Below are 72,089 nucleotides of genomic sequence, written 5' to 3'. Positions count from 1 at the left end.
TTCTTGTAATGTATATCAAGATATAGCTAGGGAAATTTTAAATTGAATGAATCCATCTTTTAAAAATTGAAGGCACAAACCTAGGGAAATTTGGCAATGGGTCTGTCTTGCTCTTCTTGAAGAGCAAGAAAATAGTCGTGAGAAAAAAGATCATTAAAAATCTAGAGAGAAGATTTGGTCAAAAAAATACCTTGAGGAATCATGAAGGGCATTATGAATTTTTGGTAATGTCCTTTGGCTCAACCAACATCCTAATTTTTAACCCTTGTGAATACTATGTTTGACAGTTGCTTGCATAAATTCATATTAATATTCATCAATGAAAATTTCACATATAGTAACAACTAGGCCCATCATCTCCATTATATGGACATCGAGTTGAAACTTAGGTTATATTCACCTACAAAGAGTTATTGTAGGAAGTGTTTAAATAAAGACTATATTATAGGAAGAGAACGCAGAAGATTTATCCTTATACAATATATAAAATGTATAAATGAAGAAAACTATGCCTAGCATAGATAAGATATATATGAAGCCCTTGAGTAGGCTCGCATGATAAAATTGGTTATTAAAGATGGTGTAAGGGTAGTATTTGGAGCACTATTTCTACAATAGATCTACCTTAGATTTCTTAAAGTTAATTGAGGTGGCAAAATTTCCATCATCCCCTTCTTCTAAAATAATTCCTTCCCATCCTCCTAGAGGGTCACCACCAAAGACACCTAATTTAAGAACTCCAATAATCTCAAGAGGCTAAAAAGGATGAATAGACCAGGGATGCTACAAAGAAAGTGTTATAATACGTAGAATAATAGCAAGTAAGATAGAAATGATATAATGTTGACACATTAGTCTCCTCTTAGCAAATAATAATCACATGATACCATTTTCATAGAGGAAATAGACAAAGAGGATGGAAAAATGGATAAATATATACCTAGATCAGTCTCCTACAAAGAGCCCCCCTCAATAAGATATGTAGTGCAATTACCTCTAAGAAGTCTTCACCAATGTGTATCTTAATTTTCTCCTATTTACTTACAATTAGCCCATGGGCCCAACTTTTCTTAAGTTGGATTTTTTGCTATAAAAAGGATTAAAAAAGTTCAACGATGATAAATAAATAAAAACCTTAGAAGACTAGAATTCTCTTAACAATGAGGAAAAAGAAAAATAGGGAAAAGATTATAATTGAAACAACAACTCTTATTGTACATAAAGATGTCAAAGAAATGACCCCTCAAGATTACCAAATGACTTGTCAATTTAGGTAAACAAAAAACGTGAAGAAGAGGTTGCCTATTTATATTTTGCAACTAAAAATTTGAAGTTGATAATTTCTAAAGATGAAGAAACTAAAAAATAACTCAAAGAACAACTACAACAATTGAGAATTTTTATAAAAGATTTGATAGCTCTAATAGCATTTACACCTACTAATTGTACAAATATATTTTGATATCCAAGAGTGGGGTTGATAACTTGTACTTCAGATAGTTGATAGATATAATGGTAATTGAATCTTGTTAACAAATGGAGTTTGGTTGTAAATATTGTTGGCAAACTAATCAATGTTTTAATCTAATATTTACATAATTAATATTATCTTCATTTTATGATTATTATAGATATCTTAAAAAATCTAAAGCAATCTTAAGTTTTTTTAATTTATTCAATGATGATTTTATTTTATTTATGAATTATTTAATTATTTTTTATATTTTATTTAAAGAATTATTAAATTTGTAGTCAATAATTTAACATGAATATTAATATTAATAATAATTAGATTTATATATATTTTTATAACAATTGCAATAATTATATCGATACAATTACAATTTATAATATCTTTTAATTATGTTTATTCTTATAGTATAATAATATACAATAATATAAACATTGATATAGCACAGATAATTATATTTCTACTTAAAAGTTATTTTATTTGTTCAAGAATTATCTCATTTTACTAGAAATGTTATTTTATATGCTACAATTAATTTGTTATGTAAGAGTTATTTTATTTGAATTATCTCATTTTACTAGAAATGTTATTTTATATGCTACAATTAATTTGTTATGTAGGAGTTATTTTATTTAATTAAAATGATGAGAGATTACTAAAAATGTTATTCTATTTCTTTTATTATGTAATAGTTATTTTATTTTAATTTAGAATTATATTTTTTATAATTTTATTCATGTTATTTTTTTATTTAAAGTTATATTGAAAATTATTTTATGTATCCACTATCAAAATCCTAATTTTTCTATTTAAAAAAATACAATTAAACAAAAAAACAAAACAAAAAATATTTTATATTATTTATAATACACTATAATATAATACAATATATATTAAATTGTTTATGATATATAACATAAAATTAAAAACATTTAAATTAAAAATTACAAAAATATGAAAAAAATGGCTCTGCACTTTCTTCCGCGAAAATATCCAGACATCGAATGACAGAAATGGTTTTTCGAGCAAATGAAATACGCTGTCTCAGCGTGCAACTCGGGGAACTGGGATCCCTTCCTCAGGCAAAATCAGAATGGTAGATGGTGAAACCAAGGAGATATCAGAGGGCTGCAATGAAAGGTTTACCATTTTATAGGAATGGAGGACATGGCAAACAGAATACCCTTTGCTTGGAAGGCTCTATCAGGTCGACCATCTCCAACAGATTCACCCATTTGTAGAATCTTGAGGAGGGTTTTTTAAAACTGGTTCCCCGGGTCAAGCCAAATAATAAAAAATATATTGAGAACTTGGATAATTGGAGGTCGGGTGGTAATTTTGCCAGACCTAAGATATCTGTGGAGGGATGCAAGAATCCCAAATCTTTGCTTCCTCCCAAACCCACAGAGGTGAAGTCGAATTTGAAGACAAACCCTAAATCAAAATAGAAAAATGTGTTGTAAATCAATGATAGTTTGGTTGAAAGGATTCAACAATCTTGCAAAACATTTGGGGTTTTGCTAGATGGTGTGGACTTGGAGTCCTAACTAAGGTAATTGCAGATTGGTTCAAGTCTTCCTTCAACTAGATAGTGACTATTGCTATCTTATCTGAGGGTTTTCTTTATATTGACTGTAGAAATGCCAAGCATAAGAATAAATTCTTAACAGGTAAATCTCTGATTTTTAAAAGCTTTGATTTTAAATTTTTAGATTGGCAACCTTCTTTCAATCCAAAAAAATTAGAGTCATTTAAAGTAGATAGACCGGTTTTGATCCCCAACTTACCAATAGAATTAATGGATAAATAAATTATTAGGAAAATAGGTAATCATTTAGGAAAATTCGTAGAGATTAGTGACAAAGATAGGAAGTATTCAGACTGTGTTTTGATAGTTAATATGGATATTAGTGTGAATTCACTCAGCCCTATTGAAATCAAAACTAGGGAGTCGACTTTTTACCCTGAATTTTATAGAGGGATTCTAGATCTAGACTTAGCAATCAAACCGATCTTAGAAGTTTTACCCTCTCAAAAAAACCCTAAGGATGTCCCTAAGCTAGATATTTGTTTCAATTTGGAAAAGGGAGAGTATGTGATCAAGGATAGCCCTCCCCGGATAGGGCAGTCTGATGAGGTAGAAGAAGGGGAAATTATTGGTGATCAAAGCATGGATGAGGGGGTGAATTCCTCTCCCTTGCTATCCCATAAGGATATTTTGAAGGCTAAGAAGGGGAGGGTTACTGACTCTAAGGAAGAGAATAACTATTGTGTCCTTGTAGTGGCAGAAAGGGAAGAATTTAAATATTTATCATATGATAGTAAGGATGAAATTAATCATGATATTGATTATCAAGGAGCTGGGGAGGGGGGCGGATAAGATTCTTATCCCTGAATAGGATGTTGGTACAAAAGTCGGGGGTTGTCTGGTAGAAAATGGTTCCTCCCATTCATTGGGAGCTCCCAACAAATCGGTTAAGGCTGAAAAAGAGGAGGATTTGGTTCATAAAAAGGGAGAGGTAAACTGCATTATTAATTATTCATGTGATTCAGTCACCGAGGACATCCTGGAGAATTTACTGGATGAAATAGTAGACATAGAAGAGCTAGAATTACAAAAAAAGGCCGCTGAAGAAAGGGATTATGAATTTTACCAATCCCCCAAAGGTCACAGATACATAAGCCCTTTTAATGGAGTTAGATGATAGATAAAAAGGTGAAATTCTTGAAGCATTAGGAATTGAACAATGGGTTGGGGAGAAGGTTACTCTGGATTGTGCTAAACTCTATAAAAAGAGAGGCAGTAAATCCCTATCGGAGCTGAGAGCTAATGATGGTATAGCTGAAGGCCAGGTTAAACTCGTGAATATGTTTCATGCAGGGAAGGGGAAGGTCCTTCCCACAACACCATGAAAGTATTATCATGGAATGTTAGGGGTTTAAATGCCCCTAACAAGTAGCAGATAGTCAAACGTTGTCTGTCTAACTATAGTTCTGATTTAGTTATGTTATAGGAAACCAAATTAGAAAAAGATGACTTAGCCTATTTTCGTAAATGACTTGGCTTTAGACATATTACAGGTGTTCCGACCACTGGAGCCTCTAGAGGTCTGGCCATAATTTGGGACCCTTGTAGTATTGGGTTCTGATTATTAGAGTCTCATGGCAATTGGAGCAGTGGTAGAATTACCAGTTTTAAACACAAACTAGATTTTCTCATTATTAATGTTTATGGACCGACCCTAAATGAGGACAAAAGAAGAGTTTGGAAGGAAATCAAGGAATTCACAGATTCCTAGGAACAATTTTGCATTATAGGAGGTGACTTCAATGCTATAATGAATCAATTTGAGAAACAAGGGGGCAAAGGCAAAACCTCTAGAGCCACTTTAGACTTTGTAGATTGGGTCCATCGTAGTGGCTTGATAGAGATTAGCATGGTTAAGGATGCCTTTACCCAGAATAACAGAAGATTAGGTTTTAGTAATATTGCAGAAAAACTAGATTGGTTCTTTGTATCGGGTAGTCTCATCAACTTCCCATATACCTTAGAAGCCTCAATTTTACCCTTCTCGGGCTCAGATCATTTTCCGATCCAACTTAGCATTCTTGGTGATTCAGGTCCAAGAAGATGTCCTTTTAAATTCAAACAGATGTGGCTGAGAGATGATAATATTCATAGGCTTTTAGAGGAATGGTGGAATAAGGATCATTTTGGTAATATTTTTGACAAAAAGGCATAGGTGGAATAAGAGTTAGTGGAGGTAAACAAAGCTATCATGAGGAAAGGGATGGATGAAGCTCTATTTCTTAGAGAAAAGAAACTCCTTCTTGAACAAGAAAATATTCTTGCTAAAGAGGAGGTCTTTTGGAAACAAAAATCCAAGGAGGCATGGTTGGATGAGGGGGATAAGAACACTAAATTCTTTCACAATAGTGTAAAACTTAGAAGAGTCATTAACAGAATCTCTAAGATAAACATTTGTAATGGCTCTGAGATGGAATATCCTAAGCTCATCTCGAGGGAGGCAGTAGACTTTTTTCCAATATTTGCAACATTGATTTGAGTCCTCTTTGCTCAGACCAAGACAAGTTTCTAAAATGTATACCAAAACTACTTAGTAAGGATCAAACTCATAATCTAACTGCAAATGTCTCTTTAGCCGAAGTAGAAGTAGCTCTGATGCAGATGAATCTGGACAAATCCCCCGGTCTGGATGGCTTTCTGACTAGTTTTTTTCAGAAATGCTGGTCCTTCATAGGGTAGGAGGTGATGGGTGCTCTTGAGGGCATGAGGAACTCAGGTAATATTCTCAAAGAAATCAATAATACTTTTTTGGCCCTCATCCCGAAGAAGGAAAAGCCTAAGTATTTTGATGAGTTCAGACCCATTGGACTGTGTAACACCGTCTATAAGCTTTTTACTAAAACTTTAGCTAATAGGCTTCAGAAACTCCTTCCTCTTTTGATTAGTGAAGAACAAACGAGTTTTGTTCCTGGGAGGTCTATTTATGATGGGGTTATTATAGCTTAGGAGGCCATTCACTCTATCCAGAAGAATGGAACCCCTAGCATGCTCTTAAAACTAGACATCAGGAAAGCCTACGACAAGGTGGATTGGAGATTCTTGTGCAAATGCCTAGAAGCCTTTGGATTCCCCTCTTCATGGATTAACATGATATTTGAATGCATCTTGACACCTAAATTCTCAGTGCTAGTTAATGGAACTCCAAAAGGATTTTTTAGCTCTTCCAAGGGTCTAAGACAAGGAGATCTTTTATCCCCTTTCCTCTTCATCATTATGGCGGAATCACTAGGTAGAGATATCTTTAGAGAAAGGGAAAGTAGTCAGATTTCAAGTATTAAAATTACTATCAACCTAGATCCCACCATGCATCAACAATTTGTGGATGATACTATGTTATATGGGCTCAATGATTTAGGAGAAGTGAAGGCGCATAAGCCGATCTTAGACTCTTACTCTAAGGCTTATGGACAAGAAAATAATCCATCTAAATCTGAAGTCTTCTTTTTCATTACTAAGGTCTGCTTACAAAATGACATCTGCAAAGTTTTGAATTTTAATATGGGTGGGCTTCCTTGCAAATATCTAGGTCTGCCCCTAGATAAGGGCAATGGATCGTCAAATTTGTGGGATTTAGTGATAGATAGGATTAAGAAAAAAGTAGCAACCTAGAAAGGCAAGTGGCTATCCTCTACTGGTAGAGTTACCATGGTTAAATCGGTTTTGGCATTGATGCTAATCTATCAGCTATCATGTATTAACCTTCCTTAGTCCAAAAAGGAAGTATTGAATAGACATCTCAGGTCTTTTTTCTGGCAAGGTGGTGAGGATAAGAAGAAGATCTCCCTCATGGCCTGGGATAAGATTTGTAGACCAAAGTCAGAAGGTGGTATTAGGATTAAGAATATTAAAGATCAGAGTAGAGCGCTAGGGGCTAAATTAGTCTGGAGAATGTTTAGATCCCCCCACCTTAAGTGGGCTCAGATCTTATTCCACAAATATCTTAGAGGTAGGGACCATACTAGCCTCTTTAGGGAAACTTCTCCTCCGAAAGGCTCTTGCATTTGGAATTTTATGTTGGACTGCAGAAAAATAATTTCAGACAAATTATCTTGGAACTTGGGCAATAGCAAAGAAGCCCTTTTTTGGACAGATTCTTGGGGAGGATTCAAGGCACTTCATAAGAGCGCTAATCTAGAGACGTCCAAAGCAGTGCTGGAATCCACATGGGGTATGTATGTCAGGGACTACATAACGCCAATTGACAAGGACCTAGCTAAGGGTTAGAAATGGAAATCTCTAGATCATGTGGATATCCCATAAATGGAAAAATAGGGGCTCCAAGTCACCCTTAAGAATAGAATGGTCACCTTCAACTTGGGGCCAGATACTCTTGGATCGAAATTGGGAGAGTACACCTCAAAAGAAGGTTATAATCTTCTCCTTAATCAACATATTTCCTCAAGCATTTCTGTCCCCTCAGTCTTATGTTGGGATAAGATGTGTTTGCCAAAGGCAGGGTTGTTCTCGTGGTTTGCTCTCCAAAATAAGATTCTAACCATGGACAGATTTAGGGAAATGGGCTTTGAGGGACCTAGTAGATGCCCTTTATGTGAAAAGGCAGAATAGGATAAGGATCACATCCTCCTTAATTGCAATTATTCCTCCAATTATTGGCTATGGTTATGTAACAAATTAGGATGGAGCTCAACTCTCCCTAACTCCATTCTAGGTATGTTTCAAGCATGGCCCATTCTTCATCAAAGTTCCCTCTTTGGAGGACTATGGAAATTGGCCCCATCTTTGGTTATCTAGGAACTTTGGAAGGAACACAATAGGAGACTCTTTAAGGATTAAAAAATGGGATGGCTCCAACTTGTGAATAAAATTGAAGCCTCGATAGCAAAAACTCTTAATAGCAGGACTTCTAAATTTCCTAGTAAACTTTCTGAGATGACATACTGGGATGAGAAAATGAGAGGCAGATGGTTAGGTTTGAAGATCCGTCCCTTCATAGGATTAAGCAATCTAATAAAAAGGAGTTAAGGGAAGCCTGCATATGGAAGGTCCAAAAAAAAGGGTGGGCTAAGCTTAATTTTGATGGGACTTCTCGTGGGAATCCGGGTCCTGCAGGGATCAAATGTTGTCTGCATGATGATTCTGGTAGGGAATTAGCTAAGGTGGCCAAACCCATAGGGATTGAATCCAATAATAAAGCATAGATTTTAGCCTTAGTTGGAGGCCTCCTCTTATGTCAAAATAGGGGCATTAGTAAGCTCGCCATAGAAGGAGATTTGGCTATTATTATTAGTGGCCTTAGAAAAGGTTTTCTTCCTAACTGGAAGCTTAATGTGATCTTTTCAAGGGATCTAAGCCTCCTCAAGGATTTCAAGAAAACAACCTTCAATCATATTTATAGAGAAGGTAACTATAGGGCGGATGAATTAGCCAATGCAGGGGCTGATGGACGATTCATAAGTTGAGATAGGGTCCTTCCTTTTGTCCTAAGAATCTAATACAAGATTTGGATTCTGAGGCTTTTGTTCTCTTTAAGTTAGGTTTTGGTATCTCCTCGGGGATTTGTCCCTCGACCTAGGCCCCCTTTTAGTTGAAGGGAGATTTGTCAATGTTAGATGGTTAATGCTAGGCGGAAGGATGTAGAGAAATATTATCTTGAATATCTATACTCAATATTAATTCCTAAAATATTATCTTGCATATCTTACATGGTCCTCTTCTTTATTTTTTTGATTATAAATATCAGTGGTATTCAGGATAAATACATAGTGAAACATTTGTATATGTGCATATATATATATATATATATATATCCATTCAGTGTGGGTACTGGTAAGAAAGAATGGAGGGAAGAAAACCTCCGGTCTAGCCCAGATCCATTAGTGGATCAGAAAACTAATGCTACAGAAAGCTAATAATAAAGAACATAAGGGATATTATAGTTGTTGTTAGAGTCGTATATTTATTAATAGGTGTATATGTATATATATGGATGTATTTATATAGAATTTTTATATATATGGAAAGGCACACCTATAAATATATATTTACAAGCTTTTAGGGATAGTTAAATGCCTATAGACATATTTACAATGTCATCATCTTGTTAGCATATTATCTCGAGTCTAGCCTTCTTTGGTGGCATACTTAGAGTTGATGATGTGACTTCCCTTGTTGTATGAGCCAACTAAAACTAAGGAGCTCACTCAACTAACGATGAGTGTATTTATTACCTTGATCTTGGAGATTGTCTAACCTGCATCATGACCCTTGATTCTTGCTCCTCTGACACTCTTTAGCGATCAAATTGGCCCTTTACCGAGATCGATGAGTTGTATTTTAGCACCTTTCGAAACTTAATTAATATAAGTAATGGCTATGTTTTATAGATGGTTATCTAAGAAATTTAAGCTCATTATGGATACTCCGCTTAGGCTTATAGGGCTTAAGCGTCAAATGACTTTTACAAGGGAAATCAAGGAAGAAAGACTGAAAGGCATTCTGGTCTTCCCAAATGTCCTGGTTATCAAGACAGTCAAGAAAATTCTTGGGGAGGAATATATCAAGAATGAGGACCGCACTAGGACAAATTCTGATATTGCAACTATGTTCTTAGCAGTGGCTTTGCATTGTGAGAAGGACAGGGAGGTGGTGATAAAATTATGCAGAAGTGTCCTCAAGAAAGACTTGCTAGGTGAACTGGAGAGGGTGGTTGTCAATGTAGATGAGGAGTTAACTATTCCAAAGCCTCGCAACTATGATATACTCATACAGATGAATAACCCCGTGCCTAGATTTCCAATCTTGGAAATTGAGGATATGGTTGCCTTTGCGGCCTATAACCTGATAAGGCAGAGGAATTTTTCCTTTCTTATGTGGCTTTTGCATGTCAGAAAACCATCGTGTAACAGGTGGCTGGCAAACTATCTTGAAGCTAAAAACATTGAAGTTGTCCTTGATGACATGGATATCCCTTCCGACCCTACCTCTAGCCCAGATAATCCACTTTCTAGCTTAGGGAAGGAGGAAACTGAGGTGCGGGCGAGAAGGTGCCGGGCAGGATAGTTGGTCTGTTTTCTCGGGTTTATCTTATTGTTACTTTTGGTTCTAAATGGTTTATCGTAACACTTTTACTTTTATTTCAGACTTATGAATGATAAGGTTAATATTTGATCTAGTTTAGATATGTTTTTTTTTTCTTTTTTGTCTCTAGTTTGATGGCTTTCTTTTCACAATCTTCTCTAAGATGAATCTTCAAATTTTTTGTGTGATTTAATGGGTCTTGCTTGTGGGTTAAGCAAATTGTGTGTGAAAACAAAGCTTCCTACAACATTTTTCAATTTTTTGGCTCTTTGTGGTGAGCCATTGCTCACTTCTTTTAATATATATATATATATATATATATATATATATATATATATATATATATATATATATATATATATATATATATATATATATATATATATATATGTACATATATATGTATATATGTATATATGTATACATACATATATACATATATGTATATATGTATATATGTATACATACATATATACATATATGTATATATGTATGTATGTATACAACATTTTTGAATTTTTTGACTCTTTGTGGTGAGCCATTGCTCACTTCTTTTAACACACACACACACACACACAGAGATATATATACATACATATATATATATATATACATACATATATATATATATATATATATGTATGTATATATATATATATATATACATACATATATATATGTATGTATATATATGTATGTATATATGTATGTATATATATATATATATGTGTGTGTGTGTGTGTATGTATATATATATATATATATATGTGTGTATGTATATATACATACACACACATATATATATATATATACATACACACACACACACACATATATATATATATATACATACATAGATATATACATATATATACATACATACATACATATATATATATACATACATATATATATATATATACATACATACATACATACATATATATATATATATATAGATATATATATATATATATATATATATATATATATATATATATATATATATATATATATATGTATGTATGTATGTATGTATGTATACATACATATATATGTATACGTATGTATATATGTATACATACATACATACATATACATATATATACACACACACACACACATATATATACATATACATATACATATACATATACATATACACACACACACACACACACACACACACACACACACACACACACACACACACACACACACACACACACACACACATATATACACATATATTCTTGCTTTCGGTTATGCTTGGTTCTGGTATAAAGGTGGATAATTGTTTTTAAATTCTCTTTTGGTAACTCAAATAAGCTGATAGGAAGGAAAAGGAATGTGTTTCTGATGATGAGGGGAGTGATATGATTTTAAGATCTTTTAGGATGAAAGACTCCCTTTCCCCAGATTCATGCTCTGTTATTTCTCTGTTTGACTTAATTATTTTCTAGATGTGAGCCTTAAGCCTATAGGTTGTGTTACGGATTTGTTTAAGGTTTTTTCCAACAATGCTATTGTAACATGGGGTTTCTACCATTTTGCAATCAACATCAAAAAGATTCAGTGCTATCTCAATACAAAAGTTACTACGGTTGTAGCAACAGTTGTGGAAAATGCTTGGCAAACCAGGTTATCTGATAGTTTATTGGCTAACAATTCATGAAGTGGTTTGTTGTAAGACAAGATTGAGACTTTTTTTTTGTAGGTATCTAAGTTTTCATTTCATTTCATTTAGTCTGAGTGTCTTGATAATAGAGGAAAGGCATTTTCAAATGAAATGACTGAATGTTGATAGAAGCAGTCACTCGTAGGCAGACCGTTGCTTCAATATGATATTAGGGAGAGTAAATCTTATGGGCCTAGAGGTGAATGATCAGTTCAGGATGACAGTTTGTATTGATCACGCTGCAATCTCAAAATATTGTTAAGATATAAACATAATTGGTCTTTTTGTATTGGGACTTAATGTCCTGGGCAAGGCCGAAGGTTTTCTCCTCTTCGCTCTTTCCTACCGTCGCCCGCACTAAGTGAAGAATGTAATGTAATGTTATGAATTTTTTATCAAATAGAATTTCATGGCTTCGACCTTTTACCGTTAAAAATAAAATAAAAAAATAAAAAATATAATATAAATAAATGAAAATTAAAAATATATATATTAAAAAAGAAATTAAAAAAATCTTAAAAATTTACTAAAAATATAATTTAAATTTTATTAAATAAATATAAAAAACTAAATAAAATTTATAAAAAAAATAAAAAGAAATCGTTTGAGGAGGGGAGGCGCTGTCCTGCCAGCTTCCACTTCCCTTGCGTATCATGTTGGCGAAGTGGAGGGGCCCACTAGCATGCTGGCGGGACAACGCCTCCCCTCCTCAAACGATTTCTTTTTATTTTTTTAATAAATTTTATATAGTTTTTAATATTTATTTAATAAAATTTAAATTATATTTTTAGTAAATTTTTAAGATTTTTTTTTTAATATATATATATATATATTTTATTTTAATTTATTTATATTATATTTTTAATATTTTAATATATTTTATTTATATCATGTTTTTACATTTTTAAATAAATTTTAAATTATATATATTTTATTTAATAAATTTTAATTATATTTAAAGCAAATTTTTAATATATTTTAATTAAATAATTTTTTTAAATATATTTTTTAAATTTTATTTTTTTTGATCGGTAATTTTGTGGTATATTGATTCCAAAAAAGAGATACAATCATCCGAGGCCATGCCAGATTTAAACATCGACCCAAAAACTAACAGTCCTAACCTACTATGGGAAGCATTCAAAGCTAAAAACAAGGAAATAAGACACCAGTACTGTGCATCTCTACACTAAAATATTACAGTCATCCATAAAATATAGTTTTTTTAAAAACTAGCAGTAGAAGTAAAGCAAAACAAATTTATAGACCCGTTGCCGCTTAGTCGGTATTGCTCTAGTTCGTCTGCTTCTCCTCCTCATCTGCAATATCTGCCAGTGCTTTTCCTTTTGCTGCTTCGGTCTTCATTTTCAGGATGTAATCCAAACTCCCAAAATCAGGGTCTCCTTCTAGACTTGCTAAAAACTGGATCGCTCGCCCTTCCTCAAATCGGTCTCGCAATTCTCTCCCAACCTCCATACGTGCCACCACCTTGAGGGCTTTCAACACTTCATCTGTTCTGATTATTTTGACGTAGAGCTTCATGGCTTCCCAGCCTATGCGAGCTCGCTCATGACATTGCTCCTTTATTCGATTTTCTGGTCCTCTAACAAAAGGTAATATCTCCTCCTCAACATCTCCCTCTCAAATGCGGATTCCTGTCTGAGGGACAACCTACTCCAAAATGGAGTCAAGGTTGATCAGATAGTCCCCGTCAATCAACTTTGTCATCGTGAGCTTTATTTTCTCCACCTCTGGTTCAAATTCGCATGCCCAAGCCATAATCAAGGAGTAAACCTCCATATTCGTCTTGTACTGGAAGTGAATGTGCGACAACTCCTCCCCCAACATTAGACGCTCTGCACTCCACAGTTTCTCTTCTTTGTATTTGAAGAGTCCCTGCATTCTTTTATCTGACACTGTCCCCAGAAAAGGAACCAATTTCTTCTCGGTTCTCAAAGTAAAATTTGCCTCCATTGAACCTGCACAAAACTATTATCTCCAAACACTACAATGCAAATGACATAAAAACTCTCATTAATCAGATTATTTGATAATACTTCGCTCACAAACCAAAATAGTAATTCCTCCGCCGTCGTTTGCGACGGGTCATAAATGCATAATCAATGATATAAAAGGAATGAGATTTCGCAGCAAATTTGTCGCCCTCCGCCATCATCTCGAACAGATACTCTGCACTTGGTAACTGCCTCATTAATTGTAGTGCCTTTGAGAGGGCGTACTTGTCATTACAGGTTGCCTTGCGTGCATATTGATTATTTCATGCTTCTAGGACTACATTAAATCCACTTCCACACTCTCCCATCTCCCTTCCACCACTTAGCCATTTGGCTTGTCATGTCACATCCGATGTTGGAGAGAAGGTCCGCCACTGCATTGGCACCTCGCCTGACGTGGGAGACCCGAAACTCCTCAAAGAGGTTGAGTTTTTTCTCGAATGATGTCCACCCAATGGGATAATTTCCATGATGGGGTATTGCCCTTAGCAATTGCGTTGATGATCACTTGGGAATCTCCTTCCAGGTGCAACTTTGGGATTTTCATGTTTATAGCCAATTCAGTTGCCATAAGTGCCGCCTATACCTCTGCTTCATTATTTGTTCCATCCCGCAGTCGTCGTGCACCCTTGAAAAGGATGACCCCTTTATCATTTCTTGCAACTACTCCCACTCCTGAGGTTCCTGGGTTTCCCCTAGATGCCCCATCAAAGTTTATTTTTATCCATTCCTTGCTTGGCAGTTCCCATTTAACCTCCTCTTTTTCTAAAGGGGGATTAACCCGCAGGGACCCATTAACGGGTTATTTTTTTAATTTTTTAATATACTTTATTTACATTATATTTTTTAATTTTTCAATATATTTTATTTATGATATATATATATATATATATATATATATATATATATATATTTTAACATATTTTAATTATATTATATTTATTTACTTTTTAATATCTAATTAGTTATGATATTTTAAAGTAACTATTTTTTCCCGCTTTTTGCACTGGTGAGCGACTGAGAGTCAGAGGCAGAGGGGGTGCCGTTTAATTTTTTCGTTATTTTTTCCTCTTCTTCTGTTTTCTTTCATGTCCGACAAAATCAACACCCAACAAGTGGGCATGGATATATACATGATGTTTTTATGCATGATTCTCGGTACCATGTGCTATTTTATATGGACAATAGCCACTTCCTATAAAAACTATGGAGTTTAATATTTTTTTATTTAAGAGTACAACTATAATAATTTAAATTATTATCATTTGTACAACTGAAGGTTCTTATTGAATTAAATGCAAAAAAAAAATGATTTTTTTAATTAAAAATTTGAATTTTACACTTACTATCACTAATAGAAATACAAAATAATGTCATTTTGATAACTATTTAAATCAAAATTAAATTTGGACTATAGACTTTTTGCTCAATTTTTTTAATTCTATTATTTGATTGGCTCAACAAATTAAAAAATCAGATTGAAGGAATGCAATAGTATCCTTGGCAGGAACTGAAAATGTATAATCAACTTGAGCCTTTTCTTTAAGAGCGAGTTAGATATCCAAGGTTAACTTATGTGCAAAACAATATCCAAATTTGTAAGAGTAGTTGTAAATGGTTGATTTTCTTTCTTTTATTTTCAAATGACCAATATTTATAGTAAATATTTTCCTCTACTTAACAATAATTCAAATACCTAAAGTTAAGTTTGTGGTTGACCATATTGCAATCACCAAATATTACATGATAAATTTTTTCATACTTTTTTGTTTTTATTTTAAGTGGGTAAACACTTTTGACTCAGAGCTATGAATTGATAAGGTCACATAATAAAGACCTTGTCCTCCATTATAAACACTCAACAACAACACCCCAATGAAATTTGAAACTTGATACAACACCACAACTTAATTACGACTAGAGGAAAGGACCTAGTAGTTGAATGCGTTTCAATTGTTCTGATAGAAGTTGTTGATTTAATACCCATACTTGTTGATTTGATATCCATACTTGTTGTTTTTCCAATTTTTTTGACAACATTGCACCAATAGTTGTGACTTTAAAGTTGTTATTGCTGATGATGACTACCAATAACTGAATAAAATGTACCATTAGTTGTAAAAGGAAACCAATCATGTGATACCACATCAACTGCACAAGTTTTTGGGCTGCTTTTGCATGACTATTGGTCTCACCTTTTTTGCGCTGTTTTAGACACCTTAGCAAAAAACATGTTGATGTGACATCATATTTGATGATGTGGCCCTAAAACCTTACTTATAGCAAGGGACTTGCCAAGTAAACTGTTGTAAAAAAATGGAAGTGACTTGAAATTTCCATATAAGATTTTGAGAAGTGCGAAATTAGAATGCACAACTACTGAATCCTCTCCCTTAATATAAAAATAATTGAATATACAATTTAAATGTAAATAAAAAACCTCACCTATAAAATCAAAGATCAATATCCTATTATGGTTTGAGCAAACCATAATGAGAAAGCACAACCACCAAGGAGTCTTGTGAGGATCCACTTCAAATATAAAATGTGGTTAAATTGAAGATTGAGATGAGCATGACAGTAGTAACAAAGGGACTCTTCTAGAAATAAGAATTCCAACACCACAAAGAAAACAAGGAAGGTATCGATTCGGAGTTACTTTAAAAAGAGAAAAAACATAAACAAACCAGTTAAATAAAAATCTACATGATAACAAAATTCTCGTAAGATAAAGCAAAATGGCGACTAGATAAACCCTATTACTTTGTACCGTTGCTCACACATTTCTTTCCTCTGCGACAATTTTTCTTTGTGATAATAAAGTAAAGCAATGGCAATGGTAAGCAACAGAATGCCTCTGAGAATGCTCTCAGAGAGGCTGGCCGCTAGCCGTTTGGCGCGATTGTCCTCTTCTGGCAAAGTCTTCAGCGAAGAAGAAAAAGCTGCTGAAAATGTTTACATCAAGGTACTTCAGATTCACCTCACACTTGTGCATTTCCTTGCAAGTTGTCAGAGGCGTAAATTAAATTAAATTTAAAATAAATTCAATCAAATATCATCCGCATAGTTTTTGTCGAAAAATGTTAGCAAAGTGACCCAATCTGGTTTGGTATTCAGTTTTAGTATCAATTTTAATGGTCAACGGCCCTAATTAGTGCTATGTTATTTTTCTAGTGGGAAGAACTGTGTTTTTTGATTTAATAGTGTTTTTCATCCGTGTTTTGTAAGTGTAGAGATATTTTTTTAAACAAATTATTCTGAGGCCAGGACAAAGTAGCTTTTGTATTCTGGAACTTACGCTTATATCTTTTAGGGTCAATGTTTCTGGTATTTGAACTGGAATTAGGCTTATATTTTATAGGGTTGGTGTCTAGGGCTTTTAGTGCAAGGCTTGGTGTAGTGGTGGTTTTAAACCTGCCCATTGTCATGGTAAATGCACCACCTCACCGCCAGACAATGGCACAGTTGACTAGACGTACCTTTGGGTTATAGTTACAGTATCAAGGATAGATGCAGCAGCGCTTAATGAATTCCTATACGTATCTATTATTCCCCGACTCTGAATGAGGGTTTTCTAAGCCGCTTACTTTGTTTGCACAACATTGGCGAATCGGCTTTGCAAAGCTTTACTCTTCTTTTGTCTTGTTTTGCCAATCATGCTGCCTTTCCTCTAAACTACGGTCCGCCAAACTGTACCTTGGGTTTATATGTTCAAGTTACTTATAAGTAGATTAATCCAGGATTCGTAGTCCCATTCTCGACTTAGATGCCAAGGCACAAATCTCTCAATTCATTATGCACACACATTGATATGTACATATTGGATAGAATTTGCAGCAAATAGAAAAGACTAGAAAGAGAAGATATACATTGTTGTGTTTTGATATTCATACATACCTTCGTGACATTGTCAATTATTACAACGCCAGCTTTAAGTCGGCTCATTATGTGTAGTATGTTGCCCTGTTTGCTACCCAGTTTTTTTGCACTTCTTTCTCCTACTCAGCCATGAAGGTATTTTGTCAAACAGTTGGCAACCTTGCTAATTTGCATTCTTTACCATGTCTTTTAACAAACAGTTGCTTGAAGGTTTTAATGTTTTGTTTCAGACTTGTAAGTATTGTTCAGAATTCTAGAATCAAATATGCAACTCAAAATAAAGATTACTAAAGTAAATATTCTTTCAACAATCACAGGAATACAAATACCTGATCTGATTTGCAAATAACATCATATTTTGCCATTAAAGAATTCAGAGATTACAAACATATTTCAAAAAACCAGAATGTGCTGCTCAGAAACAAAACTAATATGCACCTTCAAACAGTTGGCAACCTTGCTGATTTTTATTCTTTACCATGTCTTTTAACAAACAGTTGCTTGATGGTTTTAATGTTTTGTTTCAGACTTGCAAGTATTGTTCAGAATTGCAGAATTAAACATGCAACTCAAAATAAAGATTACTAAAGTAAATATTCTTTCAACAATCACAGGAATATAAATACCTGATCTGATTTGCAAATAACATTATATTTTACCATTAAAGAATTCAGAGATTACAAACATATTTCAAAAAACCAGAATGTGCTGCTCAGAAACAAAACTAATATGCACCTTCAATAAGTTCTTTCACTATAGAAACTGAAGGACAAGTCTCAGAATTTGATCAGCAGCAACTAGACAAAGAAAACAACAATCCGAGCTTTCAGAAAACTCCATGTCCAAGGCACAAATCTGCAAACATTGAAGGTAGTGTTGTGACCATTTCACACATCGCCCCATTGCAAATGGGGACCCCTGCTTTTTGCTTTCTAGGGTTTGTTTTCTAGGTCTTTTAGGGTTTTGTCTGTTAGCCTTTAGCTTTCGAGTGTCGCCAAGGGGATCACCTGGATAGCAGGTTTTGCTTGAGTTAGGTCAAGTTGGTGAGTGATGAAGTTTGGAATGTCCTGATCCTGAAATTTGACTAAGTCTGGAAAACTGAAAATCCTCCAAAAACTAGATTTTGCAATATAGCTCCTGGAGGTCTGAAACCACTCTCAAACATCCTAAAAGTATATATGGAAGATAACTTAAAGTATAAGAATTATACTTAAATGTTATATTCCATAAAATTATCCTGACGGAGAGTCTAAAAATGTCAAATTTCGCTCCTGACCTTTCCAGAGGGTCCAGGGTGAAAATCAACCTAGGATTCATTTCTTGCCTTATTTGACCAAATTTGGATTTGCAAGGCATTTTGAAGGGAAAAGTGGACATGTTTGGACTTTGGAATTGTTTGAAAACCTTGAAAAATGATGGATTCTAGCCTGGAAGAGGAATTTTGCTCTTGACCCTTCCAAAGGGTCCAGAGCGAAATTCATCATAAACTTCATTTGCCACCTTGTTTGAGCTTGAAACCTTGTTCCTAGCCTTGAAAATGATCTAACCTTGTCTTGTGAAATGCTTTCAAACTTGAAAATTGAGCAGTTTAGCCTGGGATGAAGATTTCGCTCCTGACCCTTCCAAAGGGTCCAGAGCGAAAATCTTATTTGAGCTTATTTGTCACTAATTTTGGCTAACTTTTTATGTGCAGGGTCTCTTGGAATGAAGATTGAACATCATTCAAAGATTTGGAAGCATGCAAAATGATGAATTCTGGACAAGGAAGGCAATTTCGCTCTTGACTCTTCCAGAGGGTCCTGAGCGAAATTTTGAATAGCTCTCATCTTGCAATAAAAAAAGTCAAGTTTTGGACATAGATGAAACAAGGACAACTCCTTTTTGCCTCTTGAGGATGTTTCAACTTGAAAAAATGAAGGATTTTGGTCAAAATAGTGAAAATCGCTCCTGACCCTTCTAGAGGGCCCAGAGCGAATTTTCTCAAGAACCCCTTTTTGCTTGGCTAAACCAAGTGAGGGATAAGATGAAACATGGAAGGAATTGCCCTTGAGAATATGTTAAGGTTGGAAGAAATTATCAAAAGGTGGAAGAATTGAGCCCAATTGTGAATTTTGCTCCTGACCCTTCCAGAGGGTCCAGAGCGAAATTCCTTAAAATCACCTTTTTCTTTCAAGGTCAAAGCAATTTTTTGGTTTTTTATGGCTCGAGGGAGTGTGAGGAAGCATGTTTTGTCCTTTGAAGATAATTTGGATGGTCAAGAGGAAGCAACCTAGCCTAGAAAAGGAAATTCGCTCCTGACCCTTCCAGAGGGTCCAGGGCGAAAATCCTAAAACCTATCTTTTCCTCCAAAGTTTGAGCGAAGCTAAGATTAGGCATGGGTTTGAAACAACATTTGGATTGCCTTAGAGTGGAAATGGATTGCCATGAATGCAAGTTTTGAAGCCAAGGAAGAAATTTGCTCCTAACCCTTCCAGAGGGTCCAGGGCGAAATTTCCAAGTTCTCCCCTTTTCTTGCAAAATTAAGACAAGATCTTGCTATTCATGATTTGGATGGGAGAGAGGCATGATGTTCTTTGCCTTAGAAGTGATTTCAAGTTAAAAGCATGAAGAAATATGCGTAAAACTCAAAATTTGCTCCTGACCCTTCTAGAGGGCCCAGGGCGAAAATCATAAAATCAACATATTCCTTCTAAGTTTTTGCTAAGGCAAGGATGCACTAAGGTAGAAATGACCTTTAAGACCATGATGAGTAATTGCTTGCTTCAAAAAACTTGATGATTCTAGGCCAAGGAGGAAAAATCGCTCCTGACCCTTCCAGAGGGTCCAGGGCGAAATTTTGAAAAACCTCTATTTTACCTTGCAAAAGCAAGCCAAACTTGGGTGGAATGAATGAAGAAGACCATCGCCTAGCGTTGAGTAAAGGATTCAAGGCAAAATGATGAAGGAGTAAGCTTAAGGAGGAAAAATCGCTCCTGACCCTTCTAGAGGGTCCAGGGCGAAAAACCCTAAAATCACACTTTTCCTCCTAAGTTGAATAAAGCTAAGTCTGGAATGCAATGAAAGAGCCTATTTGGAGTGCCTTGAAGAGGTTTTTGAACTTTGAAAATGAAAATTTTGAGCCCAATTATGAATTTCACTCCTGACCCTTCCAGAGGGTCCAGAGCGAAATTCCCCTAAATGCACTATTTCCTTCAAAATTTTGATGAGCCAGCTCAGTGATACAAGGAAATGGACCCTGTAGATTGCCTTGGAAGAGTTCAATGATCAAACAAAGGTGAAATTTTGGCCTAAAATTGAAAATCGCTCCTGACCCTTCCAGAGGGTCCAGGGCGAAATCATTAGGAAGCTTCATTAAGCATTGATCAAACCTTGATATTCCCTAATTTGCACTAAATTACCCAAATTCAAGACATTTTGGAGGTTGAATTAGATTCGCATTAATTAAGGCATTGGCAATTTAATAAATTAATTTTTAGGCCTTGAAATAATTAAAAAATCCACCTTGGAGGCATTAAAATTAATTTTGAAAATGAAAAAATTAAGTTGAGCGCTCAATATTTGTTATTTGCATTTATTTGCCAAGTCGACCATCCTTCAAAAGGGGGTTTTATTTCATTTTATTTCCTTTTTGTCAAGTCGGCCTCAACAAGAATTAGGGTGAGCGCCCTATATAAGGGAGGTGTATTGTGGACAAATGCAAATCATTCATTCATCCCTTCTAAGTGCGAAATTGAGGAGCAATTTGAGGAGCGAAATCCAGCAGAGTGGAGGCGAAATTTTGCTAAGTTTTGGAGGCTAATGGAGGCATAATTCATCCAAAGGAAGACCACAATTCAACCCTTGTCCAGCAAAATCTGGTCTTCTTTTATCATTTTCCAAGGTTGTATAGTTAGGCTTTCAAAGGAGAAGGTATGAAGAATTTTTTGAAGTTCTTATTCAAGACTTATTGTGATTTCATAGCAATTTTGTAAAGTCTAAGTCTTGAAAATCCAATTTCCATTCATAATTAATTTGAAAAATTAGAATTTTGGATTTATCATGTCTTTTTCAAATTAATATCTTGAGTTATACCCTTGAAAGGTCTTAAATTCTATGCTTTAAGGTTTGATGCTCAAAAACTAACTTTAATCTTTTGTGTAGGCATCAAATGGCGGCCCCGAAGTCGGAGGATCAATTACTTGGCAGACCCTCATCAAAGAAGATCAAGCTAGGACAAGGACGACCTCCTCCAGTCCAGCATCAACAAGGACGACCTTCTTCGGTCAAGCATCATCAGGAATAACCTCTTTCAATCCAACATTCCAAGGCGAGGTACATCATCATCCTGCACATCAAAGACAAAAGAAGTCAGAGCAAGGGTTCGTTGAAGAAGCAGATAGTTTCAGATGAATTAATTAAAGCTAGCTTCTCAGCATCATCGAATTGGATATCTACCAAGTTGCAAGTATCAGACAAGGTGGCATCCCAGTCATCACTCCTCCAGTCGGATTGGTCCACCTCAACTTGTCTAGATTCAATGTGCCTAACTCATTAAAGGTGGCACAAACTTCGATGTACCTACCCCAGCTATCCATTGGTCGAATATTCCAGAGAAGACATGTGTCCAATTAATACAATTATTTCATTGGTCAGAATTGAGTTTGTTGTAACAAACCCTAATTAGGGTTTTCATTGTAGAATCTTGGCCATTGATCTCAAATCGATCTTAGCCATTGAATTGTATTAAGGGCACTATATAAGCCCCGACTCTTCATTTTGTAAAGGCTAATAGAAAGTAGTTAGTGAATAGTGGAAAAATAGTTAGTGAATAGTCAGTTGATAGAATAGCACTTAGAGTAGAGTAGAGAGAGAAGGCAAAGATTGTTGCCAAGATGTTGTAAAAGACTTGTAAAACTTCACTAAAGAAATGGTGAGATCTATGGGTCGATTCAACAATTTGCATGGTCTCTATACTTCTCAGTCTTGATTTCATGTTATTAGATGAGTGGAAGAAATGTGTTTGATTGATGGTGAAATTCGTATATCCATACTACTAGCAGTTTGTTGATTGCAGACTTGCCTTGTGTAGTCAACTGGAATCATTCAGCTTAAGCTTAACTTCAATTGTCGCTTCTTCATTGATATGCATCAGCTTGATGGTGTCTATGCCTTTAGTGATGATCTGAACATCATAAAGCTTTCCTTTGAAGATCGCACTAACCTTGTGGAGATGGTCCTGGGATGTCAAAACAAGACTTAGTTAGAATTTCATCAAAGATCATTCATTGCTCCTACATTCTTAGTGTCAGAATTAGATCCTTTCCTCGACCTCGTCCTTTTTTCCTTTTTTTCAAATCTAAGCCAGTAAAATTTGGTGATTCCAGCAAATTAGACGTTTAGGTCATCAAGTGTAAGTCCCCTTCTGATTCCAGCAAAATCTCATCATACCACAGAGAGCTTATCCACATGTAGAGATCCTACAACGAAGAACCTTGAAGTCATCCCGATTGATCCTTTTTGCGACATCTTTAGCATTCGGAGACTTTTTTCAAGAGAGGATAAGGTACCTTTAGGTATTTTATTCTGTGTTTGGTCGTGTACAAAATACACATCAATAGGTAGAAACCCCAACACTTAGGGCACAAGAAGGTCATGCCATTCCATGCCATTAATCTGTTAATTTTAGCAATCAAACTGAAAGTAAAAAATAGAAAGCACAAATGCAACACATAACACAGTGATACCCTAGAAAAACCTCCCTCTTGGAGGTGAAAAACCCAGCAAGAAATGTCTCAGATCTGAGTAGAATAAACACAATAGCAGATTGCAATCTTTACCCTCCTTTAGGGCACACATCAACTAGAGCGAAACTTATCTGAAGATAGTGGATTGAATGTATATGCAGGTCGCTATTACAGTAAGCTAATCTGAGACTGAATTTGACAGTCCTAAGATACTTTGTGTTGTTGTGTAGCTAGGTCGGATGCCTTCTAGGGCTGACCTAGTGCACAAAATGCTAAGTGGCCTGTCAGCCTTGGCATTTGGATATCTCAGTTGTTGACTCTAATTTGGGGTAGGCCCTATTTGGGCGAACCACTTGTGGCATATGTAACCTGTGATTAAGTTAAATGTAACTTGCAACTAAGGGAGACTCATATGTAACTTGTAATATATAGGTCTAACCCTATCCTTGGCGCCAAAAGTATATGGCCGACTTGAGGTCCATTAGGAGGTATTGATTCATATATATGCAAGGTCATGAATTGAATAACATGAAGGACATGTAGTGTGCTCGGGGGTGACGATAAGAGCTTGTTGGGAAGGCAAAAGATCTGATGTTTGCCTGTGGTTAACGAGCACTACCATAAAATCAATATGGTATCAAAGCAGGTTCTTTCTATAGAGCCTAATCGCTTGAAGGTAGATCCTGTGCTTTTGTGAGGGATCTGAAAACGGAGTTTCATATTTTGGATTACGTGTATGTCTGGCACGCTTTTTGTGGTTACTGGGGTGGTGTGCGCCCTGAGAGTGCAAAATTGCCGTTTGTAATTTTGACCCCAAGGCTTTTGCCAGGGTTGGAAACTACCATGGAAGATTTGGTTGTTGATAAGATTGTTAACAATGGTGTGGGCCTCGTTAGTCAGAGCGTGCTGCGGAACTTTATGATGCATTGCACTCATATTTGTCCCAGATGGGGATCAATGGCGTGAAGGTCGACGTTATTCATATTTTGGAGTTGCTGAGCAAGGGCCTTGGTGGGTGGGTGGGTGGAACTGGCTAAGGCTTATTTTAATGGGTTGAGCGAGTTCGTGAGTAAGTACTTCAAGGGAAATGGAGTGATTGGAAGTATGGAGCACTGCAACAACGTTGTGTATCTAGGTACTGAGCAGATCACCCTCAACCATGTTGGACGAATCAAAGATTGCATTCAAGGAAGGAAGATTGCCTGCACTTCTTTGCAGAGGAAGAATCAGTATTTAGGGGAAGTCTGACATATTGTTAGAAGTAACCTTGGACAAAGAGGTCAAAAGATTGATTTCAGCTTCAGAGGGAGCTTGACATCTCAGCTTCAGAGGGAGCTTGACATTTCAGCTTCAAAGGGAGCCACGTCATCATGAAAATTTGTTAATGAGTTCTTCTCTGTGAGGGAGAAGTTCAAGGTGCAATCCCTTGTTAATGAGTTCTTCTCTCTGAGGGAGAAGTTCGAGGTGCAATCCCTTGTTAATGAGTTTTTCTCTATGAGGGAGAAGTTCGAGGTGCAATCCCTTGTTAATGAGTTCTTCTTAGTGGGGGAGAAATTCGAGGTGCAATCCCTTGTTAATGAGTTCTTCTCTGTGAGAGAAGTTTGAGGTGGAAGTCCTCGTTCCACCCTCTGCGAGTAGGTATGGTGGATCCACCCTCTGCGAGTAGGCATGGTGGAGATGCATCCTTCTTTGGGAGAAGTTTGAGGTTAGAGCCCTCGTTCCACCCTCTGCGAGTAGGCATGGTGGTAATGCACCCTTCTCTGGGAGAAGGTTGAGGTGAAAGCCCTCTTTCACCCTTTGCGAGTAGGCATGGTGAGCTCACCCTCTGCGAGTAGGTGTGGTGGGTATCATGGATGTGCTTGTTCACCCTCTGGGAGTAGCTATGGTGAATGTATTATTCATGGGAGTAGCCAGGGTGGTAGTCACTATGTGACTTGTTTATTCAGAAGGAATCCTCCCTAGCTAAGAGGGAGTGTTGTTGTGTAGCTAGGTTGGATTCCTTCTAGGGTCGACCTAGTGCACAAAATGCCAAGTGGCCTGTCGGCCTTGGCATTTGGATATCTCAATTGTTGACTCTAATTTGGGGCAGGCCCTATTTGGGCGAACCACTTGTGGCATATGCAACTTGTGATTAAGTTAAATGTTACTTGCAACTAAGGGAGACTCATATGTAACTTGTAATATATAGGTCTAACCCTATCCTTGGTGCCAAAAGTATATGGCTGACTTAAGGTCCATTAGGAGGTATTGATTCATACATATGCAAGTTCATGAATTGAATAACATGAAGGACATGTAGTCTGCTCGAGGGTGACGATAAAAGCTTATCGTCTATGGTTAGGAAGGCAACAGATCTGATGTTTGCCCGTGGTTAACAAGCACTACCATAAAATCAACACTTCGCCCAGTCCGAGACAAGTTCGACAGCCCAGGATAGTATTCGCTCAGCCTTAGAATGACCTCGCCAACAGTAGCATAGGTTTGCTCCACCTTAGGCAAATTCGCTGGTGCAGAGACAAGTATTTGCTGCCCTAGGAAGATTTGGAAGTGTAGAGATCAGTTGCATATGAGAGTGATAATTCGCTTGTGATTGATTGCTTGTGATCTTCAAATCACCTTTCATATATAGGAGATGACACATACAATAACCCTTGGTCGATCTTGTGTATTTTGGCGCCAAGATACAATATAATTTCAAATGCTTTACAAGTTATATGAATAGGTCTTGACCTATATCATTATTACAAGTTACATATAACAACCAATTATACAAGTTACACCCATCGCCCAAATAGGGCTTGACACAAATAGGGTTATATGCCAAAAATGCTAAGGCCGATAGGCCACTTAGCATTTTATGTACTAGGTCGGCCTTAGAAGGGATCCGACCTAGCTACAAAACAACATAATCCACAACTAAATACATTCTTCAATCTCCAAATTGACTAGCATAAATAAATTATTCAGAACTTTAAATCACCAGCAAAATCCAAATAAAAATTGTCATGTCCCGTCATGAAGAAATGACCTCATCGCTCAGAAAATGGTCTTATTCATAAGACTCCACGATTTTCTTTATGAATGACCATGAGAAGACAATGACTTCAGAGGTTAGCATTTTACATCAAGGCATAAACTTAATGAATCTAGCAATAAGAGGAAGGGATGCACATGTATTAATTGATGACAAGGTGCGATCACAACCACAACAATAGTTAATTGTTAGTGAAGAGGTACGGGTGTTAAAGAGTAATTTTTGTTAAGATAACATGAGTGGTGTAATCAGAAAGAGGCAACGAACATCCTTGAAGAGACATCAGTTTGAGGAGACTTTACGGGGAAGACATGACTCTCCTATATATATGTGTGTGTGCTGCAGATTGGGTTACTCTAGGGAACAAAGAGGAATTAATCTAAGAAGAGCAGATGAGAATAATAAGGAAGACCACAATGAGTGAAGAGTGCTTGGGGGTCGGTTTAGAGAAGGCAGTGATACTAGGTTCATGTTGGTGTTTGTTTTCTCATCTACCAAACATTAGAATAAGATACCCGAAGGTATTCTATCCTCTCCTGAAAAATCACTACTGATTCCAAGGTCTATATGTGTGAACAAGCGACTTTAGTGGGAGAGCTACTCGGGTAGTGTTTGCTGAAAATCTCAAGGGGGACTTACGTTAACAAATGTCTTTCAAGCTTTTGGACTTAGATAGATTTAGTAATTTTAGGCTCTCTCTTTTTTTTTTAGATTTTCCAGGATTTAGACTTTCAAAAATGGGAAAAAAGGATAGGGTTTTAGAAAGCTGATCTAGTCCTACGAATTCCAAAGACGGTATCAACTGGGTGTTCGCAGGAAACCACACTTTGCTTCGCCACATTGAGGACAACTACACAAAGCGGGTGCAATCTTCAATGGGTTGTGCTTATGATTGAAATGTTGGCAGGCACAGAGGATAGGCTCAGACTAACTTTGCACAGTGAAATGGAAATCATCCATTCACCAAAAGTATGAGCAGAGATGCAGCGTCAATTAACACTTATCAAATCCTTCATTCAATTCTAACAACATGTAAGCAAATCTAAATTAATTTTAACTAAAGTGTTGAGGAAATTGAAACCATGCTAATCATTCAAACAACAGAGATTACAAAGCCTTAAGAGAAAGTGCACATGCAATATATCATTTGGAAATGACCTTCACGCAACAATATGTCAAAAACCTCTCACTCTCCAAATGAAGGAGGTAGCCTTATATAGTTTTCAAAAATAAATGAACGACTGAGATCAAATAGTGATCAAGGGCCCAGATTGAAAGTTACAAACCCTAATTAGGGTTTCCCAGAACTCTATTAGTTTGAATGAATGAGAACATGACAAGTGGCATAGTTGCCATTCTCACTAAAGTATGTGTTTAGTTTCCTTTTTGGATAAATCAGGTTCATTGAATTTGGGCATGTTGACTTAGAGCAATCTGATTGGTGGAAAGATGACGAGGTGCCACTGCAGCGTGAGTCATTCCTAATCTTGTTGAGGCGGTGCAGGAGCAAGTACGGGAGTTGGATCAACTCCTTGGGGCGGCAATGGATGTTGCTCTTTTCCTTGAATCTGTGCTTCAATGCGATTAGTAATCGCTTCCTCCTCTTCAAGGATAAATCACATTTGACACCAGTCAGGATAATTTCTTTGTACACTCCAAGCTAAGCTGTATAATTCTGTGATGATGTTTTCTTGCTCGTCGTTGAAATTCAAGTCTGGCTGTAGTATTGGTTTAGGATCTCTTCTTGGTTCAGGAGGAATGATTGGCAGGCCCATGAAGCTTAGAAGGAAAATTGTTGAATTTCTTAAAATAATTTCTTGTTGATGACTCTATGCTTGCTTCTTCGTGGCCCCAATTTATGTTGCACGAGAGGAGGGTGAAAGCTCTAGATAACCCCTTGCAAATATGAAATGATAGGATCAAGCTGTTCAGACATTCGCTGTGATCATGCCCTCCTTCTTGATACCCTGAAATTTGGAGAAGAATTTCTCCATGCCTTCATCATAATTGAGGAAATTGGAATTTTCTTTGTGAAACATTTCCCATACTTAGCCAAATTTTGGCTATCTTCACGCTTGGATGAACTTTGCCCATGAACTTGTCCTCAATCCTCCGCTTGGCTTAAAACTCCAGCTGCGATCTCTATGATGATCCCGCTTCTATTTCCATCTGCGACCTGTAAAACCAAAGGAAATTAAGTTAGAAATCAGAACTTAGATTAAATATTTAGGATCTTGATGACTAAGTGGTTGGTTTTCTTGCTCTATTCTTGACACTTAGTCTCAAAAAGATGGAATTGTCACATGTAGACTCTACACTCTAGGGATATTTACGATTTCAAACCAAAAACCAGGTCTTATAATCTTGAAAACCCTCATCCCATTCAGTCCAACATGATCTTTCTTACCGAAAATTTGGATAAATCCACTAAAATCATCTCCAATGAATTTTGAAAACTCAGAGAATGTAATAAATCTGCACTTAACCAACTTCACCTTCGATGGGGAGAGAAGAAAAGACAAGAAGACAGAAAGATCTTTAGGAAAACTCAGAAAATTCGAATGATCTGCCTGCTACTAGGTATACTCCAAAAATCTGCAGATACTTGATAAGAATCAGGTTGAAAAATAAAACTCCTTCAAGAGTTCGCTCAATCTGCAAGAGATCACCTTCCAACACCTCCAATCTGCAAAATAACTCTTGATATTACTCTTAACTTGCTCAGAAAGTTCGAACCTTATGTGTGAGAATGAAGAAGTGAAGAAGGTATTTGTAATGAAATTTGAATTTGCAATTAGAAACACGCAGATCTTTTCCAATTCATGTTTCTAATTCGATTTCAACCTTGAGAAAGTTTCCAATTTGATTTTGAGTTGCAATGTCATCTTCCTTAAGTTCAAATCCTTCATTTTACAACTTTCTAATTTGATTTTCCACTTCATATTTGATCTTCAAATATCTCTTTTTAAACTTTCTAATTTGGAACTTAGTTCGAATCTTATGAAGATTTGGATGACATCACCAAGGAGTATTTCCTATTCTCAATACTTAGCAAATATTTTTGGCTTCACCTTTGACTTAGGCGAACTTCATGAAGTTTATTTCTCATTGTGTTGCAAGGCAAAGTTGGACTTTTATAGAGTGGGAACTTTCCTTATGTTTATGTGCACTTTATGTCTTAACTTCATCATGTCTACCTCCAAGGTGGACTTTTCTTCTACCTCCAAGGCGGACTTTGAAGACTTCACCAAGGAGGGCGGACTTTTCTTCTACCTCCAAGGCGAACTTTGAAGACTTCACCAAGGAGGGCGAACTTTTCTTCTACCTCCAAGGTGGACTTTTCATGTTTGAGAACCTTTCACTTCATAGGGTGGAGTTCAATTCTTAGGCTCCACTACTTTGCTTGGAGGGCAGACTTTCAAGAGAGCACCAAGGGCGGACTTTCAAGAGATCACCAAGGGCGGAGTTTAAGTGTTGCTTTGAAATCATCTTCTAGGCGGAGTTTGGAGAGATAGGCATCTTCCTTCATCACCTTAGGTGGACTTTTGAGAAGCTTGCACACCATTCACCATCATCTCATAGGGCGGACTTTTGTAGGCTTGGCATCATGGGCAAACTTTCTACCTTATGCTCCAAGGCGGACTTTTGGAAGCTCAAGACCATCACCAAGGCAGACTTTGAAGAGGGCGGACTTTGAAGACATCTTTCATAGGGCGGAGTTTTGAAGCCACTTCACTTGCTATCATCCCACAAGGCGGACTTTCTAGGCATCTCCATAGGGCGGAGTTTTGAAGCTACTTCACTTCCGATCATCCCACAAGGTGGACTTTGAAGACTACCTCCAAGGCGGACTTTGACTTGTTCATGATCATGGGTGGAGTTTCAAGAGATCACCAAGTGGGGCGGAGTTTGAGACACATGCTTCAAGGGCGGACTTTCATAGACATCCATTCATCATCACCTTGGGCGGACTTTTTATAGCATCTCCATAGGGCGGATTTTTTAGCTCTCTCCATGGGCGGACTTTTAATGTTCGCTTCATATGCCTTCCTTCTAGGGCGGACTTTTGAAGCATCTCTATCATTATGCATGGGTAGGGCGGGGTTTTGAGAGGCTACCTCCAAGGGTGGACTTTGGGACTTCACCAAGTAGAGCGAACTTTGAGACTACCTCCAAGGGCGGACTTTAAAGACACCTCCATCATTATGCTTGGGTGGAGTTTTTGGCTACCTCTTTCATGTTTGAGCATGGCAGACTTTTGAAGACTCTTGGCATAGGGCGGAGTTTCATAGACATCATGACTCTTTGCCAGGGCAGACTTTTTTAACTTGACCGTGCTTGCAGGGCGGAGTTTGAAGGCATCTCAAGCAGGCGGACTTTCTTCACTTCACCATGAGGGTGGACTTTTGGATGACCTCTTCAAGGGCGGAGTTTTGAATGACCTCTTCAAGCATGGCAGACTTTTGGAGGCTCTAGGCAAGGTGGAGTTTTGAGCCTTCACCAAGGATGGTAGACTTTTGGATGACCTCTTCAAAGGTGGAGTTTTGAACATCTCTCCATCATTAGCTCCTTGGGTGGAGTTTTCATCACCTGCCATAACACTCAACATTATTCATTAGCCAGACTTTGGAAAATATTTGGAAAATTTCAAAATTTCACAATTTTATCAATTTTAACTAGATTAACTTGAAATTTGAAATCCATACTCAGGCAAACAATCTGAAGCATCTTGACCCCTAAAATGTAGGAACGTAGCTTTTTAGGTCAAAACTTGGAAATTCTTGATCGCGATCGAAGCAGGTCAGTGGTATCACTACAAACCCTAGGTCCCCACTCTGAAAAAGCAAAAAGCAGGTATCCCTAAAAAATAGGGAAAACTTTCTAAAAATAGCCATACCGGGGATTGGGCTAAAAATGCCAAAAATGAAACTTCCTAAAAAATAGGAAAAAGCAAAAAAGCTAACTTTCTAAAAATAGAAAGTTGTTCAAATTCGTCCAAATCAATTGCGATCTTCGTCCTTTGGTCTTTCTAGGCACTTTGATGGTATTCAGACTATGTTATCACTTGGCTTGCAAGAACTAACTTTCAATCTCTAGGACTCGAACCGTTCAAAACTGAGCAAGGCTTGGCAAAACTGAAGCGGAAGGCCACAGGCACTAACAAAAACCCTAGAGAGCAGGAAAAGAGAGGGTCCCCATTTGCAATGGGGCGATGTGTGAAAAAGGTCACAACAGTTCATACTCATACATGTTTATTAATCAGTGATGAAGGACGACTACACTTAGACTTCAATTTTAATAAGATAAAAGAGCATCAGTCTATTAAGGAAAGCCAATAGGCAGACGTGCCTTTTGAAAGGGTTGTGATTGGTTTAAAGACATAGCCCTTTGTTCCATCTTGCGATATATATATATAAGTCAAAGCATCGAATCGTCACACGGGAGAATCATCAATCATCAAACATATTCAGCGATCAGAAAACACATATTCAGATTCCATTATCATCAGCAATCAGCGAGATATGCCTTCATAAAATATTAATATCACACACCATCATTCATCATCGATCATTCCCAAATACTTATGCAGAAATATAAGAATCAGAATAACAAGATCAGCAAGCAATACACATTCCAATGCCCAAATGGCAGATCACACTTCCAACATAGCATTGAACACCAACAGTGGATATTAGATCAGTCTATCAATCGATAGCAGTTGAGGGATTGCAATCTAACTGTACATTCAACATCTTGGTATAATTAATACTTAGATCATATTTGTCAATTATTTAGTTGTACATGCATGCATCTTTATATGTGAGATTTATGCTTAAGTGTATGCCTCTCTGTTAGGGAATAGTTATGCATATTGGGTGGCGAGCGGGCTCGTAAGTAGGCCATCCTAGAAGGACCATTGCGGCCTAGGACAAAGAGGGCACTTACGGAGTCAAGTAACCCCTTACAACCTCCGCCCAACTCCACAAGGTGGCAATTGACTGTAGGGAGACAAGACATGGCTGGGAAAAGCATGTACAAGCCGCCAAGAAAGAGGGTTGTGGTAGATATCCACTTTTAGGCTTGGTGTAGAAATGGCTTCAGGTGGACCCATCTTGTCTTTTCTCTTAACTCTAATATGCTTGCGTTATTGATAATCAATGAATATGATGTATTTGCCTAACCCTAATGATTAAACATATGTATATATGTATAACTATATTTGCATATGTTGTTCATGTTATGACTGAAGGATTCAAATTCAGAATCACATTATATAAGATCTCTAAACAAACATAATAGAAAAACAACACTATCCTCCTTAAAACATCAAAATGAATGTGTTCAAATCTGAGTTTACTTTAACAAACTTAATTCAGGTTCATAAATGATATACAAATTTGCATATACATCGTAACCGAGATAATAAAGAGCACATTTCTACCAGATGGTCAATTTGCTTTCATTCCTAGAGTTGGAATAGAAATTACAAGTAGTGAACTCTAACCTTCACTTTGCAGAAAATACCAGGAGAACCAAGATTAAGATTAGAACACCAAACTTGTATCAAAACTCTTTGGACTCCCTATCAATGATACATTAATATTCAGTATTGAGATTCGCTGATATTAATTCTCCTAACCTTTGCAATCGCTCTTTCCCCAACTGTCGTTGAAGCCCTTCTATTCCTTAATTTATTCTGATTTCCAAGTTCCCACCACTCGAATTGGTCTGTTCCTTGAACGATTGGCCAATGGACCTCATAGGTGTCTCAATGTCTCTGCAAAAGGATTACTACTTGTTAGTGTTTGTTTTATCATCTACCAAACATTAGAAGAAAGTACCCAAAGATAATTTATCCTCTCTTGAAAAATCACCATGTATGCTAAGATTGCTAGAAGATCATATGGCAATTCCAAGGTTTCTTTAGTCAGGTCTTGACGTGTGGATAAGCTCAATGGGCGTTGTGATTTGCTGGCAATACACAAAGGGACCTACGCTTGGACAGATTGTCAACAATTTTGGGATTTAGATGGATTTTTCAATAAAATCTCTCTCTCTCTCTCTCTCTCTCTCTCTCTCTCTCTCTCTCTCGGGATTTTCGGGATTTAAGACTTCAAAAAGGTAAAAGAGATAAGGGTTGAGAGATCTACTATAATCCTAGGAATTCGAGAGACGGTATTGATTTGGTGAACTCAGTAACCACACTTTGCTTTGCCTCACTTAGGACAACTAAAAGAAGTGGATGCAATCTTAAAGGGATGTGCTTATGATCGGAAGTTTAAGCATACATAAAATGAAAAGCTCAGACTAACTTTGCACAGTAAATGAAAATCATCCATTCACCAAAAGTATGAGCAAAGATACACCATAAACCAATACTTATCAGATCTTTCATTCAATCTAATAACATGAAATAAATTTTAACTATTTGGTGGAAGAAATTGAAAACCTTGCTTAATCACTCAAACAATAGCGATTAGAAAGCCTTAAGAGAAAGCACACATGTAATATATTATTTGCGAAAATGATCTTCATGCAACAATATTTCAAAAACCTCACACTCTCCAAATGAGAGGAGCCAACCTTATATAGGAGTTCAAAAATTTTGAACGACCGAGATCGAACAATGATCAAGGGCTCAAATTAAAAGTTTAAAACCCTAATTAGGGTTTCCCCAAACTCTAATAGTTAAAATGGACAAGAAGAAGACAAGTGGCGCAGCTGCTATTCTCATTGAGGTGAGTGGCCAGTTTCCTTTTTTGTGGATTCAATGTACCTAGACACAAGAAGTCGCACCTCCTCTATGGTGACACTTGGCAAGTTGCTAATTTGGAAGTTGACCATATCCACGTCATCAGAACAGGTGGCGAGAGTGTCTTCCCAGCCAATTGCTTGTGTCAAGAAATTTTCATCCATGCGCGTGAAGCTCGAAACTCTGGAGAGATCTTCTCTGAGAAATGGCCTTGAAACTTTGAAGAAGTTTCCTTAAACTTTGGCCCTCAAATTCTCTGCACGCAGATGCTTCTCTTGCACCTCATTCTGTTGCAATATCTCAGCTGCCACAAAGAAGACCTTGTCTTGAATATCTTTGATGGTCTTTTCAATTTCTGAACACTTAGCCTCAGATTTTCTGAAAGATTCGACCCTTGTAACCAAGGCAAAGTACCAAGAACTGAAATCATATAGGTCATTGGGTTGGATGACTTTTCTGTCTATAAGATCCTGCCGAGAAAGTCCTCTGATTACTTTTAGACATGGAATGATTCTTCTCTGAATATCCTCAATATCCTCCCAAACTTCGGCTGTGTCTTGAATTCTACTCAACAAGGAAGATGTAGAGTCATGTGCTGATATCGGGTTCTCAATAAGTATGTCAGCACGTTCTGAGGCATCGGCCGTCCATTCCCTAGCTTCTCTGAAAATTGCCTTCATGTCCTCATAATCCTTTAACGATTCTTGTGGAAGAGGTATGGGCGGAGTAACAGGTACCTCCTCTCGATCTATAGGTTTTGTCAAATGTTGGACATATCTCTTCCATTGCTCATTTTCATCTTCAACCTTCTTTCTTTTTCTTTTTCCTTGGTTATTCTTGCCTTGAGAGCGTTGCAAGAATCATCAAAATCTTGGATCTCTTGGGCTTGAGTACGCTTACCCAAATTTATAGTAGTGATTTTATAATCCTCAGGAGTGATGTTATCCTGAGTTTTCCCTGCCTACTGCCACCTGAACTGTCCTGTATCCTGCTCTCTCTTTGAATTAAAGAGAACCTCTTAGCTAGTTTGGGTGGTCTTACCTCAACTGGTTTACTCACCATAGCCAAGAATGTTGTTGCGTTCTCTTCTGAATGAGCTTCCTGAGGAGTCTTAGCCTTTATTCTTTCCCTGAACCAATTTGGAATGGTTGACTGCTCCATGCCACTTTCATCAAACTTATCCTCTATTCCTTTTGGTCCTGTAACTATACCATCTAGGAATTCCCTTAGCGGCTCAGGTTCTTCAACTTCTACATTCCTAGCAGAATTTGGCTCTTGAGCTGATTCTTTCATTATCTCATCCACTGAAGGGGAAGGAGCTCTTACTTCATTACCCCATATATCAACATATATTCTCTGTTCATTAGCTGTAGCCCTGATTGGAGCAGTGGATGCAACACTTAAGGTCGAATGACCCTCATCAAATTTATACTATCTACTTGCATCTCCAACTATTTTCTTTCCTTTACCCCTCAAAGAATTTTCAGTGGGTTCTTTCCTTTTTTTGGATCGAACACTTGACGAAACACCATGGTTTGAAGACATCGATTCGTTGGTTCCCATGAGATCATATGTGAGATTGATACCTTTGGATTTAAGACCCTTTGTCTTCTCCGTTGCCCACCATTTTGAATATTCAATCACTGGTCTCATGAGGTCGCCCAAATCAGACCTCTCAAAATCCGACCAATCAACCAAGGCAAGGGGCTCATTTCTCAGTTTATCAAAGTGAGGTTGTTCAAACTCAGGATCATCTTCAAGCTAATTTGGCACTCGAAACACTTCTGTTACTCTAATCAAATTTAGGGGAAGTTTGGACCACAATCTCCTTCCGATTTCAAAACTATCAATTGCATAAGCCCAATAGTCTTCGAGGTTAGGTCTATGCTCGAATATCTCTCCATCAACCTTTTTCATCTAGTGAAAAGGGTCAAAATGTTTTCTGGCCTTACACTAGAAGAATGGGTACCAAGCAAGCTCCTTTTCAACACTAGCGGTAGCCTGTGATGATGGACATGTCTCCAATCCATTTCCAAAAGTGAGAGAAGATGTTCCTGCCTTCTTTTGCTTCTCTCTTTGAACAAACATATAATTTTCAAGCTACCTAACAACTTTGAGCAACACTACCATGTTGGTGGGATACATAGGTAACTTGTAAGGAGGTCTAGAGAATCCCTAAATTCTTAGATAAGTAAATCTAGGGTATTGGATGTACCGATGCCCGATTCTGCTGATAAAATCCTTAGATTCTTGAGAGAGCCTTTGATGAAGACCACCTTGGAGCGTCCTAGTAATATGCATCAAGAATGTATCGTTGACTCTCTTGAAGTGAAATTTTTCTTCCAGGTGCAGTTGTGGGTAGCAATCATAAATTGCAAACTAATTTTCCTTATTTCCCACTTCTCCTCTACAGGTGAGTCCTCTATATCTGTAGGTTCGAGCAAGAGAGTACACTAAATAGGAACTCATATAAAATGTCCTATTCTCCTCTAAGTTCTTTAGTTGGTCATCAAGTTTTTTACTTATAATCTTTGCCCAATCAATCATCTTTGCTCCGATAGTTATCTCGTTGATGAAGTAGTACATCTAACGCTCAAATGGCGCGCAGGGAAGAATCTTCTAGAAGATTCCATATTTGATGACTAGGTATCTTTTTATTGGGCCATATGTTGGTGGCACCATTTTTGATGTAAACCCTAATTAGGGCAATTCTAGGGTTTTGTTGGCATGATCTTGGCCCTTGATTTAGTTTTAATCTTGGCCATCCATTTTGTATGAGACTCTATATATACCTCCTTGTCTCTCATTTGTAAGAGAGTTTTTGTAGAATTGTTGGTATATGTTGCAGCTATTTGAATCTAAATCATTGTTCAATTGTTGGTGATTTTGCTCTTCAAATGTTGTCTTTGCATTCATGGTTCTCAATTCCTCCAAGTTAGATTAGAATTTATTTTCATGTTTATTAGATTGAGTGAAAGATTTGTTGAATATATTTGTGTGGAATCCTTAATCCATTCCACTAGCCTCTTGCCGTTGGTAAGTGCGCCTTGTGTGGTCGACTGAAAATTTGAGTAAGGTTAAGTTCAACTATTACGCGTCCCTTGACAAGCATCAACTTGGATGGTGTCAACGTTTGATGGTGATAGTCTGAAAATCCTTGAGTATACTTTAGACGATTGCACTAAGCTTGTGTCAATACCTGTTTGTGAGACCTTGCCTAGTTTGATTCCACTAAACTTGTTCATCATTTCCTAAATTCCTAGGCCTAGAATAGATTTCCTGAACTCTATTCCTTTTGCCCATTTTTTAGTAAGAATTAAGTCCAGAACTACATTGCTAAATCCTATGTTGTCATCACACCTATTCCGCATATTTCATGATCAAAGAAGATAATCCTAACATTTGTGTAAGTCCCCAAGTGAACACAGCAATTCACATCGACCATTGAGTTACCCACTCGTCAAGACCTGACATGTAGAAACCTTGGAATCATTTTAGTTGATTTTACCCTTAGCATCTGAGGTGATTTTGTTCAAGAGAGGGTAAATTACTTTGGCATTTTATTCTGAAATGTTATGTGCATAAAACACTCATCAACAGGACTGTAATCTGCAACGTAGTTTTATGAAATGTGAAAAGGAATTTTATATTGACCGATGCAGTGTACTGAACTTTCAATCACCTTCCTTGTCAATTGAGCTCATGAATGCAAAATATGTTTTGAGAATTTGGAAGATCTTAAGGTTTTAATATTTGACATTATTCTGATTTTTCTTTAATTCTTCCTTTGGAGAGGGAAACCAATTTGCTTATTCTTTGTCTGCTATAGATGAAGTAAATCATTATAAATAAGCATCATAACTGAAAAGGGAGACATATTATGCTTAACATGAATTTAATTTTTTATTCTCTAAATAGTGCTGTGCAGTAGGATCTTTCAGTTTGCCAAATACTTTGACCTTTTCTTAAACTCTTTTGACCATGGTATGCAATCTTTGAAAATATTCACAAATGTATAGAACTTTCATTGATTTTGTTTTTGCACTTTTTTATAAATACACTTGTGGCTTCTTGATGGTTGTGGAGGCATGGTTAGCTGTAACTGTAAGTGTCCATAGGAATATATTAGTAGACTTGTAGCCAAAAGATTTTGTGGATTCATATTGTCAGATGTTTATTGACTATAAGTTGGTATGTTCTTGCAGAAAATGGAGCAGGAAAAGATAGAGAAACTTGCACGTCAGGTATGACTGTAAATTTTTGGAACTAAACGGTTAACATTATTGGATAGTATACCAAAGAAGAAATAGATGAGTTTTTTGAATAACATTTCTCAGTCAAGTGAAGTTTATTTTTTGTCATTAGTTTGAGAGTGTAATAGTACTTTTCTTTTGGTATTCCGCAAACACTGAATTATCAATTAATTAACCATTAACTCTTTAATGTACACAATGCACACTTACATGAGACTACCCTTTACACCCATCAAGCCTAACATGCATAGGCAGGAGACACCAGATTGTGCTAACCTACCCATCCCATATTCAAACAGGTGCCACTTACACTGAGTATACAAGCCTGCATAATGGGTCCCACTCATGCTGTACAGGCCCCGATCTGATTAGAACTGGGTTGGATTTCCATTCTCAAGCAAGCTCCTTGTTATATTTGCAAGGTATTTTGACATTTCTGCTTTGTAGCCATGTGATGGTTGTAAACAACAGCATGTAAGACACACCTCCTTTGGTTCGACATGCACGGCAAGACAATATTGGCTTTTGCAATCTAAATGGAACAACATATCAAGGGTTATTCTAACTGAACTACTCTGTAGTTGAATCTATAATTCTCATCCTCCTGGTTCCTATTGGGTGGTTGGACATTGTATAGACACTATTATTTTTATAAAAAGTCTCAATTCTGTACAATCAATCTCTAGATCAGCTCACAAGAATAACACAATTTTGGTGTCTATGCCCAACATTGTATGCATATGTATAAAATCTTGGACACAATCAATAGGAGAGCTATATTTGTTATCCCTAGTTCTACCTAAATATGTAATTGTAGTTATTTGTTTTTCATAATTCTATTGTGTGTTCAATTTCACTTTGCAAGTTAGATAAATCCATTTGCTAAATAGTTTATAACTTGTTCTCCGTTGATAACTTTTGGGCTTGACATGGATCTTTTATATTAGAGTTCTCATATCTTACGTGTTGATGTTTCAAAATCCTATCTGGTCCTATCTATGCATAACTACGTGCTAGCAATATTGCAAAGGAAAAACCCTTGTTTGATAATGTGAAGAAACCTGCTCGAACATAAGTCCATATCCTTTTCTAGGAAGCTTTTGAAGAATAGAGTAAGGGACTTTCTCCAAATTTTGAGATTAATGCTTGAATTCGGTTTGACAATGTCTAATGCCATTAATTTCTCATTGCGACACTATAGTTAATTAAAGGTGTTCAAAGGCAATAACTATGTCAAGGTGTTGGATGAATGGCTTTGATATGGAGGTATACCTCAACATTAACAAGCTCACAACTACTAAAAGGTTTCACATTAAAAAACTCAAGATATCTAAACAAACACTTTGTTGGTGGAAATATTATATAGTGCAAAGAAACACAGTGATATGTGTGATGACCCCAAATGAGTCGATTCCTTGGGAGTAATTTGCCTTTTGATTAATAAGTGTTTTTCTAACACAATATTAAATAAATATTAATTTCCTTATTTTCGTTTATTTGTGTTGGGCCAACTCCAGGTTGGCTATCCCAATAAGGCCGACTTTGAGTGGTTTAGGTATTCTCCCTATATAAGGAGGGTTGTGTAGGTTTATTGGGCATGCTTGAATGATTGGAGAATTGCCTCTGTGCACTAAGGTTTGCTGAGGCCACAATCCCACAAGGTTTATGTTCCATTAGGTTTGATAATGATAAGGTTTGCCTAGGAACATAAACCAAGATCTCAAATTTCCGTAACATAAATATTGGGGAATCAAAAATAGGCTCAACTACGATCCTAATAGGAGAGCTGAGCACTTGTGTTTTTGATTCCCTCTTTGTGTGTATGAGATGGATTTGAGATCACAAAGTTTGTATAAATGAATTACGTTTAAATGATAGCAAAATGATGACTTCGAGTATAAACAGTAAAATATAGAACAATAAATCAACATAGTAGTTTAGATCTGGAAAGAGGAGATAGAGAAGAGCCCATGATTGCAATCTGGACCTGAAAAGATAAGATTGATGTGTTGGGCACCCTAGTTTGAGGGTGCTTTAATCAACAATAAGTTCTAGTTTTCGGATTAGGAGGCTCTGTAGTTTTGTCTCTTCGAAAATTAGTTGGAAGATAAAGAAACATCAAAATATTTAGGGTTTGGAGAATCTAATCTAAGACCTAGAATGCAAGAAGATGAATGAACGATTGGGTGGAGCTCTACTGGGCTGGGTCTCACCATCAGGCTGAACAATTCAACACCAACTCAGTGCGATCTTCTAAGGGATGCTTCGAATATGTTCAAATCATACACCATCCAACACTGATCACCATTCAAGATAATGCATGAACAATAGATGTGTAACGACTCGAGATTGAGCTCATTCTATGCCAGTTGACCACGCAGGGCGCACTTACAATCAACAAGAAGCTATTGGTTTGGACTAGGCGGATTCCACACGAGTGCATTCAATAACCTCCTTCATTCAATCTAATTATTTACCATCTAAGAATGAAGATTCAACAAGAGACCATGCATATTGCAAGAAAGAACACATTTCACCTTAACTTCAATGAAAATGGAGTTCATTTACAATTTGGGTAACAATTTCTTGCCTTCTCCTCCTAATCTACTCTAATTGCTATTCTAACCTCTATGAACTAACTATTCCCTTTTACAAATGAAGAGCCATAGCTTTATATAGAGAGCTCTTTACAATTCAATGGCTCTGATCAAATTACAATCAATGACTAGGATTACAAGATGGAAACCCTAATTAGGGTTTGTTATAACAAACTTCCTTAGCTAATGAGAAAATTACATTCAATATTTGAGAACCAATAGGAAGGAGGGGTAAGTGCCTCGAAGTTTGTGCCATCATTGTTGAGTTAGGTACACTGAATTTGGACATGCTGAGGTGGAGCTATCTGACTGGAGAAATAGTGACTGGGATGCCACCTTGTCTTGCATTTGCCCTTGCATTGACCTTGATTGATCTTCCTTCATCCTTGATGTACTTGATGAATGATGTACCCTCTTGACTCTCATGTGCTTGATAAGGCCTCTTCACGATCAAGTCACTCCTCCTTTGGTAGCTCATATTGCTTTGAAGTTTAATAAGATCCTTCTTCCGATATCTTGTGGCTTCTCCATATGGTAGAATGAAGATCTTGAGGATAGCTTGCAACTCCTTGAACACTTGAAGTCCTTCAATGTTTTTCCCGAACACTTGAAGTCTTCCTCCATGCATTTGGAGTGTCCTTGATGATGATGGGATTGCAATAGGTCATCCTTGTCTTGGCTTGATCCTCCTCCATCTGCAAAACAAACCAAAAGATGATTAAATACACATGATATATTTATCCCAACATATCATTTCTTACCTTAAATCATTAATAAGAAGGCATCAAAATGGAATTCGCTTAGGATCTTGCCCTATAGGAAATTTCGCTATGGACCCTTTGGAAGGGTCAGGGGCGATTTTTTGCTATTTTGCTCAATTAGACCTCATTTTCAACATTTCACAATTTTGGACTTAACCTTCAAACCTTCTCCCATCATGATCTCACAACTAGCCCTTTAAGTGATGTCAATTTCAAAGTGTTTTTGGCAAGAATTTAGGCTATCTTAGGATTTCGCTTTGGACCCTTTGGAAGGGTTAGGAGCGAAATTCATGATTAAGACACAATTCCATCCCTTCCTTGCTCCAAATTGCTTCTCAAGGTAAGTATACATTAATCTTTGCTCCACCAATGCCTAGGAATTCATATCTTGGCCTCCATCATGAGCAAATTAGATGTTTTTGAGAATTTCGCTCTTGACCCTTTGGAAGGGTCAGGAGCGAAATTCATACTTTGCTTGTTTTCCCTCACTTAGCTCCATCCTTCATGCATTTGAGTCTGTAGCGTCCTAAAATTGCGACACTTGCAATTTCGACCGCATTTGGGTCTTCACGATGGCGACGCAACACTGAACCTGAATGGAGACCCCGAAACTTGCTCATGGCATCAAAAACTGCATTTTCTTGCACCTTGCCTGATCCCTCCTTGCACCTTGCTGTCCCGGGAGGTGGGACTAGAGCGCCCAGCGCCCTGGTCCTTCAGGACTAGGGCACCCAGCGCCCTGGTCCCTGGCCCTATTTTTGGGCCCGGTCTCCTATGGGGCTTCGGGTCTTTTTGTTTGCAAATTGGAAAATACTCTTTCCTTGTCGGCCCAAGGTCGGAAAAATCAGTCTATCAACCCTAATTGGCAAGTATATAAACTACATTTCCTCTCCCATTTTGGGTAGATGAAAGAAAAAAAGGACATATGTGTACAAGACGTGGAAACGATACTCAAACATTCTAGCATTCAAGCATTCCTTCAAGCAATTGATCATTCTAAGTCTCCATTCAAGGCTAAGTGTTGCATTCAAGACAAGGATTCAACCATTGAAGAGGAGATCACAACATACAACATACAACATACAACATACAACAACATCTACACCTTCGCATGTAAGAATACAAACATTCTTACAACAAGGTACTAGTACTTGTTTTACAAACATTTACATTTACAGCATTTCTCATTTCTTGGTTAATTCCAAAACCGGGGTTTGACCTAAGGGCAAACCCCTAATCCCTAACCCCCCAATCGTCTTCGCTTTTCTGTGTGTAGGTTGCAAGTACGCGGCTGAAATTGAAGATCTGGAATCCTTGTGCAGAGACGAACTGATCCCCCTTCGTTTCGCGGATTTTTCAGAGGACCGTGTGCACGCCGGGCGCCATCATCCCGTCAACTTTTGCTCAAATTTGCAGGACAGTGTCGTTTCGACATTTTACTGCTAATTCCAGGTCCGCTGCTTCATCCTATATCCCTATCTCAGTTTATAAGTGAATCTTTCTCACTTTTCATGCATTCCTAGCTTAATCATTCTATCCACATTCTTTACAAAAGAGGGTAGCCTTGCTGTCTTAACCCTTGAAACTCATTTAGAATCCAATCTTGCATTGTGTGGGATTGGATCTTGTGGGTTCCAACCCCTCTTTTGAATGTAAAGTCTCTCCTAAGTGAAAACCGTCAATCCTAAGTGACCTCCCCTCTCCTCAGAGTGGTGGGGGGAACACTTAGGGTTCGCTCGCGATTTTCCGCTTTACAGAGTCATTGAGAACAAGTCTTTGGCCTTTGAAATTGCCTGGGAATGAGCTAGCTTGTAGATTGGAGCAAGGTATAGAACCACATGAAGAAATTCGCTCTGGACCCTTTGGAAGGGTCAGGAGCGAAATTCTTCCCTTAGGTTGAATTCCTCCTTCCTCTTACTTCGTTTTACCTTGATTCTCACATTTGGATTCCTCTCTCATGAAGGCAACACTTGTTTGACCCTCAGGAAGGCTTGAAAAGAGGATTTTGCTCAAGACCATGGCCAAGGACAGGACCTATTTAGAATTTTGCTCTGGACCCTTTGGAAGGGTCAGGAGCGAAATCCAAGTTTTAGCTCAAAATCTTCACTTTTGGTGATCACAAGTTATTCAAATGCATGCCTAGGGACATCTTCAAGCTCAATTCACCTTGGTCAACGTTTGGCTTAACACAAAATTGGAAGAAAAAGGAGATTTTGAGAATTTCGCTCTGGACCCTTTGGAAGGGTCAGGAGCGAAATTCAAGATTTAGGCTTGATTCTTCATTTCTTTAACTCCAATCTTCATTGCAAGGCAAATATACATCACTCCACTTCCAACCACGCCATAAGAACCAATGTTTTGATTCCACACAAGGAGAAAATAGGTGGTTTGAGGAATTTCGCTCTGAACCCTTTGGAAGGGTCGGGAGCGAAATTCATAATCTTGGACAAAATCCTTCATCTCCTTCACTTTCAATCACTTCCTATGGAAAGAGTATATCAATCTACCCCCACTATGTCGAAGGAACAAGGTTTTTGGTCCAAACAAGGAAGAAAATAGTTTCTAGGGAGAATTTCGCTCTGGACCCTTTGGAAGGGCCAGGAGCGAAATTCTTGTTTTAGGTTGATTTCACACTTCTTCCATTCAATTCACCTTCAAACTTGATCAAACTAATCTCTCCTCACCACAATCAAGTGAAGTTGCCATCACTTAGCTGAAAACAAGGTCCTTTCAATGTCTTAGGCAAAATAGAAGGTCAAATTGAGGATTTCGCTCTGGACCCTTTGGAAGGGTCAGGAGCGAAATTCCTATTTTGAGTTGATTTTCACCACTCCATTGCCTCAATCCACCTTTCAAAGGCAAGAACACATCAAAATCTTTCCAACCATGCCTTAGAAGTCAAAAACTTGGCCATAATAAGGAGGAACATAGAGGTTATGGGAATTTTGCTCTGGACCCTTTAGAAGGGTTAGGAGTGAAATTCTTCCTTGAGCTCATTCTACACATCTTTTCTCCCTTCCTTACCTTGGATATAACTTCTCAGGCTTCTTCCTATCATTATCAAGCCAATTTGCTCCTCAAATTGGCTTTTACTTACAGATTTTGTGAAGAAATAGGGTCCTACAAGAATTTCGCTCTGGACCTTTTGGAAGGGTCAGGAGCGAAATTCACCCTTAGGCTCAAATCTTGACTTCATCTCCCACATTTCCTTGTCCAAACAAGTGTTTTGCCTTAAATAATGCCTGGGAATGAGTTAGTTCCTAGTTTGGGTCAAGGTGGAATGTCTTATGGAGGAATTCGCTTTGGACCGTTTGGAAGGTTCAGGAGCGAAATTCCTATTCTAGGCTCAATTTACCTGAAATTTGACTTGGCTTCGCTTTAGACTCAACCCTTAATGCATTTCCTTCCATAGTCTTGCAAATCAATCCAACCATTCAATGACTTAGGTGAAATCTTAGGTCCTTGGGAAATCTCAAGCTTCTCGACCTTTTTCACTCATCATGCTTTTGCCTTATCTTCTTGAATCCTCTCCTTGCCATTCAAGTCCATTATTTGATGTCCTTAATCAAGAAATAAGCAATAAGGAGGATTTCGCTCTGGACCCTTTGGAAGGGTCAGGTTCGAAATTTGCAATCATGTCCAAATTCCTCACTTTTCATCACTTCTCCTTGTTGCAAACATTAATGCTCTCTTCATACCACCCTAAGGACAAGGTTTCTTATGCAAATTAAGAGCAGGAAAGAAGATCCAAGGAAATTCGCTCTGGACCCTTTGGAAGGGTCAGGAGCAAAATTGTTGAATTGGGCTAGAATTTCTCATTTTCCCTTCAACTTTGCCCTTTGACTTGGTTGTTAGATCGTTCCTTCATCCTAATCAGGTCCATTTGTCTTCAAGGTGATATCATTTCAATGTTTTTGATGACAATTTAGGTCTTTTCCAAGGATTTCACTCTAGACCCTTTGGAAGAGTCAGGAGCGAAATCCATCTTTTAGGTTCAAAGTTTGACCTCTTCATCAAATCTCCAAGTCTAGGCTTGTCCAAGGCGCCTCAAAGGATAAATAGGTTAGCTTCTCATCAATCCCCATCATTCGTCAATTTGACCAATCTCAGACCCTCAAAGATGATATTCACTCACAAGGCTTCATTGACTTCCTCAAACTCAGACAAGACACAACTAGCAACAAGAGCAAAACTCGACCTAAGGAAGGCATTCAATGAGACCCTGATCTGGACCATCTACTGACTTACCCTAGCTCAAGTAGAGCCTATTATCTAAATAATCCCTCTAACAACTCTCCAAATGCAAAAGGTCAATAGACAAGAACCTAGAAGACCAAGAAAACTAACCCTAGAAAGCAAAAGGTAGGGGTCCCCATTTGCAATGGAGCGATGTGTGAATACGTCACAACAATATGAAACCCTTGGCTTGATGTCTCATAGAAGACTTGATGTTGCTTGAATGGTGTTAATGCATGCTTTTGTCATAGAGGAACACATTATGATTGATCATGATTGCTGAAACTTGAATACTTGATTCCTTGATTGCAGGCCTGTACTCAATTATGCTTGATTGAATGCTCAGTTGTGTCACCTAGAAGATAGATGTTGATTACAGTTTGAAATGAGAGAGGGAGTTGTATTTATACGCAACTTACACCTTTTTGAATTTAATTTTTGGGAAAAGTCAACATTGGGGAGCAATTTCCCACTGCTTGCAAAGCTGATCGTTGTAATTTAAAATTTGGGGCCAAACTGCTTGGACAGGGGCACTGGGCGTCCTAGTCCTCGCAATTTGGGCCAGAACAAAGGTTGTGAGTAGGATTGCGTCAAATTTGCAGAAATAGTCCTGAAACTGAGCACAATCAGATATGAATTAGGTACATTAGGCACGACACTAAAGCAAGTCCAAAGTGAGTGAAATTGTGAAGGGATACGATTTTACTACACAAAGAAAATTTAAAACTTTTGATACATGTTTCAAGTTAACTGAAGCATGCCATCCTCTAGTTCTATAATAAAGTGTACAAGATATTCAAGCTGTTGAGATGAAGAGTGTAATGTCCCCTTTTTGAAATGGGATTTAATTCTAAATAATAATACATTAAAATAAAAAAATACAATATAATTTAAATTTAATTAAGTGTAATGAATAGTCAAATGGCATGAAATGAAGAGTACGACTCCCTCAAACATGAGATATAAAAGGGGGATCATTTCATTTGAGGACATCCATCCATCAATTAATAATCAATAAAAGAAGGAAGCAATAAGTCAATTTGGAAATAAATAATTATTTTCAAAAGACAACAATTAAGTGTGAATAGTTGTGACTCTTTCAAAGGGTAGAAATCATGGAAGGTTGACTCCCTTAGGAATAAGATATAAAAGGGAGATCTTTTCCTTGGGAGTAGATCATCAAGAAAGTAAGGAAGAAACAATTGAGCATATGAATCAAGGAAGGATTTATAGAAAGAAATCGGAAGAAAATAAGGAAGTGAGTATTTCAAAGGGCAAAAATTATGATTGGTTGTATTCTTTCACATGGTGGTAATTGTGAAAGGTAGTGATTCTTGCAAAGGGCAGACATGATGAAGAGGTGTAACTCCTCCCTCACATTGGAAGATATACAAGGAAGAAGGTTTCATTTTAGGAGGACATGCAAGAGAGATCAATTTGTTGAATAATTTATTATTCTCAAAGGCAGCAATGGAGGGTCGTGATTTAATTAAGTATAAAGGGGAAATCATTCCAAGCATTTGAGGATCACTTATCAAGCATCACTCACCAATACTTTCATGCTTTGGGGATAGGAGTTGGAAGGACAAAAACCCTTTGATGCTCTAGGGTTAGGGGTTGGAAGGTATGGGGACCCTTTCGTGCTTTGAGGCTAGGAGTTGGAAGGTACAGGGATCCTTTCATGCTCCGGGCAAGTTAATTCCCAAAGAACTCACAATTTGATTTCTTTTGAGGATTGTGCTTTGATTTGTTGATCTGATTATTATCTTGAATTTTTGATGTTTGATGAAGTTATCATTTGAAGTAAGAGATTGTTTTAGGGTAGAAGTCACCAAAAATTTGAAATGTTCTAGAAAGGGACTTTACAAAGAGGGATTGTGTAGTGCCCAACCATACAAATGAGTTTTGTGAACTCATCATTCATTTGAAATTCCATAAAACAATGCTGTGCATTGCTCTAAGTATCTCGGTGTTCTTCATAACCATGTGCAAGCTGTCATGGAGTTTTTGCTTTGGGAAGAATCGGAGCAAGCCTATTGACATGTCATCATGATCAATGAGTTATTCAATATGAAGTTGAAAGGTTCACCCTATTTTGATCTCACACAAGATGGATATTGAAGTCAACATGCAAGCTTAAGTTACTGTGTACGAGCATCCTTCACCTATTCCACAAGCAATTGTGCCACCAAAAAACTTTAGCTTTGAAACAAGATAAGGGGGAGGGAAATAAATGGTGCAATCATCAGAAGGATGACACCCACAAATATTGACAATGCCATTGTATAAATAAGATTGTTCACTTGGCAGATTAGAGAAAGAGCAAAATACAAATGTTGATGTTTAAACTTGCTTGAACATCAATGCCCAACTAACATCCATTAATATTGAAGAATATGTGTCTCTTTTTTTAAAACCAATTAATAGGCAACTAAGTTGTTGGTCTTGGTTTGGGTCCACAAGATTGGTTAACAGTTTTGGCAAACTTTTTTAGGGGTTGGGTTTGTTTTGGATTCATCTATAAAAAACACATAATATATATACATATGTGTATGTCTGTGCATATACATATGTCAAGAAATGAACAGAATTTCAATGGAAACATTCACTCAATGCTGATTCCATAGTTTGAAATCCTTTTTTCCAGGATTACAATATTTCTTTACAAATTTGGGACAAACCCAAGTTGTTAAAATTACAAAACATTGTCTTTGCCTAGATTACAATAAAACACTAGTTTGGAAACATTTTCTTCTATTTTCTCTCCTTCAATTGATTTGCCATCCTTGTAAAATAAAAAAATGAACCTATACCAACAACAAATCAAAGTCCTAGAAAGAGATGTGTACAACTACCCAAAAATCTTTGTATTGTAGGGTGCACCCATGCCCTAGCCACCATTTTAACTATACTGTTTTGCAGACTTGTGTCCATTCGATCAATTCGGAGGCATGAGAGACATTCTCTTTACCCTTGCCATACCTTTGCATTAATGATTCATGGGATTGAGTGCAAAATTTAGGAGAATTGCCCATAAAATCTGCTAAATTGCAATCAGGAAATGGAGAGTTTGACATTGGGCTTGCAAATGTTAACCATGGTAGATGAATGCTGCAATTTCCTTTTTGGATCTGTGCCAACCGCATAAAGACTGGTTTAATGGTGCTCTAAAAAGGATAGATGGGTTGGTAGGCCGACAAGTACATGTAGGTGGGCGAGTTAATGCATTCAATGCCACTATGATTGGCGCTCAAGTCAATTGAAATGTTGTTGAAATGATATTGCACCCTTCTTTATTATCACAAGCTCCTCTTTGCATCTTGATTTCTCCCCTCGCATGTTAATGAAACAATGGGTTGTGACAACCCTTTCGGCCTCTATAGGTGGTTCTGAAACCATCTCAAAACTCCAACAACTATAAAAACTGCCTTTTCCTTCATTTCCTCCACAATCAGCCATGCATGGCAGCAAAAGAATCACCATTGCAACCCTTGATGGTTATGAAACCTTCAAAAACTTTTGCCAAGCCCAATACACGCTACTTTGTTTTCCTTTCTTGATTGTTTTGAAAGGCTTGTTGGGCTCCAAGAAGGTTGTGGAAACCTCATTAGGAGCCAACAGAAGTTTCGAAACCTCCAATAGTTGCCGATATACGATTTCTTCCATCTTTTTCGTGGTTCCATCGTAGCAAGTTGATTGTCAAAACCTTGTTGGGTCCCAACAAGGTTTGTGAGAACCTTGTTGAGGGCTGACACTAGTTTCAAAACCATCAAAATATGCCAAAACCACAACATACGCCAAGAATCTTTAAAAGTTGCCTTTAGAAATTTTGCCTTTGCTTGAAGAATAAATGGGCTAGAAGAAGGTTGTTGGGCTTTGACAAGGTTGTGGAATCCTTGTCGGTAACCAACATAGGTTTTCAAAATCTCCTCTATTTGTTGATGGGCTGCTTGCAACGAGCTCACATCAAAAGTTTAGAAACCATTGTTGGGCTTTGGCAAGGTTTTCACAACCTTCTTGTCTTACGATAGAGGTTTCGAACCTCAAGGAAAGGTTGATAAAAGGAACTTAGACAATTTTTTGATGGTTCTAACTTTGGATAATTGACATAAAACCAAAGGTCGAAGGCAACATAGGAGACAAAAGGGACACTTAAACACAAGGCCCATCTAAAGATTATCTCAAACCAGTTATTAACAATAGGTCAACAAAGGCAAAATGCAAACCTTTAGAGCAGAACAGGGCAAAGATGAGACGCTTCAAAATAAGGCTAACAGATTCAATACAGGTCAGGATCATTTCAGACTGCACAACTCCTTGTAACTGCAGAATGAGAAGTTTTCCCTGAGACAACTCTATTGTCAATATGTGCTGGGATTCTTTTATATCTCAAGCCGCTGTGTCAAATAATGTGAGCTAAATTAGGACTTAAGTGAACCTACACAATATCAAGCATGTGAAAAAATCAAAGCCAAACTCTACTTTGCAATTTTTGTATCTACCGTTCCTTTGAAATCAAGACTGATAAATAAGATTTTGCACTTGGTGGTGTAGTCACTTATTATGTACACCCTGTAGCTTACCATTCCCTAATTTTTATGCAGAAGGGGGAAAAGAAGGGGATGTTGTGTCCCTGTGCCCCATCCCTACGACATATGGGACAGTCCCTAGACTACTGCTATGCATACCAGTCCTTTTGTAAGATTGGTACCTGGCTATGCAAACTTTTTTCAAGGACAAGAATCTGGAGATATCTAGCTTTAAGAAAAGCATCTATTAAAGCCTGGTCATGCAATTTATTTTTTACGCTGAAAGGCATTTTTGCAGCCACAGTGCGGTAGAATATTCTGTGTAAACAACAACAAATTGAAAATAAATTTGACGTCTGAAAGACACTTAATGCATAAAACGGTAGTGAAAGAATTAAGCATTTTGATTCAGTCTCCTCCGAGCTGGCTGTTAATACCCTGCAATACCCTGCAATTGCTTGAACAGGGGAGGGAAGATGTATATATACATGGATTGCCCTATGAGTTTTCTGTGACTGGAAACTGCAGTGGAAGGTTTGAAGGGTTACAGATCATGGCGTGTTATATCATTATTCATGGTAACCCTTTGCATGTTGAGTATGTTGGTGCCAGAAACATCTCCATTTTCTCATTATTTTACATCTTCAGACTTCTGAAATGGATTTGATGGGAAGAGGTTTCAAATTTGAAGCAAATGTGAATGTGTAATGCTCAACTCAACAATGCCTGGGACAAAATGATAGCTCTGGATTGAGCTATGGACATCCATCGAAGCGGGAGAGAAGATAGGTTTCTATGGACATCCTCTGAAATGGATTTGATGGGAAGAGGTTTCAAATTTGAAGCAAATGTGAATATGTAATGCTCAACTCAACAATGCCTGGGACAAAATGATAGCTCTGGATTGAGCTATGGACATCCATTGAAGCGAGAGAGAAGATAGATTTCTATGGACATCCATTGAAGTGGGAGAGAAGATAGATTTCTGTCAGATGTTATATTTTAAAATGCTCTGATAGATACATATTCAAAATGTGGTCTCAACCAGCCAGTGTGTGATCTATTTTCACAAAATGGCTCAAAACAAAATTGATTTTATGATGCTATGCTTCCATAATTTGCACAGAATGATTTTACTCAAAATGCTTTAGAAACTTTAAAGCAGACTACCTCAAAGAAATATGATCTCACTTGCAGAATTAATGGAAAATGGGTTTGAAGAAACTTCAGAAAGTTTTAAGCAAATGCAATTGGCAGGCTAAAACTAAATTTTGCATCCTCCATGCCTATTGTCAAATGGAAGCAAAGACAGAGTATAAACATCCATCAACGTTGTGGAAGGAGGGTTTTTGTGATGTCCCCTTCTAGTTGACATCTGTCAGCTGAGTAGATTAGCCTATCACTGACCCTCGTAGGCTGATGAGGTTGGTTAGAGGGTCCTTCGGAGTTTGATTCTTCATCTTCAGAGTAGGCACTCCAGGACTGGGTTTCGTTTGGGGTCTCCAGGACTCCGGTTGAGATACTTTCTATTTTTAGCAGTCCTGCTATTTATAGCCAGTGGGTTGGGCAGGGGCAGAGTATGGTTTGGCAGTCTCCAGTTTTGACGGCAGGCAATTCTGATGGATACTTAGAGAGATATTAATATTTAATTACTTTAATTAAATATTAAATGACGAACTTTAATGTTTTAATGTTTTAAAAGTCACTTTAAGTTGTAACTTAAGTGAGGGTCTATTTCTCATCAGATGGGGCCAATTTTTATATTAAATTGAAAGTGATTTATTTTTGATACTTCAATAGTCAAAAATAAATAATAAAAGTTAAGAATTTCATTTAATGCCAAAATCGTACCTTTCTTGAAAATTGCGCTAAACCCTAAGATGAGAAGATGGAAGATTTTATGTCTTCTTTTCATTATGCTAAGTTTTGATATTTTGTTTGGAGCTCTAAGAGGAGTTTTGGCCAAGGGTTTCAGCAGAAGATTCTTCTGTAGTGATCAGAGGTATTGGTACAGGAAAACGTGGGATTCTTGTACAACAGCATCAGAGGTTGTGAAATATCAGTTGATCTTGCTCTTACAGTTGGTTTCATTCAGGGACCAAGTTTGTGCTTATTAGACAGAGAAGCATCGTTATTTATCAGTATTTTGTTGCAGTAGCAAACAGGGAAATAGAGGTACCCAAAGGAGATATTTATTGATGGCTGTACGGCTGCCTGGGAAGTAGCGCCAATCACCTAAGGGTCTGCGATTTGCATGTTGGAGGGATCCAAAAAAATAAACAAAATAAGGAGAAGGTGCGCCCAGCCTGGAGTCATCCATTGAGCTATCCTGCAAGCTTTTTGGATCAGTTTGGAGTGAGTTACAGCATGCTGTCATAATGGACTGTGTATGACCAGCAAGGAAGAAATAAGGGTTTCCAGAAATTCTTGGTATTTTTTAGTTCCTATCTTTTATTGTCTGTTTATGTATTGAGGGTAAATAAAGGTTGAATAAATGTAATAAGGGTTTGATCAGTTTATTACTGAATTAGAATTGATTTCTAGCATTTCCCTATAGTTGCTTTTTGAGCTTGTAATGGTTAAAGTAGACTTGCTGTTCAAAAATTTGCATAGAACAAACTTAAAAACGCAACAGGTTCAACTAAACTTCAGTTGTCAGAGTTGAGGGCCTTTTGAGGTTCTTACAGTTTTGATCAGATACTATAGTTAGAATTGCCATAGTAGACATGCAGAAAAGGCATGCATACTGTTTGCCAGAATTCCTCAAAGAAATGTGGTCTAATGGAAACACGAGAGCACATGAACTTTTTCACAAAATTCCTCAAACAAATGCTGTCTTGTGGAAACACAAAGCGAGCATAGGAACTGTTTTACAGAATTCCTCAAAGAAATGCGGTCTAATGGAAACACTAGAGCACATGAACTTTCTCACAAAATTCCTCAAAGAAATGTGGTCTTATGGAAACACAAAGCGAGCATAGGAACTGTTTTACAGAATTCCTCAAAGAAATGCGGTCTAATGGAAACACGAGAGCACTTGAACTTTTTCACCAAATTCCTCAAAGAAATGCAGTCTTATATAAACTCAAAGCAAGCATATGAACTGTTTGGCAGAATTCCTCAAAGAAGTGTTTCAACCTCTAGTGTTTCAAATCCAATAGGAATATTGGTGCATTAAAATCCAAATCAACAAACATCAATATGGATTTTGTATTAGGATTTCAAAATAACACAGAGAGGTATATTTGTGGTTGACCCCGGGGTGTGGACTGGTTGGTTGAGCCGTTGAAAGACATGGACAATCGACGCAGGTTCAAGCCTCGTCCGGTACCCAACCCGGTTAACTCAGCCATGCCCAGGGTGGGTCCCCTGCAGACTGCAGAGCTTCGTGTGGCCCTGGAGGATTAGTTTCAGCTCAGCTCACCCCGACTTGACCCCAACTTGACAAAAAGCAAGACCAAGGTAAGGCAGGTTGGGAGCTGGGCTAGGTTGCGGGGATACCTCCTGTGGGTAACAATATATATATATATATATATATATAAAACTTTGTGGTTATCCCATAATATGCTTAGAGATATTCTTCTCAAGAGATCTCTTTTTATCAATTTTTCATATAAAAGTGCAATAGATGCCTTGAGAAGGATATCTCTCGGCATATTTTATATATATTATTATTTAATATGTATGGTAGTGGTACACCTCACAACACGCCTATATTGGAGGCACACTATTCCAAATCACATGGTAATTTTTGAGGTATGTAAATGTTACTTATACTGGCCACTTCTGTTTAAAGACATTGAGGTTCACACCAACTCTAGGGTCACTTGCAGAATAGTGAAACTAGCTAATTACAAATTAGGGATGTATAAATCTCTTCCAGTCCTGTCCAAGCCATCAAAATCCATCGGCATGGACATTTTATATGGTTTGCTGGTGCCAAACTTTAGCATGAATTTATGTTCTTTTTGATCATGGCTACCTTCAAGAAAACTCTCTTAAGAACTTGAAACAACCAAACAAACTCTTCTCCTGGGACATCTAGATACATTTGGGGTTCCTCTCTCCATTGTATCTAACCAAGATTCCAGGCATGAGAGACATTTATGGCCAATTTTGCAGGAAATGCTAGATATTGAGCTAGAAGATGCTGGTCATGGTTACATTTAATAAACCTATCTATGCCCCTGAAACAACTAAACTCATCTTCTAGTATGTTTGGATGGATTTTGGGGCTTTTCTCTTCATTGTATATGATGGGGATCCCAGATATGTCAGTCATTTATGGCAAGCTTTGTGGGGAATGCTAGATACTAAGTTGCACTCCAGTGCAATAGCTTGAAATGTCCAGTAGTGTTCATCCCTGCATCTGGGATGCTAACATGGTTTACATCCAACATGCCTGCAATAGTGCTGTTCACTTTGAATATGTATATCCATTCAAAACATATTATGAGTTCCAATATGTAACCCCTAGACATTGCTTTTCACAACCAACAATTCTACAAGGTAGAGTGAAGGGCAAGGAATTGGACAAAGCAAAGGAATTCCTCTAATGCATTTAACGAGTGCATCATTAGGGTCACTAGATCTTTACTCACCAACTGTGTAAGTTCAAGAGGCCATTTATGTGTGTCCAGCTCCATACACTTCAGATTGGTGGCAAAGTTTCTTATGAGATGTTTCTTATGACATACTAGGCACTGTTGGTAAGAACTCAGTTTTCCTAGGGCTTCTTCCTTATTTGGCCATACATCTTGTGTTCAAACTTGAGTTACTCAAACCATGCAAACCACTTGTTTGAGACTTTCACAATTCAGCATCCATCAGCCTTTAATCCTGTGCACACAAATCTTATAGAGAAGCATGATCTTGTTGACACTACTTCCATTTGCAGTTGCCTTGTCAATTATTAGTTATGAGTCGTGAAGAAGGTTAAGTATATAGATCAGAACAAGTGGCGTAGTTTTCATAGCCTCAAATGCTGTTTCTGCAATTGGGTGCCCATGTAACAGGGTCTCATTGCATATGAAGAAAGGGCAAATGATTCAAGCATGATTGGTTTGGATTAAAACCTTAGGTGAACTCCTTGCAATATTTGTAAGATTTGTAAGGTATGGATACTATCCCTTATGCAATGCTCGTGAGTAATACTATGTAAAGAAAATCATCATGTCTTGCTTTGCTTGCACAATGACACAACAGAGGGGCACTGGTAGGGCACATGCCTTAAGCAATTAACAGAGTTTGACTTAAGCTTCTAAGTCAACAAATTACCGTAGTAAGTGAAATGATGTTACATATTAACAGTTTTGGAACTGAATTGTGTTATTTACTCCAAGTTGACACACCCTTTTGGGAAGACCAGAAAGGCCTGATTTGGGAAGCAAGTAGTCTCGGGTGCTCACATGCACAACTTCAAACATGCGAGCCACTTGTAGAGAAGGCTGGCTTCCTATCTAATCTAAAAACTGAAAAATGCTTACAGAGAAAATGGTTAGGGGGCATAGGGTTAGGAGAGATAAATAAATAAAATAAAAATGGGGTGATGCAACAAGAACTGGTGATTAATCAGTTCTCCCCTTGGCACTCAATCAATTTATCAAACATAAATATATAGAAATCACAGCTAGAGATAGCTTAACTTGCTTACACTAGAGGACCAATGTAGGTAACTATTAATGGCTGCAGCCAAGGCGGGTTCTACTAGCTTCCACTTGAGGGCTGTAAGCAGACAAAAAAATACATGCATGAAATCAAAACAAGGGGCATTCACTAGGATGAGATATGAAGAACAAGGTCAAAACAACGTTTATATTCATCAAGAGCCAAAGACCTTTACAAATGAGGAAAATCCTCTACTTGTAGAAGTGACCAAAATATCTAACAAAGTAACCTGAATAGTAGCTTGCTCTACACTCCTCAAATTGAGGTGTGGGGAGGGGTTACGGTAAAAGCTTTACACTAAGTATTAAACAAAGCCCTAACAAATGATAATTAAATAACATGCAGATGTTCCATGAGGTTTTAATAAAATGGGGGATGTTAACAAAATCCAAAGGTAGTGAAGAACTCATTCCAAATTGTTATTTAACCAAATTTATAAATCTCATTGTATATGCACGATTTAAAGCAACATGCACAGAGATTAAAACAGTATTAAACCCTTTATTATAAATTAAACCATATCTTCGATTGAGCTAAAGAGAGTTCAAACAAAACAAAATGTATGAGAAATTTTATCAATGCAAAACCCTCTGTGTTGAAGTTAATTGCTTGAGATGCAATGAATGTGGTTGTTCAAGGATTCTTGCGAGATTCTGCAACATGTACCTGTCAAGCTGTGAAGATCATGTAATATCTTGATGAAGGATTGGGTTGAATTTATAGATGCTTTGATTGAGGATGTGAACGTTTAGAATTTGATCTTTGAATAAATGGTAGAAATTGATTGAGATGTGTTGAGAATCTTTATTGACTAAGAATAGTCAAAAGGAGTAATGATGGCTCTTTAATGGGCTTTAAAATGGGTGAAGATAATTAGTCATTTTTATTTATTTATTTTGACTGATTAGTTGTGCATGATTTAAAAATATAACGGAATCATGGAGGAGTAATGATGGAATATGAGTGGATAATTAGATTTTATTATTATTTGTGAATAATAATTGACAATGAATTTATTTATTTATTTTCGAATAAATGAATGAGTGATAATTAAGTAAATAATATGAATTATGTAATTAATTAGTGGTCTTAATGAAAAGGGGAATTAACATGATAAGGACGAAATGTTGATATAGTATTAGGATGTTATGTTAGGTGCAATATTAGAAGGTGGTGAGAATTAAGTGTTTATGACACGGTTGGGCATTGTTACAACCTTCATTGTTGTCTAACACATATTGTGCTGTGCAATCCATCTTTTGTTTCAACCCACAAAAATAACATAGTTTTGGTGTCCAAGTCCCAATGTTGTACGGATACCTGTGGTATCTTGTCCACGATGAATAAATGAGCTAATTTAGCTTTTCCCATTTTTCACCTTTGTATTTCACAATTCCATTGCATTTTCTATATATTTTTCTAATTACTTAGATAAATCTGTTTGCTAATAGTTTGTGTACAGTCCTTTGTGCAAACTCTTGGGCTCTGCATTGTCAGGCTGTAACGCTTAATTTTGAAGCCGAGCCTTGTTTGTTTAGTCATTGCTTTTATATGACATTTCTCAGTATGCCCTTGTTTCTTGTTTGTCTTTTGTCAAAGTTTGTTGTAAGCAATGTGGAGAATGGTCTTTATCCTTGTAATCTGTTAGAAAATGTTGGCGAACTCTTGAAAGTTATGTGACCCTTCTTAGTCATCTAGGAAGGCTTAATCATGTAAGAAAACCCCAAAGCAATTATTATTGCTGATACGTTACAAGTTGCATAAGATGCTGTTGCAATTCCAACACCAGCAACTCTGGCAAATTGTTTACAAGGCCTTCCATGTACAAGCATAAAACAACTTATAGCTAATGCCTTAAAAATCCTTAAATGAAAGATTTCTCAAGATTTGGATTATAAATCCATCTAGAAGTAGAACATAGCTGCTGTAGATTAATCACCCTTTTTTGAGGAGCATTTCTATAATAGAACATAGCTGCTGTAGGAATTCAGGATGATAGGAGTTTAAGTCCTTAGAAGAAGCAGTTTCTCAGTAAATGAATTAAATTTAATCTGTAAATCCACCTAGAAGTAGAACCATATTAAGCCCCCCAGTCTTCAGATTAATCTTTCCGCTTTCAGGGGCATTTCTATGATAGAACATAACTTCCCCAGTCTTTAGATTAATTTTTACACTTTCAGGGGCATTTCTACGATAGAACATAACTTCTGCAGGAATTTGGGATGACACGAGTTTTATTTATTGATGTTTAGCTACATGAGTTATAGAAGATTAGGCCATCAAAGTTTTTTGGGCAGAAGATGTGCTAATTGGCATTGGAATTCGTTGGCACATCATATATTGTGGAAGATTATATATATTGCTTTATTTTTGTATCTGCTTGGTTTTGAACCTTGTGATAAAGCTTGTATATAATTGGGCCTTGTCATTCATTCATCACTTTTTGGAATATCTGGGATATATTAAAATGGGCAAGGAGACAGGGGCCTTGTCCCTATGGCTGAGTTACTTGTTTTGATTAAGGCAAGCAGGAATTTTGAAAGGGGCAGACCCTGTACAAAAAGTAAGAAAAATAAGCATTAAGCACAATAGGACAGCAAAGGAACCCAAGAGGATCAACGATGACACAACAAACTAGGACACCACTTATCCTTACAAACTACAAACCCAAAGTCATGGTGTGAAGCCAATTTTTTTTACCTTGTTTTCCTTAACCCTAATACAAGGGATTCAACTGTTCCAAACTTCATTTTTTGGAACAAGGGAGATTCATTAGACCAACGATAGAACCATTATCCAAACCTGGAACCATTAGAGAAAAATGCATCACTGTACAGTCAACAGGAGCTTTCCTCCTATTTTCTTCTTTCTGCATATCCCCAAAGGATGTAGTACATCCCTGCTGCTCCTCAGCGGCAACAGGCATATGTTCCTTTTTAGTTTCTTGTTAACTATGTTAGATACTTATTCTAATTCCATTTTTTGATATTCCAAAGTATTGCTAGTGAACAGTGCATAGAAGCTTATTGTGAATGATTTAAAAACAAGTTGAGGTTAAATATAGCAAAAAAGTTCACTAGCTTTAAGTAGGTGCCTGTGAAATACCAATTTTGTTACTTGGATAAGGATTACTGATTCCAGAGATCTAACAAATGTGGATTCAAGGAAATGTTTTATATTGTCCTTGTATGATACGTACGTGATATGGCTCATTTATATATATCCATACATGTACATGAGTGGTATGTATCTTTTACTCCAGTGTAATTTCAATGCAGCCTGACAAAATAAATAACGGTTAATTTCCAGGGTCACAAACCAGAGGGACAGAAATCTGCCTCAGATGGCACACCTGGAAGCCAGTCCTCTGAAAGTGTATCGAGGGACAAGACAAAAAACTATGCAATTGTTGCAGGTGTTGTTGCTGTTGCGACTAGCATCTGGTGGTATACCTCATCAAAGCCTAAAGAAAAAGAACATGCCTAGATTTTATCATTTGTCAATAATCTTCTATAGTTGACTAGAGTTGGCTTTGGCTCCAAGGGTTTGTGAATAAAACAGGGCCTGGGATATTGAAGTATGCTGAGGATAACAAACTTTTTTACCATTTTGGTAACTCAGACATTGTAAATAATAAATCTGGAGGTACATTAAAAAATGTGATATTTTGACCGTAATCATCTATGTTGAAATTTCCGTTTATTGAAAATTAAAGAATGTTAATTAAAGCTCTTGTTTTTATCATAAACCAAAAGTTCATCAATTGCGATTCATAGCTAGCTATTAAAAATAGTCAGTTAGTCCTTTCAGAAATTTGCTACAGGATTAATTGGAATCTTTTTATGAAAAATAGCTGCTCCTGCTTTTTAGGGTTCAGAATTGTGCAGGTGGAAAAGGTGGGGGCCATAAATTGTCTAACTAGCTCGGCTTTTTTCCTGCCACTTGTCAATCATCTCAAGCTTCTCATCTTTTATCCATTAATTTTTTTGTTAAATTATATTTATTACCTTGTTGAATTGAATATGTTGATAATAAACTTTATCGGACCACTATCTTCCATAAATTTTGAAATTTAAACTGCACTACAAAATTTATGAAACAATTACAGAATTTTTTCAAGGAACTCCATAAGACTCCAGCCTTAATCCTCTCTTTTCACTCATAAAGGTGAACCACCATTTAACTAATTTAGTTTCTTTTCTTCTTCTTGTTGTCTTGCTTTCGAGGCCCCTGAAGTAGCTAGTTTGAGTTCACTTTGCGAAGGCAAAGGATCAGGGTTCAATGTTAGGTAGATTGGCAGCCAACTTAATTTTAGCATTTACTAAAAACTGGACAATCGTTGGCACACGGTGCTACTATTTTGGGCGTTTAAAAATATATATCCTTCTTTTTTCATCTAAAAAGAATAAAACAATATAAGTCAAAAGATTCCCTTATTGGTCGTTTGCCATGCGAGGTAGTTTTGCGACCTGCAAACACTCTTCCCTTTAGTGTGCTTGTGCTAAAAACTATAAAGATCTCTATTTTTCACGTTGTCATAAGAGCTTAAAATATATAGTCTGTATATTTAAACTGAAACATAAATATCCAATTGCTTGAACAAATTGGTCCTGTATTCTATAAAAAAATATAGCTGTATATTAAACTTGAAACATAAATATCCAGTGACTTGAACAATAGTGTGGGACTCACATTTTATACAATTAATTTGTATGTCACTTGAATTTGTGGTTTTTTTTCTTCTTTTACAGGCAGTTACTCCTCTTTCCACTTTGCTTTTCTTTCATTACTTGTGGGTATAACAATGGAGTAGGAATATTGCTCCAGCTTCTCTTATCAATGGTATTACGTCCTTAAGAACTGAACTAAAATTTTCAAAATGAAAACTAAGTAACAGTACTAATTAATCATAACCCCTTTGACAATGGTTTGAACAATAACTATGTAGGGTGAAGTGTGTGAGAAAGTGGTTGAAGTGTGTGAGAGAGATTGGTATAGAGATAGAGAAGATAGAGATATGGATAGAGTTGAAGAGAGAGAGAGAGAGAGAGAGAGAGAGAGAGAGAGAGAGAGGATACCCTTTAAGAAATGTGGGGGTAGAGAGGAAGATAGAGGCAAAGATGAAGATAGAGCGATAGAGGAAGAGAGAAAAAAAAGATAGAGATAGAGAGATGGAGAAGAAGATATAGAGAGTTCTATAAAGGAAGTAGAGAGAGTTAGAGAGATAAAGTTAGAGAGATAAAGATATAGGGAGAGGGTGAGAAGTAGAGAGATAAAGAGATGGACAAATAGAGAGAACTAGAGATAGACAAATATAGATGGAGAGAGTGTGAGAGAAATATAGGGAGATAAAGGGTGGGAGAAATACAGGGAAATGTAGATAGAGGAGGAAAGAGTAAGAGAGAGAAGGTGACACAAACAAGTGATAGAGAGAAAGGTTTATACTTTAGAGAGAGGGAGATCGATAAAGATGTGGAAGATAGACATATAGAGATAGAGACCGGGCTTAGGAAAAACAAGGAGTGTGTGTACACATTAGAGAGAGAAGAAGTAGAGAGATATAAAAAGATGGAGTGATAGGGAGAGAGGGAGAGATAAGATTGAAAGAGGGAGAAAGGGATATATAGGGATAGAAAGAGAGAAATATGAATAAAAAAGAATGAGAGTAGATATAACTTGTAAAATATATAGTGGGTGCAAGAGAGGAAGAGATGGAAGGAGAGAAAATTGAGGAGAGGGAGAAATAGAAAAAAAAGAGGGAGGGATGGAAGGAGAGAAAAATGAGGAGGGAAGAAATAGAGATAAAAAGAGGGTAACAATGTGAGAGGGGGAGATAGAGAGATGGAAAGACAAAAGATATAGGAAATGATATATGAGGAGGTAGAGAGGGATATAGAGAGAGAGAGTAGGAGAGATGAAGAGACGTGTATAATATTTTGAGATAGAGATAGAGGAAGAAATGGGGAGTGTGTGTTTGTGTGAGTAAAAGAGAGAGATACAGAGATGAGGAGGGAGAAACAAGGAATGTGTGTTTGAGTGAAAGAAATATTGTTCACTTTATTTTTCCCTGGTGTAAGTTTTCGGTGAGCCCGGTTGTTTTCGCCTTTTATCCAGCAACGTGGGGTGCGTAGGACACTTGGCAGCACGACATTGCTCCGTTGGTTCATTTTTGGCGTCCAGTTTTTAAAGCAGTGCAATGGTGACAAATGGCAATGTGTGTTGACTATTTTCGGCGGGCCCACCCTTTAGCGCAGTATGTGAGCGGTTTCTCGCATTTGTGTCTTTTTCAGCAGCCCGTTCACGGTTGGCAGAATCTTTTCAGTTCGTGGTAGTATGCGGACTGTTGCGAGCGAAAAATGGAATTTCAGGGGCCGTTTTGCTGGGTGTGACCTCCATAGCGACACAACATGTTTTTTTTGTTCAAGGGGGTTATGCCATTTTGGCGTTTTGGGGGAGCTGTTTTCAGGAGGTGAGGGCTCTCTAAATGCTGTTTTTTCCCTTCTGCAAGGGGGTTTAGAACTTTAAAAAAGAAAGACAATTAAGGTTGCTTAGTAGGAGTTTTTATTTCCATCCTTTAAAACTATTGTGGTTCTACTTGAGGAAGGTTATTCAAATTGTGCCTGTGGCCTTTATGATGCCTCTTTCAATATGCTTTTGATGGTATTTTATGTGCTGTTGCATTAAAGTTCCAAATAACTTTGGGAATATATTCATCTAAGATTTTGCCAATTGAACTATGTCTCGCACTTGTTATCTGGTAAATGCATGATGAATATTTCCTGATGTTGCAAATGAATGTGATTGTAACTTTTGATTATGTTGATCCAAACTTGTAGATTGTTGAATGGGCTTATAGAAGTCATATGTTTCTTGATTTCTGTATGTTCATTGTCTTTTAATGATCTGGCGTATCGCCTCAGTAGTTTAGTGTTACTACTTTAAGGGTGTTTGTTTTCTTTCCCCTTTTCTCAAAACTCAAGGAAGAGCCAGCTTCTCAATCTCGGAGGTCATTCAGTGTAACCTGCGCAAATCGGTCCCCCAACATTGAATTTCCCATAAGGTTGTTTGTTTCCAAAGCAAAATTTAGAGTCAACAGTTCTTTTTCTGGCACGCCTGGTGGGACCAAATTATTTTAACTACATCTCAGCTAGTTTATGAGTCATAGGCTTGTCACCAGGAGTCAAACAGCCCTACACCCTCACCTTCTTTTTCCTCCATTGGTGACCGTCCATTCAACCACAGTTGTGCCTTCTCAGGGCCTCCCCACAATCATACACGTTGTGATGGCATAAGTTCCTCCCCAAAACTTTGTGACTTGGGACAATGGTAGCCCCCTCATTCCCCCAGTTCCACCCGTAGTCTGGGAAGCCATTTCGGCAGCCACACTTAAGACCGTTCCTAAGTTCACAGGAGAATGTCATAAAACCCTTGGGGAGCATCTGCAAGATGTGGCTACTATTTGCACTGTCCATGGCATCACCGAGCAAAATGTAGTTTTGAGGTTGCTCGTAGCGTCTTTCAAAGGAAAAGCTTTGGATTGGTTTAGATCTTTAGGCCCCACTACTATAGGGGATTGGGATCAATTGGGGGACCGTTTCTTTCAGAGATTCTCAGACAAAGCTGACAGATCGTCCTTAATGCACCAGCTCATTACAATCAAGAGGGTTCCTACAGAAGCATTAACTGATTTTAATATGAGATTTCAACGAATCTGGCAAAGGATACCATTGTCTGCCCGCCCTCCTGCAGATATGGCTTTCGTATTCTATCTAAAAGCTTTTAATTCTGACATATCAGTGATGATTCAATCTTTAGGAGGTAACACTCTTCCGCAGGCATTTGATATAGCGGTTCAAGCTGAAAATAACCTTATCGATGCTGCAAAGCTAGCATCTTGCCCTACAATGCCAGTATTCCCTGAAATATCTACCCAAGTCATGGAGGAAGCTGCTCCGAGCACCTCCTCCCCACAGTCTATGTATTTGTTCCCTACTCCCCAAACCGCCTTTCTGGCTACTGAAGTCAATGATATGAAAAATCTCGAGATCCTTCTCCAATGAAATTGTCAACCTAAAAAGGGCCCATGTCTCACCCACCAAGCCTCCTTTTCAGCGAAGTTTCCAAGGAAACTGACCTCCATACCAACATCCTAATCATTGGGTTGAGAAATCTCTTTCGTCGAATGGCCAAATAGTCCCAGTTCCCAATCCATTGTAGGCCATCCACTTGACTGTTGGTAGAGAATTGACCATAGGTCAAAATAATTTGGCGGACGACACCAACTCTTGGTGTTTCCCATACAACAATGCTGATACTCCGAGGAATTGCCCAAGGGGAAATTTGCAACAGAAGGTCGCAGAACAAAGGAGTTTAGGCATGATGCCAAATGAATCCGCGTACACATCTCCGGGTATGGATAATGCGACTTTTGTCACTCATATGCAAGGAATGTCATTACAACAAGAAGCGGAGATCGCCCCTGATCATGCGCTTTTTTCATTGATGGAGGATGAGGACACAACACTGACCAATGATGCAGATGCTCCAAAAGATGGAACCCCTATTGTGCATTCGGATTACAATCTTCGCTCTAAAAGGCGTTTGACTGGGGAGGACGCCAAGAATATGAGATCAGTGCTTGTAAACAGGCCCTCGGAGCCACCAATCGTCAGTTCCGCCTATCCTAGGAAAGAGTTCATCCCTTATAAACCGAAAGAGCCAAAGGTCCTCACGCCTCCGACGCTGGATGTAGTGGAACAGTTGAAGAAAGCTCCAGCTCATGTCTCTCTATGGGACCTCTTGAGTATCCCAAAGCAGAAGAACAGGCTAAGAGAGGCATTGTCTCATGATCAAAAGGACGCAGGTGGGGTAGCTCCGCCGCCCTTTCAGACTGATGGAGCGGGTTGCCACCCAACAGTTAGTAAAACGCGCTCCCCTGCCGTATTGACAAATGAGAGCTCGCCCTCCGCTGCCCAAGGAGAAGGTAAGCCTAAGCCGAATCCTTTTTACCTTACCCTTATAGTTGGAGATAAACTTTTGCATAACTCCATGATAGATTCTGGGGCTAGTACCACAATCATGCCTAAGAAAATTGCCGAAGTATTAAACATTAAGTATGACCCTTTAAGTAAAGGAGTAATGCAGCTCAATGGTAATAGGGTTCAGATAGTAGGTCTCATCAAAAGCCTTCCCTTGATGTTATTTGCATGTCCAAGTATAACAATATCTCAGGAAGTAGTGGTCATCGATATTCCTCCCGTTTTTGGGCTCTGTCTGTCTCGAGACTTTACTACTAAAATAGGAGGTTATATGTCCTTAGATTGGTCCCACCTTATCCTCTGTACCCGACATAGCGCTAAGATGAAGATCCTTTCAGAACCCCTTGACGCCGAGCACATAGTTGACCAAGCCTTGATTAATTTCGAGCCTACCCACACCTCTATATCCAATGATGAACGAAAGGTGGTAGAGCTTTTAGAAGACGAAGAAGTAACAGGGGAAATCTCGCCCGAACAAGAAGCTTTCCTAAATGAGTTCATAGATTCAGACCCCTTCTCTAATTACCATGCTACTGGCCTAGGTACCTATTGCATTTTTGAAGAGGATCAGAAGATCCCAAAACTCACCAGGGATCCGTTTTCCGAAGATCAGTTGTCTTCGGCATTATGGACCTTACAGTTTGACGGCGCCAAATGCAAAATGGGCTCCGGAGCCGGAGTTTGTCTCACCCCCCCTGCGGGCGATCAGATCCGAAAGTCTTTTCGGTTGCAGTTTGCATGTTTGAATAATGAAGCAGAGTATGAAGGGCTAATTCAAGGTTTAAACATGGTAGAAAAGATGGGCATTCAAAAATTGAAGGTCCTTGGCGATTCCGAGCTAGTAGTGCGCCAAGTTCGAGGGATATCCAGTGCCAAGCATGTTCGCATGAGGTCTTACTGTTCCAGAGTCTGGGATCTAATAGAAAGTTTTGATGCTTTCAATATCATAAGCATTCCTCAGAAACTAAATACCTTAGTGGATCACATGGCTACCATAGGAGCTCATTTTGATCATGTTGTAGACGTCCTAACCGGCTCCCTGACAATCAGTGTAGTAGTCTGCCCGGCTATCCCTGATAATGATACATATTGGCACGTGTTTGAAAGTGATGAGCAGATCACTTTGTTTATTCAAAGCTCGGGAGAGTTTGCCGACCAGCTGCAACCTAGGATCAAAGAAGCTTATGGGAACCGGGTTATTCAGTTAAAAACCAACAAGCTCCCTAATGGTTTGATCACCTTAGAGAACTTGTTTGACCGTGAGGATGCTAAAAAGGATAAGCGGAAGCTCACAACAAATAAAGGAGATTACGTTGAGATGTCAGTCGGAAGCGGAAGAATCTTCAAGGTGGGAAAAGGTGTTTCCTCCGAGGACAGAAAGAAGTTGGCTCGATACTGTGATGAATATGGTGTCATGGCATGGTCTTATGATGATTTAAAGGGTTACGATCCTAACATCATCCAACACACCATTGAACTCGCAAATGGAGCTTGAAGAAGTTGAGGAAATACAACTTCAAAGATCCCAAGAACACCTGCATGCAAATACCTGTCACAAGAGAAGAATGGAAGCACATAAAGCAAAAAAACATAAATGCTCTAAAGAAGAAGATTATCATTCAGAAAGGGAATCAATTTAATCAACAAGTACAATACAATCCTTATAAAAGGATAATAGAAACCCTAAAGAAACCCTAAAGGGATAATGTGTATTTAATAATAATTATTAAATACTTACAATATTTATTAAATGCCTAAGTTTAGCTTAAGCGTAGAGTTAATAGACTAATAATTAAATAAATAATTATTAGCTAATATAAGATAACTCTAACACCCCCCTTTAAGATGAACTTAGGGAGTAGCAAAAAAACTAAATGTATGAAGCAAAAAATGCAACTACATGATGAAGGCAAATTTGGGTCTCGACAAGAAGGCTTGATGAGGTGCCCAATCACAACCAAATCTTTATGAACTGGAGAAATAGAGAAAACCACATGGGAAAAAACTCTACTCCAAAAAGAGATGGAAAAACAAGAAGAACACCACTGAAGCAGGAAATAGCTGCAAACACTACCGAAGAGTAACTACTGATCTGAAGAACCTCCACTGAAATAGAACATGATCAGCTAGAGAAGACTGTAATCTGCATGAGTACCTTCAAATGGCACTACTCGAATTAGATGGCAAACAAAGACAAACAATTGAACTCGAAGATACAGATGACATGAGACACCAAAGCCTGAAGAGCTGATCAATCGAACCAAGGAAGCATTAGAACCAACAGGACAAACCTCCCTATAATTCTGAAAAAAGGAGAGGGATAGGTACACTGAAAAGAATGGCCAACAAGAACTGCATGACGAAGAACCAGGAACATCGAAGGTGCAGAGAAAGTACATGGTGTCGTGGAAGGAACACTCACTGGACAACGGTAGATGGCAAACAAGGCAAACATCAACCCCCCCATGACACTAAATAAGTAGTGCATGTACAATAAGGCACAAGAGGTGCAAGATTCCATGTAAACAATGTATGATGACACTTCATCTCAGTGCGTTTGTATAAATACAAGCTACAATGATAAGAAGACTGGAAATAGAAACGAGAACCAAAATAGAGACATCCTACCCAGAGAAGAGATCCCAGGACCTCAAACAACCAAAATATCCGTTAGAGTGCTGAAAAATAAAAAAACTGAATAAAATATGCATGGAGCAGAATCTGGAAATAAAATTCATATGGTTGGAAAGTGCACAGAACAAGCTTTCCAACAATATAAAGTTTTCGAAAAATGAAGTTCGGATGCTCATTCTATGGCTCCCAGAGTGCAAAAAAGAGACCCCTTTGACTGGAAAAAAACACAGTCAAACAACAAAATTGGAAAAAATTACCAACATGACGAGGTCCAGCTCGAAACCAGCTTTCCGACGCCTATTCGTTTTCGAAAAAATGATTCTGTATGCCCAAGATATGACCAAAAGAAAAAAACCCCTTTCTAGGCATAAAAAGGGTAAAAGAAAAATTTAATTAATTACTTTTTTTTTTTGCTTGACGAAAATTTTCTGACGCATTTGCAGGTATAGCCGTACGGATTTTTGTGCATCGTAAAGCGTGCCAATGAAAAGATCATGGCCCAGATGCACTTGTCACCGAAATAGGTCAAATTATATATCAAAATGAATGGAAACGCCATTTGGAAACCAACGGTGAGGTCTGTTTTGGCCCAAAATGCTCTGATTTTTTAAAATAACTTTTTGACAAATTTCTCAAAATTTGTGCCCCCCAAAAAGGCAAAACCAAAGAAAAAATTTCAGAACCCAAATTTGACAAATTTTATATGGAAATGGGGGTTTTGGGGTGTTCTGAGGTCAATGGTGAGGTCCGTTTGAGCCCAAAATGCTCAGAAACAAAACAACTACCCCAGATCCAATAAAAAATTCTGAAAAAACTTGAAACCCTCCTCCAAAAAATCTTCTGAAAAATCAGGAACAAGCAACAGATGTAGGCTCTGATACCATGAAGAAGTTGAGGAAATACAACTTCAGAGATCCCAAGAACATCTGCATGAAATACCTATCACAAGAGAAGAATGGAAGCACATAAAGCAAAAAAACATAAATGCTCTGAAGAAGAAGATTATCATTAAGAAAGGGAATCAATTTAATGAACAAGTACAATACAATCCTTATAAAAGGATAATAGAAACCCTAAAGGTATGCAACCCTAAAGAAACCCTAAAGGGATAATGTGTATTTAATAGTTAGAATAATTATTAAATACCTACAATATTTATTAAATGCCTAAGTTTAGCTTAAGCATAGAATTTAATAGACTAATAATTAAATAAATAATTATTAGCTAATACAAGATAACTCTAACAGAGCTAAGCCGGTCCAGCAAAAGCAAAGACCAGTCAACCCCAAGATCAAATCCCTCATGGCTTAGGAGTTGAAGACGCTGATCGAATCAAGGATTATTTACCCCATAAAACACAATACGTGGGTGTCCAATTTGGTCGCTGTTAGGAAGAAGAATGGAGATATTCGACTCTGTGTGGATTTCTGAGACCTGAATCGAGCATCGCTCAAAGATCATTATCCCTTGTCGTCGATGGAACAATTATTGAGCACCGTAGCTGGATCAGAAATGTTCTCAATGCTTGATGGTTTCTCAGGATATAACCAAGTAAGTGTGAAAGCAGAGGACCAGCAAAAGACGACTTTCACTACCAAGTGGGGAACATTTGCATACCAGAAGATGCCTTTTGGCTTGTCAAACACCGAGGCCACTTTCCAAAGGACCATGGATTTAACTTTCAAAGAGATAATTAACAAGATTATCCTAATATATTTAGATGACCTGACTGTGTTTTCCAAACACCAGGAGGATCATTTTGATCATCTCGAGTTAGTCCTGCAAAAATGTCTTGAATTCGGGATCTCCTTGAACCCCAAAAAGTGTATCTTTGGGGTTCCTCAGGGGAAACTGCTTGGGCATATAGTTTCAAAGGAAGGTGTCTCTATTGATCCAGACTGGGTCAAGGCTATTAAGGATCTCCCCCTTCCGGTTAACAAAAAAGGAGTCCAATCCTTTCTAAGAAAGGTCAATTTTGTTAGTCGCTTCATCTCTGACTTTGCTGGAATAATAAGACCCATCACTCTCATGCTTAAAAAAGATATGCATTTCAAATGGACTGCTGAAGCTAAAAAGGCTTTTGACCAAATAAAACACGCCATCTGTTCAGCCCCAGTATTATCTAATCCAAACATTTCCAAGGATTTCATAATGTATGTCTATTCCGGCCAGCATAGTATCGCCATGGTATTAACTCAAAAGGGGACACAAAAGGGAGGAGAGCACCCCATAGCTTTCCATTCAAAAAATCTTAAAGATTATGAGCTTCGCTACAACTTTGTGGAAAAATAAGCCTTAGCCGCCGTAAAAAGACTAAAGAAATTCAGGCATTTCATTGCTTGTAATAAGACCACGGTCTATGCAGCTCATCCTGCAATAAGGGAGTACATCATGGAGGGTGACATCACTGAAAAAAGAGAAAATTGGATCACTAAGATTCTAGAATATGATGTCGATATCAAGCCTACAAAGCTGGTCCGCGGAAGAGGCCTATGCGAGTATATAGTGCAGGACAATGAATCCCATGGTGATGGAGTCGCCACAGAGGAAACGGTTATGTTTATGCCCAATGTTCCTAGTGATAGTTGGATTGACAAAAAGGAACATTTCATGAAGACTGAGATTTTTCCCGAAAATCTCCCCCCGGCTAAGAGGAGGTTCTACCGACTCCAAAACAATGGTTTCCGCTTAATAGATGGAACTCTTTTCAAAAGGAATTTCGACAGAGTTCTACTCTACTATGTGGACCAGAGCCAGGCTAGTAAAATCCTACATGAGTTTCACTACGGCTCCTCAGGAGGCCACTTCTCTGCGCCAACGACCGCTATCAAAATTACCCAAGCCGGATATTTTTGGCCATTCATGTTCAAAGATGCACACATTCTAGTAAGAGGATGCAAAGAGTGTCAATATTATATAGGAAGAGGTAAGAAAGCGGCCATGCCACTTAGGCTTGTGTCAGTGGAAGAGCCTTTCGCTCAATGGCGCCTTGATTTTGTCAGGATGATCAACCCTCCAAGTTCAGCTGGACATAAATGGATCCTGACCGCCTTTGATTATTTCACCAGATGGTCTGAAGCCGTCCCTCTGCGGAATTCATCTAAAAGCGAAGTGTTGGCTTTTCTAGAAGATCTGACTTGTCGGTACGATCCCCCAAAAACCGTTATATCAGATAATGCGCGCACATTCACAGGCTCGCGAATCACACAATTTGCTTTTAGTAGAGGTATTTATCTCAAGACCTCTTCTAACTACTACCCTCAAGGGAATGGTCTTACTGAATCTACTAATAAGAACCTAATCTGACTTATCAAAAGGATAGGTTCTGAATATAAGAGGGAGTGACACCCACCACCTAAGAAGCACACTATGAGCAGACCGCATAACGCCCAAACAGATTCTAAAAAACTCCCCGTACAAGCTGGTATACGGGAAAGATGCACTTTTTCCCTTGTCACTGGAAATCTCAGCGTTGTAATTGCTAAAATCCATGGATATCGCCGAAAATGGTCCAATGGCCGTAAGGTTGGCGGAGATTATGGAGCTAGAGGAAGCGAGGGAGGCAACTTTCATAGCTCTCCAAGATAGACAAGAAGTCGTAAAAAGGTGGATCGACAGTAAAAAGAGTTCTGATGTGATTTTCGCCCTCAAAGACCTTGTTTTGAAGTACAACGAGAGGATGGCGAAACCTGGTCAGCACGCCAAGTTCGACTGCCTATGTGAGGGTCCTTTCCGCATCATAGGTCACAAAGGTTTCAATGCTTTCAAATTAGAAGATATGAATGGAGATCCCCTCTCCATCTCGGTTAATGCTTTCCACCTCAAACCTTTTCATTAAGAGTCCCCTTCCCTTTTCAAGCAAATAATGTATATTGTGTTCATGATGTATATAGTGCTTATTTATTTTAATTATTTCCTACCAAGCAAGCATAAAAAGGAGAAGTGAACAAAAGAGAGAGGTCAGATAGAAGAGAAAAGTAAAATTGTTTATATTAAGAGTTTCTCATATTTTTGTTACAAAATATGTGGACCCTTGGCCTCTCTTTTTGTTTACATCTTGCAGCTTAGGTGCAGGTCATTTTTTCGCCACTCCTTTCAGTGGCTCTCTTCGGTGTCTCCCTCGTCGGTGTCGGATTCTTTTTCTCCCTCCAGCCATTCTGAATCAAAAGAGCTCGCAAGCTCCTCGAGCATGAAT

At 37.7% G+C, this 72,089-nt stretch overlaps 1 protein-coding gene across 1 annotated transcript; it reads left to right on the top strand.

Annotated features, from left to right (window-relative positions):
• The first annotated feature begins 16,483 nt into the window (after positions 1-16,483).
• Positions 16,484-59,950, top strand: LOC131028522 (uncharacterized protein At2g27730, mitochondrial). The gene is made up of 3 exons (XM_057958805.1): positions 16,484-16,755; positions 38,385-38,423; positions 59,532-59,950. The coding sequence occupies exons 1-3, from the start codon at positions 16,621-16,623 to the stop codon at positions 59,706-59,708; spliced, it is 351 nt and encodes a 116-aa protein (XP_057814788.1). The 5' UTR covers positions 16,484-16,620; the 3' UTR covers positions 59,709-59,950.
• Positions 59,951-72,089: the final 12,139 nt, after the last annotated feature.

This window comes from Cryptomeria japonica, chromosome 4 (genome assembly GCF_030272615.1).
Source record: "Cryptomeria japonica chromosome 4, Sugi_1.0, whole genome shotgun sequence".
NCBI lineage: Eukaryota > Viridiplantae > Streptophyta > Pinopsida > Cupressales > Cupressaceae > Cryptomeria > Cryptomeria japonica.
This window is presented reverse-complemented; position numbering and strand designations above follow the sequence as displayed.

Bases quoted from the DNA above. Each gene is read 5' to 3' on its own strand.
- LOC131028522 (XM_057958805.1), top strand. From the start codon at position 16,621: ATGGCAATGGTAAGCAACAGAATGCCTCTGAGAATGCTCTCAGAGAGG. The intron at 16,756-38,384 runs GTACTTCAGATT...ATGTTCTTGCAG, and splicing joins CTGAAAATGTTTACATCAAG to AAAATGGAGCAGGAAAAGAT. The intron at 38,424-59,531 runs GTATGACTGTAA...GTTAATTTCCAG, and splicing joins TAGAGAAACTTGCACGTCAG to GGTCACAAACCAGAGGGACA.